The sequence below is a fragment of the Malus sylvestris genome, chromosome 5, assembly GCF_916048215.2.
Source record: "Malus sylvestris chromosome 5, drMalSylv7.2, whole genome shotgun sequence".
Classification (NCBI taxonomy): Eukaryota; Viridiplantae; Streptophyta; class Magnoliopsida; order Rosales; family Rosaceae; genus Malus; species Malus sylvestris.
In genome coordinates, this window is record NC_062264.1 from 23,364,882 (window position 1) to 23,436,809 (window position 71,928).

At 38.7% G+C, this 71,928-nt stretch overlaps 5 protein-coding genes and 1 non-coding gene across 7 annotated transcripts in view; 3 read left to right on the plus strand and 3 right to left on the minus strand.

Annotated features, from left to right (window-relative positions):
• Nucleotides 1–10,011: 10,011 nt before the first annotated feature.
• On the minus strand, nucleotides 10,012–14,691 carry LOC126623227 (auxin transporter-like protein 2). Its single transcript, XM_050292026.1, has 8 exons — nucleotides 14,325–14,691; nucleotides 14,048–14,233; nucleotides 13,770–13,882; nucleotides 13,450–13,633; nucleotides 13,242–13,339; nucleotides 12,569–12,776; nucleotides 12,149–12,406; nucleotides 10,012–10,575 (listed from the first exon to the last, which is right to left on the minus strand). Exons 1-8 carry the CDS (start codon nucleotides 14,481–14,483, stop codon nucleotides 10,306–10,308), a joined length of 1,476 nt encoding a protein of 491 aa, XP_050147983.1. The 5' UTR covers nucleotides 14,484–14,691; the 3' UTR covers nucleotides 10,012–10,305.
• Nucleotides 14,692–20,094: 5,403 nt separating this feature from the next.
• On the plus strand, nucleotides 20,095–23,584 carry LOC126623229 (thaumatin-like protein 1b). Its single transcript, XM_050292029.1, has 4 exons — nucleotides 20,095–20,290; nucleotides 20,405–21,095; nucleotides 23,060–23,162; nucleotides 23,289–23,584. The coding sequence occupies exons 1-3, from the start codon at nucleotides 20,230–20,232 to the stop codon at nucleotides 23,130–23,132; spliced, it is 825 nt and encodes a 274-aa protein (XP_050147986.1). The 5' UTR covers nucleotides 20,095–20,229; the 3' UTR covers nucleotides 23,133–23,162; nucleotides 23,289–23,584.
• Nucleotides 23,585–42,441: 18,857 nt separating this feature from the next.
• On the plus strand, nucleotides 42,442–44,748 carry LOC126623228 (thaumatin-like protein 1). The gene is made up of 3 exons (XM_050292027.1): nucleotides 42,442–42,832; nucleotides 42,985–43,654; nucleotides 44,131–44,748. The coding sequence occupies exons 1-3, from the start codon at nucleotides 42,760–42,762 to the stop codon at nucleotides 44,450–44,452; spliced, it is 1,065 nt and encodes a 354-aa protein (XP_050147984.1). The 5' UTR covers nucleotides 42,442–42,759; the 3' UTR covers nucleotides 44,453–44,748.
• A 7,827-nt stretch (nucleotides 44,749–52,575) lies between these two features.
• Nucleotides 52,576–56,473, minus strand: LOC126623225 (endo-1,4-beta-xylanase 5-like). The gene is made up of 8 exons (XM_050292023.1): nucleotides 56,266–56,473; nucleotides 56,118–56,152; nucleotides 55,903–56,041; nucleotides 55,176–55,348; nucleotides 54,968–55,069; nucleotides 54,719–54,865; nucleotides 53,450–54,088; nucleotides 52,576–53,118 (listed from the first exon to the last, which is right to left on the minus strand). Exons 1-8 carry the CDS (start codon nucleotides 56,345–56,347, stop codon nucleotides 52,783–52,785), a joined length of 1,653 nt encoding a protein of 550 aa, XP_050147980.1. The 5' UTR covers nucleotides 56,348–56,473; the 3' UTR covers nucleotides 52,576–52,782.
• TRNAE-CUC (transfer RNA glutamic acid (anticodon CUC)) lies at nucleotides 55,738–55,810 on the plus strand. Its single transcript has one exon. It is a non-coding gene; the product is annotated as a tRNA-Glu (tRNA).
• Nucleotides 56,474–71,179: 14,706 nt separating the features above from the next.
• LOC126624644 (protein NUCLEAR FUSION DEFECTIVE 4-like) overlaps nucleotides 71,180–71,928 on the minus strand; it is a 5,755-nt gene continuing 5,006 nt past the window's right edge. For both annotated transcript variants that reach the window (XM_050293725.1, XM_050293726.1), the window contains exon 4: nucleotides 71,180–71,928. This exon is cut by the window's right edge and continues 49 nt beyond it. In XM_050293725.1, the coding sequence (XP_050149682.1) occupies nucleotides 71,506–71,928 (423 nt within the window). In that variant the 3' untranslated portion in view covers nucleotides 71,180–71,505.

Below are 71,928 nucleotides of genomic sequence, written 5' to 3' on the forward strand. Positions count from 1 at the left end.
TCTCGCAATATAATAGCATCAAATAATCTTCTAACTCTAAAATTTTCAATTCTTCAATCACTTTCTTCGTTAGACGCGGCTTCTTTCTTTTAATTTGTTACATGTCAAATAACTCAATTTCTATGATACGTCAAATGTCTTGAATTTTGATAACTCTTGTACCGAAAAGGACTTTTCTTTAAAATAAAAAAATATATATAAAACCCAAATTTTCATCCACCACATTTAGGTATTGCCATGACATCCGTCCAAAGGCCTTTCCTAAAACTATCCATAGCATTTGACCTGAATTAGCCTATGTATTTTGTCTTGTATAGATTGTTTTTGGGTCAATGTCTTGTATAGATTTGGACGCCCGCATATTAACTTCGTGAAAGTGTGATCTTTCGAGGCCCATAGAGAGCAATGGTTAGACCAAACAAACAGCATGGTTGACATGTTCTATGGGCTTGTGCAAAGACGTTTACTTCTTATGTTTGACTTATGTTTGAGAATCTTTAATAAATATTTTGAGATTTAAAAGTCACTATCATTTTAAGGTGCATTTGTCTGTCTTTACCAGACTTCACTTAACTGAATTGGACTATAAGAGAAATACTAAGAAAACTCTCTCAAAATAGGATTTTTCATGGACTTTTTGTTATCTCACAGTTTAATGTTAATCTTATGTCAACATTTTAAGGTGCGTTTGCATGTCTTCACCAAACTTCACTGAACTAAATTGGATTAAGAGAAATGCTAAGAAGACTCTCTCAAAATGAGACTTTCCTTGGCACCTTATAGTTTAATGTTAATCCTCTACCAACATTATAAAATGTTGAACAAAAAACATGAGGTGGCAAAGAGTCCATGGAGAGTCCCATTTTTGAGAGAGTCTCCTTAGCATTTCTCTTAAGCATGAAACAGATTACATGCCATAAAGAAAATATCCCTACCAAAGAAACCTTTCAAATTGTTCGAATATATGGAGACTTTGGAAGCGGTCTCTGTCCACCTCTATTCTTTGACCAAAACCTTTTTGTTTTGGCTTTTTTTTTTCGAAGTCCTTTGACTTTGTACAACTCAGCATACTAATATTAGGAGAAATGCTAAGGAGACTCTCTCAAAAGTGGGACTCATTGCCACCTCATATTTTGACACACTGTTTTATAATGTTGGCACGAGATTTATCCTTAAATTGTGAGATGGCAAAGTACAGAGTCCCACTTTTAGAAAGTCTTCTTAGCATTTCTCTTCATGAGAAATAAGAGTTCATTTAGTTCGACAAAATTAAGACTCCACGATTCTTGCTCAATTAGGGCTGCAAGATCACTTGATAATCAAGTTACGAAAGGATCAAGTGACTTGATCGACAAACCATTGACATACACAATGAGCTAGTCGTACACCTACTGCGTCTGGTAGCTCTCTTGAATATGTGATATCTCATCTTATTGTATTTTCATGGTAGCTAGCTATGCATGTTAGAAGTTACATCAAGTTAGAACTATGGGGATAAAAAGGTTATGGTAAGTTGGTAACCATATATAAATAAATAATGTCGACTTTAGAAAAGCTATGGACCAAATTCCACCAATAATCTCCACTCATATATCACAAAGCTTGCATGTCTTCCAGATTGAATCATTGTCTTGTTTTCTAGCGAATAAAGCAAGAACAAAACCATGTAAAGAAAGACCCAAAAAATTAGGGCTTTTAACTGAAAAGGTACAAAGCTTTTGTTTTTCATGGGGGACCGCATGCTAATCTAATGTTTTTACACATATGGTCTCTCAAAAAAGTGAACTTTGTAGCTCTCTCTTCTCCGACACTTCTCTCTGCGATCAGAGTTTTTAGATTATTAGATTCTCACACCACACCCACCAATCCAATATATTTCATCTCCACAACCAAAAAAAAAAAAAATGCAGCAATGCATGCAGCCTTATCAGTTGTATCATAAATTTCCCTTACGTCAGGCACACTTCTTTTTTTGGTTTCATGTTCCTTTAATCTGTATTGTTCATTAGGGTTTTGTCTTTGTGTGTGGCTCAGGGTTTTTTTTCTCTAATCATGGAAACTACTGGGAGCTGGGAATGCAGAATTTTGAGTAAAAAGAAAAGAGAGAGATGCTTTCAGCTGTTTCAGCAATATTCTGTGACTGCTGGATAGCTTGCATGCTTCATGCAAAGTGCTTTTACTAGATGAATTTTCGTTTTCAAGGTCTGAGTAAAGTGGGAGGCATTGGATTTGGAATCCCATGAAATTTAAAATCAAAAGCGATATGCTGGAAACTGTACAACAGAATCTATTAGGTTAATGTCATAAGCTCAAAGAGGACAACCCACATACGCCCAAGCTAAGTTGTTGAATGACCAAAATAATCAAAGGAAATCGGTCAAGAATATGCAATCGATTGAACTAAATATTTTATGCATATTCCTATGTTGTGGTCCTATATTGTGATTTGTCTACACTAGCTAAGATGAAAATCCACATTCGCAACACAAATACTTTTATTGTCATATTGTGAATTTTGATTAGATTGTTATTGTTAAAATGTTTGGTTATCATAATGTATGTCACGTCCCGATTCCGAGATACGCTCAGGATCGACATATAATAGCTAAAAGTAGCCGTATAATAATACATAGAGTTCACTGGGACTTATACATAATGTACATCAGATATTTAATGGAAATGAAATTACAATAAAGAGTTATAGCCCTACACCTTGGAAATAGTGCACAGCCCAAAGCAAAAACCCAAATAAGCTACAAAGCTTGGTGAGTGATAATAATACAAGATATGTAAAAGCCAATCGATATCAATAGAAAACATTTCATAAAATCCCTTGCATATATAAAATAATCCTCACGCACAAATCTCGATTGGATCTACCCAAGCATCTAACTATCTTTTCATGATTAATCCACACAGGCATTCAATCATCTATTTCTTATCTATAATAAAATAATACGACTGGTAGGCTAGCAGAAATCACAACATTCCACAATCCAAACGCACCTAAAGAATCAAACAGAACTAATACACAAGATGAGAAGTAGGATTCCAGACTCACTCCATGGAATCCATAAGAGATGAACGATTCTAGACACACTCAATGGAATCGAGCAGAATGTAGGGATCCAGACGCACTCAATGGCATCCATACATTGAGTATTAGTAGGGTTCCAGACGCATTCATGAAATCAGAAAGAAAGGTAATGCACTAGGGTTTTAAGATCCGCACATGAAATCATAAAGAAAGTATTCCAGGATTCAGTCATCTACTAGCCCTCTTAGTTTGCAAACCTTTCAAACATACATATGTATACATTTCATAAAGTAATTGATGATTGGCATTAAACACATTTATAAATCCATGCTATATCCACAAAGTATACCAACATGGGAATTTTCATAGGCAAAATATTTGTCACATAATATTAAAATCACTAACCTAGAGCCAGACGCAATTTCAAAATCAACACAATTGAATCATCACGCAAAACGATGTGCACGCCAATGAGACCTCACATGTAATAAACCAACAATACTTCTTATAAAACTTAATATCGTACACAACACTCCACTTAGGAATCTTTTCAAGAATGACACGCAAAATGAAGCACAATGATACTTGCACATGAGTTGATATTCACATCTCAACAGAGATCGAAACATCATCATGATGAACAAACTAAGCTCTGTCAACCCTAAAAACATCATATTCCAATTTCGAGACTATTTAACTGTCGAATTATCGTTAATTACGAAATCGAATGGCGATACAATGAATTCAAAAACTGAATACTTGAACCATCACATTGAGTTTCAATAAACAGACATTGGACATGGGCTCAAAGCATCACAAACACCTAGATGCCTAAAATACAGTCACCTGAATTCCTCACGCGTTGCTACGCGCGGAGGTTTCTAGCGAATGGAAACTCAATTTTCCAACCAACTCTAAATCCTACCAAATTTTGTGAGCATGTATCACTCAACAGGAGGAACAACTTTTATACCTACCACAAAGTCAGGGTTGGTCAAGTTTTACTCTTGGGATGATAGGCTACAAGTTTCAAATGGTGGCATTGGTCGTTGCTTAGTCGATCTGCCTGAAAAAGAATAGGGTCTGTGTAACCCTAAAAAATTGTGGCCTTACACTAGGGGTGGGCAAACGGGTCCTAGACCCGCGGGTCGGGGCGGGTCTAAAAATTATAAATACAAAATAGGGCGGGGTGGGCCAGTTTCTTGTAAATAATGGGGCAGGCCGATTCTAAAAATTGGAGAAAACAGGCCCTCTGCCTGGACCGTTTAAATCAATACCCTCTAATTCTATCACCATATCTCTCATATCCTCAGGCCCATACCCATTCACTCAAGACTCTACTCTCCCATCACCCTCTCTCTTTTATTCTCAGGCCCATATCGATTCACTTAACTCTCCCTTTCACCTTATCTCTCTACTCTGAGTCTCCGACCGACACCATCTAAGTTTCCTCCGTCAATCTCTCCTCATTCTCATTTCTTCTCTCATCTCAGACCTCAATCTCATGCCCAAGCTCCCATCTTAGACCTCAATCTTGAGCCCAGACTCCCAAATCATGGACTGCGCGGAAACCATCCAACAAAACAACTTCAACCTCGCCAAAGCTCTGGTGACCCAGATCGACTACTTGGCAGGTTCACAAGCAGATGCCATGTGTAAAGTCACCACCTTCTTTGCCGAAACCATGGCCCATCGAATCTTCAGAGTCTATCCTCAGTCACCGATCGACCACTCTTTTTCCGGCATGCTGTACATCCACTTCTACGAGACCCGACCCGACGCGATTGAGAATGTGCTATTAGTGGTGAAGCAAATGAAGCCAAAGATTGTGACCGTGGTGGAGCAGGAGGCGAACCACAACGGTCCGAGTCGAAGATCTGAAGGATGAGCGAGTCGGGAGACGATCAAAACCTTTTAAAAAAAAACAAAAAAAAAACAAAAAGTAAGAGGACCCGTGGACTCGGCCCGAACTGGCCAGTTTAGGTCCAGTTCTAGTGATCAGAATTGCAATACAAGGCCTAGCCCGTCTCTTTTTCTTTTTAAGTGGGTTCAGTTCGGTCCTTCCAACTTTGGGCCCGGCCCGGCCTTTGCCCATCCCTACCTTACACCGTCCCATGAGATGGTTTATCGGGGTGGTTCTAGGTTGGGTTTTGTAAGGGAAGTGAGAGCTTCAATTCTGGATAAGTGGTGCTGACTAATTCCGCAGGAGATGACAGGAATTTGAGTTAGAAAATTCGAAGGGAAAACGGGTCGGTAAGGGTTACAGGTCAATGGTCTGGGTTATAGGTTGGCTTTCCTGAAATGGATAGTTCTATTTCTATCAAGTACCAAAATGGAAACTTACTATTTATGGTTAGTGCAAAGAACCAAAATGCCCCTCACTTTGGATGCTTGTTATTGATGCACAAAACCGGAGGTCTTGGAACAACGTAAATTCGACCGTGAATGTGCAAGTAATGTACATAACACAAGATGTATTGTGGTTCACCCCAAGGTTTGGGCTACGTCCACATTGATTATGTATTTCTCTGAGAGGATGAAGGAGAGAACCTCTGAATATGAGAGGGGATGTGAGAGGGGTGAGAAGGCTTCAGAAATGGCCTCTCCTAATTATGAGGGTGATGAGTCCTTTTATAGAATAAGGGCTCCTCACTTATTACATATTTGCCCATTCCTTTATCACATAATTACATTTAAGTCCCCCGAGTATTTATACGAGATCTAAGTACGAGGCCCTAAATATGGTATAAACATTAGTCCCCCAAGTCTTCAGTCAAGAGAGTCTTTGGCTGGAGATTTGAAATTCAGTCCATGTGTGGGCCGAAGTAACTAGATGTTGTCTTGAACTTGATGCTTGATATGAGGCGGTGCTCAATCTAAAATGATGCTCAACTAGAAGTAGCACATGCTGCGAGGTTGCTCGGCTCGTGGCTTATGTTGCCTTGGTTGGCTCGGTTTGTGGCGTTGAAGGTGAGAGAGTCCCTTTTATAGAATAAGGGCTCGCTCCTCAATACATAAATGATGGGCTAGAGTTGATGCTCTCTAATGGTGGTGAGGGAGTCCCTTTTATAGAATAAGGTCTCGCTCTTCAATACATGAATGATGGGCTAGAGTCCCCCAAGTTTTTTTCATGAGGCCCAGTTGAGGCCCAATATATGGTACGTAATGTAGTCCCCCAAGTCTTCGGCCAATAGAGTATGTTGGCTGGAGACTTCAAATTGAATCCATGTATGGGTCGAAGTGGTGGTTGTTCGGAGGTGGTACTTGTATACCCTGCACTGAAGCTTTGTAAGTGAAACTTTGCAAGTGAAGCTTTGAAGCTGGGACTCTGTGAATGAAGCTTTTGAAGCTAGAGCTCTATAAATGAAGCTTTTGAAGCTAGAGCTTTGTAAATGAAGCTTTTGAAGTTGATTGACATGAGTGATGCTCATGAATGTTTATGTTGATTGACATGAGTGATGCTCATGGATGTTGTCATGAGTGATGCTCATGAATGTTAACATGAGTGATGCTCATGAATGTTGACATGAATGATGATCATGAATATTTATGTATGATTGTCATGAGTGATGTTCATGAATGTTTATGTATGAATGACATGAGTAATGCTCATGTATAACTTGGAGTATTGGGCGTACTTTTGATCACCTGGTTGGTGGCATGAAGGAGAGTACGGGTTGTACATTTCATCACCTGGCTGGTGGTATGAATGGCTAGTTGCCAAATGATATTTAGAGTACGGGTTGTACATTTCATCACCTGGTTGGTGGTAATAGCGGCAGGTTGCCGAATAATTTTTGGAGTATTGGGCGTACTTTTGGTCACCTGGTTGGTGATAATAGAGGGCCTGGTTCTTTTGGGTATATGGGTCTTCGCCCACCACATGACATTGCAGCTCATTATTTTAGGCTTGCCTTTTTTTTTTTTTTTTACTACCATCTGATGGGGTTTATACATATTACCCTATGATGGGGTTTATACATATTACCCTCTGATGGAGTTTATATAGATGTCTCCGAAAGACAATAAAAATAAATTACATCATTCAAAAAATAAATAAAGCAGTCTGCGTTGCTTTTGCTTTCGCTTTCTTCTTTTGCTTTCTTCTTTTGCTTTCTCTTTTCCTTTTGTTTCTCATGTGCTCCCGAGGCCCCTTTTTCTTTTTCTTTTTCTTTTTCTTTTTCTTTTGCGTTGTCCCCCATATGCTTTCGCATGATTCTCCATCCCGTTCAAATGATTCTCCTCGCTGGTCTCCACATGCATGCTCACATGAATGAGGTACAGGACCAGGCAAAGATTGAATCTGGTAAGCTGGAGCTTGAGGCGGTGTGTTTTGATATGCGAGCTATTTTATGGCCTACGAGGGTGAACTATTACTGCTGCTCTTGGAACTGTTGACTTACAGATGAAGAACAGTATTCTGCTACATACTCTGCCTGAGAAGGAAACCCTTCTGGAACCCCCAGTGTGTTCCAAACCTTCACCAACTTCAGCCACCATGTCCACGATGTAAGGCAAATAACTATCAGCAACATCACACATTTGATTTCCAAAAGTAGATGATTCCCAGTCGAGAATGCCAATCACTCGATCCTCTATAGGATGAAACACGAGATTATCAATGCGAAAGTCCCCATGAACTAAGCCTGCTACTGCCCTGACCCAAAGGCTTGCAGCCAAATTGGGCTGGGCTGACTTAATCAGACAGCAAGATATCTGACAGAGACGATTTGTGACAGAGACCAGAAATTCAACCTCTTGCGGCACTTGATTTGCCCGAAGAGACCGAGGGATGAGTCCGGATTTTCTCCGAACCTGTCGAAGTGTTTAGCAGTTGAATCTAGGGGCTTCAGGCGATTCGGTCTTGGGGGAACCTATAGCTCGCGGTTTCGGATCTTGAGATCCATGAAATTATGGAGAATGAGAGGCTAGGTTGAAGACAACCCAGCTTTTGGGGGTTGTCGGAGAACCGGAATCCAGCACCAGCTCCAGCGACAGACAGAGTGAAACTATCTTCAGCTTCCCTGGCGCGAGCCAAACGCAATCTTTACAATTCCCTGGACTTCAAATTTTAGTTCTTGCTTCTAGGCGCTTGCCAAAAACACCTGCAGTGCAAGCACTTATGAGGAAAAATCGTCATGGGACTTTGACAGAGCCTAGGTTGAGGACAGCCCAGCCTTTGGAGGTCGTCGGAGAACCGGAATCGAGCACCAGCTTGTGATGATGTTGTGATGGACGGTAGAGATTGAAGTAGCAGAGAAGCTCATTGTGAAATAAACAACGATGAGCTGAGGTTTTCTTGAGTTGTGTTGAGTGGTGTTTGGAGATTTGAAACGGATTTTGCAGATTCACGGCGGAGGTGAAAAAATGAGAGAGAATCGACACAGCTTTTCGTGTCGATTCCCACAGACGGCGCCAAATGTTGATGCACAAAACCGGAGGTCTTAGAACAATGTAAATTCGACCATGAATCTGCAAGTAATGTAAATAACACAAGATGTATCGTGGTTCACCCCAAGGTTTGGGCTACGTCCACACTGATTATGTATTTCTCTGAGAGGATGAGGGAGAGAACCTCTGAATATGAGAAGGGATGTGAGAGGGGTGAGAAGGCTTCAGAAATGGCCTCCCCTAATTGCGAGGGTGGGGAGTTCTTTTATAGAATAAGGGCTCTTCACTTATTACATATTTGCCAATTCCTTTATCACATGATTACATTTAAGTCCCCCGAGTATTTGTACGAGATCTAAGTACGAGGCCCTAAATATGGTATAAACACTTGTAATTTCTTCGTTTCAACTCTGATTCGCAAACAATTTGCGCCTAAATACTTTGTGCTCTATCCATCTATTCTAAACCCACCTCCAAACACAAAATCAAAATTTAAAATGACCAAAATGCCCTTGAAATCAATTTTTTTCAAACTGTAAAATAAATAAACAATAAATTTCGAGACAAGATGTATGCTTTTTATTACATCATAATTATGACAAACAAAAACATTACTCGTGATAGTCAGGGTTCAAGGTTTTAAGTATTGTGAATTTAAACCCTAAATTGAGTTGATTCTTACTATAAACATCTGATTAATTAGTCTCGAATTCTACGTATTTTCATGACAACATAAGACATACAAGAGAACATTACACCATAATGTATCGCATTGGTTTTGGTTTGTGAAGATGAAGGAAGGTTGTTATCTACTTATAACTCTTGCATTATGTGTCTCAATTTATTGTAGACTTACCTTCTGTTAAAGTGTCAACTCCATTAAATTTGATTATATGACAGTAGGGTACTGTTCAAATTAATAAAGAGAAATGCTAAGATGACCTTCTCAAAAGTGGAACTCTTTATGGACTCTCAATCACCTCATGTTTTTGCACAATGTTTTATAATATTGGCTCAGGAACTGATTTTAGACTCTGAGGTGGCAAAAAGTCTATAGAGAGTCCTACTTTTATTTCTCTTTTAACAAATTACATCTAAAAAGATCTCAGGTACTGTAAATAATTCATTTCATGTTATTAATGGAGGGAAAATGGGAGGATATAAACATTTTGATCATTAGTTCTTCCTCTTGTACTGCTCATTTTTCAACTTATTCTGTTTTGAAAAAAGATTAACAAAGTGTGCTCATGAGTCATGACGGTTCGTGAAGGTGCCTTCATGATAACCGTAGCCCTAGTATGTGTTTCACTTTCATAATTGGCATCCATGATTATCCTCTTTCCACATTGTCACACTAGATTGATTTTGTTATTTTTTTACAAGGCGGGTATTCTAGATAAAATGAAATCAATCGCATAAGTTCAGATATATACAAATAATGCTTTGAACCATTTGAGTTATAGATCTCTTTCATCATTAGATTTTTTTATTTTTTAGAAACCGTAACGAAATACCATTCTGAATTTGAAACTTGAAAGGACTTAAAAGTTTCTAATGAAATGGTAATGCAATCCAAATAAGGATTTGAAGGACAACCAGTTGATCATTGTATAACAAAGATAAGAAATTTAAGTTCAAAATATTTCATACATTTTGTTGCCCCTTTTTCTTGACTCATGGCAATAACCCTAAACCCTAAACAACCAAGGCAGAAAATTTAAAAAGAAGAATAGGGGTTGTGTACTTGGAAGGGGTGGAAGTGGTAATTTAGGCCACAAACATCTCTCTCCATGGGTTTTCACATTCAACTCTAAGTCTGTTGTGTCCATTGGGGCATACTACTTGGGACGGAATAATCAAAAGTGGGAGTGAATGAATTAAGGGGTATGGGAGTGATTACGAGGCAGAAGGTGGTGGAGAGGAGGAGGAGCTGAGGTTGTGTTGAAGATCGTGGGCGGCGGCGGCAGAGGGCATTGGTAACACTTGGTGAAGAGGCCAAATGTGTCGATCTGGTGTACAAAGTTCGTAATGCTCGCCCACCCACCGAATCCAAATCCAACTACAAACACCCACACCACCACAAACACATTGATTGTGTATGATCCTATCCATCCTCCTAGGAACCTTGGGGGACTCTCCACAGCATTCTGCATCATCACAACCGTTCATCACAAAAACATTACTCAAATTGTGATTAGTAAAAAAAACCATTGCAAAAAGCTTGTTGCTCTATCCGAGTTAAGCATACCAAAAAAAACACTGTATACACAGTTACACAAAAATGGGTCTGAGACTGGTACCGGATATCAATCTACACTTTTTTATACATTTTCAATACATTGATCATATTAGCAAAACATAGACATATTAACCCTAAAACCGTCACATGATCGATAATGCCAAAGTATAAACCGCTATTAGGGTTTAGGAATTTATGGCCGTAAACCCTAAACCCTACATGCCGTAAACCCTAAACCACATGCTGTAAATTGGTACCGGTAACCAACAAAGTGATTTTACCCTAGAGAAGAATCTCTGCTTGAACACAAAGGGTCCACATACAGTTGGCATGGGTATTTAACTGTGCAGAGAGTACGGCACATGTAATGCATCAACTATCAATAAAAGGCAAAACCCAGTTGGTGATTTTCAGAGTACTCCCCAGAGTAACTGTATCATTTCATGAGCTCAGGATGGGAATCCTCATGAACAGTTTATACGGACCGTTCAAATTTAATTCAACGGTTGTAATTATTATAACTTTTAGATGAACTCTTTGTTTAGAGTCGTTGAATCAAATTTCAACGGCTCGGATAGGCTGCTCAGGAGGATCCATATCCTGAGCTCAGAAGAGGATCCAGTTCCCTCCTCAGATAAAGGAGCATCAATGCAATACTGTATCAGGTACGATACCGATATTCTGACCCTTGGTGCAGCAAGAATCTCGTGCCTTTTCTGAACTCTACGCACACACATATTCATATTTATTATTTATTGCTTTTTCTCTTGGATTAGGAAATCGAAAGTAGAAAATAATGAATTCCCCTGTTATCCAAATTGATCATACAATTTACAGGTTAAAATATGGAGGAGAGATAGCCGGGTCTGGTCTGCTAGACTGTGACCACACGCTACCTCTCTGTTCCTCTCTCTCTCTCTCTCTTTTTAATTAAATTTTTATTCTTTTAATGATTATCTTATTGATTAATGGCTTTATTTTTTGAAGTAGTATTCTCATTTCTATTTTTTTAAGAATTTTAACAAAAACAATTTTGTACGGTTTATTTTAACGAAAAATCATATTTTTACATTAAAAAATTATTTTTAATACTATTCATTTTAACTTTTATTTCGTTATTATCGTTAAAACTCAAAGTTTTAAAGTCATTTTCATTAGTTTTCTTTTTTTTCCCCTCCCCTTCCCTCCCCTCGCATTTGAACGATGACAGTTAAACCACGTCAACATCTTCTATTAATTTTTTTATAGATAAAAATAAATAAAATAAAGAATGCGAGAGGAGAAGATGGAAGAGCATGAAAAGAGGAGGGAAAAAAAATTTAGTCTTTATTTTTTTTGTTTCTGAAAACAGTCCTTATTTTTTTGTTTGGTCAAAAATTTCAATCTGGTGCTGCAGATTTGGACATCATACATGCTATGCAATGCAGCTAAAGGTGGTAAATATGTACATGCAAAGCATGTGTGAGGGTGTAATGGGGTACCTCTCTTGCAGCAGCTGATCTGTAAGTGAAAATATGGGCCAGAGCTGGGATGATGTAGACTGTGAAGCTGACTAGGAGTGATCCAACGGTGGAGTTGATAGGTCCAAAGAATGGGAAGATGATGGCCAAGAACCAGATTGGGATCACCACAGGCAGTCTTGCTGCTGCTCTCTTGCACAAGCTTTTACATTCATGCATGCCTATGGCTTTCTCCCACACAAAGTATAGTGGTGTGCATGCAAACCCAAATGTTATAAACTGCAACACACATCAAAACCCATAATTTAGATCACACGAATTCAACAATAAACACTCAAGCAAATGTTCTCTCGTAAAGCGCGAATCTAGACTGCAACGAGTCAGATTTTACAACATAAGTGTATCGGGAGAGCGTAATGAGTTATGTGTATGTGTACATGCCTGGTGGATGAGCATTAAAATGACAGCCATGTCTCTGAAGGGAGATTTAGGGAGGAGAGAGAAAGCGTTGGAGTGGTTAAGAAGCAAGTCTCCAAATGCCCAATACACTGCTGATGCAGAGGGAAGGGTCAATGTCAGCACATACAGGGTAGCAAATAAATATATGGCCTTGAACTTCTGAGGTTTCCACATCGCATGCATGATCTCCCTGCAATTTCAATTTCCCCCCACCAAAATTAATCAAATAAAATTCTTCATCACCATCAACAATTAATAATCATTTTCTAAAAGAAATGAGGGTATCATGGGAAATTTCTGAAAAAATAGTGGTCAATAACTAAATACTGTGCAGGGGAAACAAGAAGATTTGATTTTTCTTGAAAAGGATTGGTCATTAGATCATGTCCCCTTGTTCTCTGCTTATTTTTGTCCCATCAAATAGTATCAAAAATTAAAAAAAATTAGATAGACATATGTAAATTTTGTAAATTAAAAAAAAAAAGACATGGGTTTTTCTTTTATCAGTAATTAAAAAACAGTGTAATTTGTTTACTACATTTCAAGTTTGTCCTGGGCTGGATTGATGTTGAAAAATTAAGATTTAATTAAATGTGTAAAACATAAATTAAAATGCAGAAAAAATATAACCCAATATCTGAGGGTTGTGTCTTACACAGTAACAGCATGTCCTCCAAAAGTGTAGAGAATGTTTGTGGCCCCAGTGAAGTATAGCACCACCTTAGTCGGACCAGAGTGCTTCACTCCCTCAACCTAGCATCAAAATTTTCACAGTTTTACTACACCGAAATTACCATGAGCAATGAACGCGTATGGAGTTTTTGTAGGGTAATTAGGTGGTTAAAGTTACCAAATTTATTTACCTGGCCATGGAGGAAGGAGGCAATGGTAAGGTACCAAGCAGTGTAAGTGGTCATGACAAGGCCCAAAAATGACCAAACTCTGTAGTTGTGAAATGAAGGGATAAAGACAGTGGTGGCACAGCAAGCTCCGAAGATGTAAGTCCAAGTCCTCTTGTCCAGATTATCATTTATGTAATATATATTACTGCAAATTAACAACAACATTTAGAAAGATGCCCACACTTGCATGGAAATTATTAAAAAAAATTAGATATTTAGTGGGAGATTTGATTTAAAAAAGCAGATGGAATGAAAGGTAGGGGTCAGAGATGCTTGGGTACCTTGCACAAGCTATCAGCTGAATGACAGATCCAAACAGAAGAAATGTGCAGTTAAATGCCAACCCCACGTTCCTCCAGTGTTTCCCAAGCAGCCCATCAAGAACTTCAAACCACTAAGCACCATAAAAGAATTTGACACCAAAATCAAAAACCCATGTCAGAATTTGGCCAAAAAACTTGTCTGGAGCACGTCGTAAAGATTCACAGTTTAGCAGCATAACATCAGACGACGCGTTATTGGAAACATTTGTGAATAGAGAGTGAGTTGAAATTTGTACCTGGATGACATGGTTTCTGAAATCAACCTTTTCTCTTTCTTTTCTTGTTCTGTATTCAATATAGAGTGTGCTAATAAGGTAAGCAGTCCAGCTGCCCAGCAAGCCATAGAAAAGCTGGAAGAGAATCCCAGAGAGCATTCCCAGCTGCGAGAACGAGTACGGCAAAGTAAGCAGAACTTGAGCCACCTGCAAAACACACAGACATTAACACAAACACCTCACAAACATAAAAATAAGGATAACCTCTTTCCTACAAAAACACAAACTTTTCACAAACCTGATTAGAAGCACAGCTGAACCAAGCATCATAAGCAGACCCACCATCCCAGAAGAACTTGGAGAGCTTGCTCTTGAAGCTCTTGGCCTTCCCATCTGCCTCCATTTCTACATAATTTCCTACTATCACTGTTTCCACCACCTTATCTGATGACTCCATTGCCTTTTCTCAAATGGGTTGAACTAAAAACTGGGTTTTTGTTATTTGTTCAATGCAGGAGTGAGGTGGGTTTTGATTTAAATGGTGGGTAAGTTGAGTGACGGTAGGGGTATATATATACAAGACACGAGGTGGGTTCTGGTTCTCGAAGCCTGAGAAAGTCCCCCCCTCTCTCTCTCTTTCCCTCCCTCCCTTATCTCTACCTTTCTCTCTCTTTGACGAAATCTGATGGTTCTCGGGCCCTTTTTGGTAATAAAAATTTGGGGAATTTTTGTTGTTTAGTTCATAATATTTAATTAATATGTGGTGTTAAGTTAATCAAAATTTTGTTTTTAAACTAATTAATTATGTGGAGCGTGAGTGGCTTGTCCGCACGAGCGGGTCTACCCGCTTCCCGAGCTGGCTAGATAATTATTACACTTGTTTAATTACATAATCACCTTGTTTACTATCCATAATCACCTTCATGCCATACAACTTTTTTACACTCACATTTTATATTAGAGCTTAAATATAATGTGAACTTACATGTCACCAGTTCATGTCTACGTTTTCATTCTACAACACATTGCATGAAGATAATGTTAACTTACATGAAACTAGTTTATGTCTAGGTTTTATTTCGTGTGGAATGTGCTCTCTCATGTACCCATGCATGCATTTCTTACTATTCATTGAGATTGGAGAGCCAATATTGGATAAAGTACATACTTTTTAGAAGTGCTTTTAGAAGGAAATTAAAATGAGCAAAGATATGGTTTGGTAAAAGGGTAAGATGGTAAAACCCAAAATGCAACTAGTGTTATTTTTTCTTTTTCTTTTTTCATAATTGTTGTAGAAGATCAAGGTGCTTAGGGAGGGAGGTGGACATGGGGCAAGGGAAAGAGTGAAGGGAGGGAAATTATAACAAAGTAGACCACATGATTGCAGCCAAACGGGCGTGGTCTCATTACAAGAAGAAGAAAGCTGCTTTTTTCACATGGCTCTTATGCTGCTATTGGCAACCTCAAAACCTCCTCTTCCCTCAATTGCTTTCTGGTATGGTGTGGTGGTGGACTCGAGAACAGAACCTCCCCACTCCCACTCCCACCACCACCGCTGCTACTCTTAAAAAAAGTCCAAATTCCAACTGGAAATCTCACCTCTTTGCAGTTGACGAAACTTATTTACTCACTCCACAATGTCTCTCACATGGTTCCTTATTGTTTTCACTAGATAATTCACTTTGTGGACAAAATATGTAGCCAATATAAAAACCACTCTCCACAGTTTTTCTTGCTGCATCATGTGCATGCGCTTGGAAAACAGCATCTCCTTTTATATTATCACTCCTAATTAGTTAAGTACTGCTGCATTTTTCTCAATGGCTTGCGGGAATTAATATCTTAAGACTTCTTTTAACATGAGACGAGAAGTATATTTCTAGATTAATAAATAGCTTATCACCTATTTTAATTTAGTTAATTATTCAACAATTGTGAGCTAAATGACTTGAACGGAAGACCTTCTCCAGCAAAGTTAAAACAACCTACCTATTTGAATATATGTTAGATTAGTAGTCCGACAATATAATATGTAAAGCATTTGATGGAAGAACACAAATCTTTGATTTGTAATATGTCTAGACTCTGTGTAAGATTTTATTTTTATTTTTCAGCTCTTTGTACTTGCAAGAGGAACTACGTACCAACTAGATCCTTTTTTATTTAGTTGATGTATTTTACTCAAAATATAAGAAAACTAGGCATATATTGCACCCCGTGATGACCGACCAAATTGCTGGCTAACCTAGCAGCAAAGTATTTTAGCATATGAACATATATATCAGGTTCTGATACGTCAATGAGATTCTTTGACCGTCCTTTAATTTCCCCATTAACACAAACATGTGAATTGAAACAGACAGCCTTCCTAAACCATGCTTGAATAATACATAACAAAAACAAAACATATAAAGACTAATATTAAATAAACGAAAAATAAAAAAGGAATATTAAGAAATATATATTACAGTGTTTTAACCAATTGAGAAACATTAATTTCGGTAACTATCAGTAATAATATTACACCAAGAACATATATAATTTTCTCAACTTTTTCACCCTTTTCAAAGCAGTGTGAAGATTTTGAATTCGAACAACAGTCACCTGGAGAGATTATTGATTATCTTCCACCAAATAATGATAAAACCCATTTATGCAGTATGCTACTGATATTAAGAAATCACACCACGTTATTCATCAGGTGTAAAAAGTTTTGTTTGGGTGCAGGGCAACATATTCATGGGTTTTGTTGGGCACCCACGTACATCCTATTCCTTGTTTGGGCATGCTTTCTAGTCTCTAGGACCAGAAACATTCCCTGTGATTTGTGTCTCCTTTGACTGTGAGCCCTCGGCACCATATGATTCTGCATATATTCTACAAGATTATTCTCACATATTACATCTTATCATCCGGACCCTATGATGGTATCCGCTGTTCATCGTATGATTTGAGATCTAGGAGTACTGTATGCAGATGGATATCTAGGGTTTGCATTCCCCTGTCAGATCAACAAGCAGTGCTAGCAGTCGAGTACTGGTTTGATAGAATGTTTGAAAGCAACATCAGATCAAAAATCATGCCCTAGTTAGGTGGCCATTATAGTTTTGTTATGTGAAATTAACAAAAAACTCCAGCCAAGTGCCCGATAAGACATCCCAGGTCACAATTGCCAGTTATCGATGTATATTACTGAATTCATCAATTGTGAGATCACCGTGCTTGCTCGATTGTATTTAGCATTCATTATTCGTATAAGCATGTCCATTATCTCAGGTTACCGACTCAGACTAATTCTAATATTCGTATAGCTAGTATGACGAGAAGCTAAAACCCAGACAAAGGCAGAAAGCATGTTTATCCCTTTTAATTTTGTCTCTGAAATTCTCCTCTCTTGAAACGTCACATGTGTGACAAATCTAGAGACAAAGCATGCCAATTGCTATGAATTTTGTTGCCAAGAAATGTTTTGGAGTCTTTAAGGTTGGGGACCAAAACACAAAAGCCATATCATTGAGATTAATTAATCAGTAATGCTGATTAAGAAGAAACCAAATCTTTCAAAATGTTGAGGAACACCAAAATTGGCAACTAAGTAATTCAAAGAGTGGTAAAGTTTCTTAGCACGCGAGCTGGTCCTTGTAGCTTAAGTCAGCCTATCATGAACAATAATTTCTTGAACCTTTTTTAGTTCATGTTGCATCAACTATGCAAGAACTGGGTTAACATACTATCATATCAAGTACGTACTTAGCTAAGTATGTGTCTCGAAATACGAAAAATATTGACCGCACTTTATGACAAAACTCAACGTGATTAACAATTTATCTAAAATTTTGAAACTAGATCATGTCCCTCCAAATACAATAGTGAATTGTTATTAGCACGTCAAAAATCTCATTCTACACCTCTCACAAGTGTATTTTTCTTTCTAATTATATAACGTTTGAAGTGCCAAATGAGATTTTTGAAATGCTAATAACAATTCTTATACAATAACACCATTAATCTTTGTATCTCTATGAGCAGAAAGCATGTTGCATGAATGTGGTATTCTTCTGTTTTTTTCTTTTTTCTTCCAAGATTAAGGGAAATATGCTTAATTAAACTCTTACATACGGATTATCCTTACAAAATGATTAAAGCTCCATAATTGGTCAAACTTTTGCTCTTCTTTTTCTCGTTCTGGTCATGAACAATTCTTAAGGTTGTCTTTTTGTGCTCATCGGAGAATATCCTTGGCTTTTTGGAAACCCTACAATATTGACCTGAAATTCAACTAGAACAAGTGGGTCCCTTGGTTTTGTGCTAACGATCAATTGAAAATATGGGTCAACCCCATTAGCAAAATACAAGAAGTGGGTCAAATTTTATTATTATTGGTGCAAAATAATTGAATTGAAGATAACATAATATCCAAAACACAATAATGGTAGATCGGCTTTATGGCCCTCCCTTCTGAGAACAATTTTTGGGGCCAAAGAACCCTTTCTTTAAAAGAAAATGTGTACAACTTTAGTGCCACCTTGGGCTGTGGGCAACACATTAAAGCTGCAATTTGACATTGCACAACCATGAAAAGGGGAAGGAAAAGTATAAGGGTATGTTGGATCTAATATTTTTGTTGAATACTCTTTATATTGTTTTGAGCCGAGTCTCTAAGCTCAGTAGTGGCCTTTTAGTTTGAATTTTTTGGCCCAAGGTGACAAATGTATACACAATCGTACATTTGGTATGATGTTGCTAGTGGTTTTTGACATAGATACAAAAGGTTTGTGCAAGAACATTGTCCATTTTGGCTTGCAGTCCAAAATATAATTATTGGATCAATGGAATTAGGAAGCTTGAAAAATTAGACGGTAATCCACATTCGTATTCTAATATAGTTTGTGACCTTAATTTACTGAAGAAAAAGAAAAGAAGTAATTGAGAATCGTCGATCGTTGGGATAAAACGATAATTTATCCCAATTAGAAATACTCCACCTTGATCACTTTTTAAGGTTGGAAAAAAAAAATTTCACACTCCCATTTCTCGTCGTTCTCTTTGCTTGTGTTTATTAATTCAATCACGTCGATATAAACAAAAGGAGTAGTGCAAAAGGATAAAAGAGTGAGAAATTATTTTTCTAGCTTTTAAATTTCCTGTAAGGTGATACTACGAAACTAAATTCAGTATGGCCCAAGACCCAAATTTTCATAGGCCATTTTGTGAAGCCCAATTGAATAGGCCTGTGATACACAGCCCATGAAAAAGAAATGTATTGGACGGCTGAGATCATCTAGTTATTAGCGGTCCAAGTGTGAAATAAACCGCGCAACATTTCTCTCGTTATTCTGCGCACCCACAGCAACCCCGCCCACGGTGGCCTACCCAGTGGCCCTTGGGCCTTTGCACTTTACTTGGCCGGAGCTCGGGTCTCTGATCAAGCGAGTCGTCGTCGGCCAGTCCATTCTGTTCAGATATCTGCTCCAACCGGTTGGGCTAACTCGAAATCAAAATACCATCATTGATTATAAAAATTGACCTTAAACCACTTACGGAAAGTGACTTGTATTTATTGTTTGGGTAGTGAAGGAATGAATGTGGCATTTACTAATTGAGATATGTCATATATGCAGATGATTACAGAATCCTCTCGTACCATCGCACCATGTGCCGCTTCATGCTTGCTTCTCTCACAACTGCATTTCTCTCTTCTTCTTCTTTTCTGGGTCCCATACAATGCCAAACGTTCAAAGCCTGGTTGAACCAATACTCACACACACACACAATTTATCAACAAAACCAACGATGACTTACATAAATCAAGAATGATAAAATGGTTGTATCTCAAATGAATTTGTGAATTATTTTTGTTTTTTTTATAAATTTATTTGAGACATTGTCGCCTTAACGTTTCCTTTCATTTTCGTACAAATTTCTCCCACCTAGCACATTGGTCCATTGTGCACACGAAGACAGCAGAGTGATGCGATGGTGCTTTAAAAATGTCACTAAAAATGGATAATCACAAGCCAAATATAATAATGTATTGCCCAAATTCACAAGTCACAATACCGTTCCAATTCTTTAACCGAAAATACCCAAAAAGCAAAACAAAAATAAAAATAAAAATAAAAAGAAAAAAATATATATCATCCTTCTTGCTTTGTGCCTACTCTCCTCGCAAGAAAAGTAAAGTTCTTTGGCATTCTTCTTCGATGGATCGTCCTCTACTCTCTGCCTCTCTTGTCGCTCTCGTCGCCCTCTCTTTCTTCTCAGGTAATTAACTCTAAATTCAAATTCTCTCTCCGACCCAATTCATAATTTTCCATGAACATCAAAACCCAATTCTCAAAATTTCATTTTTTATTGAAAAATTTTTGGTTCTTGCAGAGGTGAACTCAGCTTCTTTCAAACTAGTCAACAAGTGCCGCTACGAAGTATGGCCCGGAATACTTTCCGGCGCCAACACGGCTCCGCTCTCCCCCACTGGCTTCGCGCTCAAACCCGGCAAGTCCCGGACCCTTTCCGTACCCAAATCTTGGTCGGGTCGGCTCTGGGCTCGGACTCTATGCACCGGATACTCGCCCGGTAACTTCTCCTGCGTCACAGCCGATTGCGGCTCGGGAAAAATCGAGTGTGCCGGAGGTGGCGCGAAACCGCCGGCTACGTTGGCCGAGTTCACGCTCAACGGCACCAACGGATTGGATTTTTATGACGTCAGCTTGGTGGACGGGTACAACTTGCCGATGCTGGTGGTGCCACGTGGAGGTACAAGAGGGGGATGCAGTCCGACTGGGTGCCTCGTCGACTTGAACGGCAAGTGCCCCAGGGCGCTGAGGGTGCGTGAGAGCGGAAGGGGGAGCGTGGCGTGTAGGAGCGCGTGCGAGGCGTTTGGGGATCCGCAGTTTTGTTGTAGTGAGGCGTACGCTACGCCCGACACGTGTCAACCGTCGGCGTACTCGCTGTTTTTCAAGCATGCTTGCCCACGCTCGTATAGCTTCGCGTACGACGACAAGACGAGTACGTACACGTGCGCCTCCGCCGACTACGTCATCATTTTCTGCCCCTTGCCTTATACAAGGTAACCTTTTTCTAATATGTGCTTTAATACAATTAATTTGCTCATGCCATACATAACATGTCAAACTATCAAAAAAACGTCATTATAACCTAATATGTATAGGGTTTTAGGATATAGGAGGCCTTTGGAAGGGATTCCCATTTTCTTTTTAATTGGGGATTTGTTGTGGGCTCACTGTTTATTTTTTAAGTTGGATCTCATATATCATCTTTGTAAAATATTAGCCAAATTGGAAATATTTGAGACATCTAATTGAGTTCAAAAAAATTGACGAATAATTTGTTCTACCAGATACAATGAAATTTTATTATGATAATTTAATAGACAAATAGTTTCGGATTAAATTGAATTTTTGCAAGGATGATATATGAATCAAGACTTACAAAATAGATTGTTCAGATCGTTGAAGTTCGACGTGGAGTGGGCTCTATAAGTAGTCACCATTTTTACTCAAAAATGGGGTTCCCTCTGGAAAGGGCCTGTTAGGATATAATTCAATTATCTCCATGAATTATTGGAGCTGTGGAATGAGATGGGATGTTGAAGGTGCGGGGTGCAAGCTCCCTAATTTGCACCTTTTCATGCGCCAAAGGTTGCGTAGAGCTAATGGCAGCGTTTTTGGCGGCCTCGAAAACGTAGCAATATGTTATTTCAATGCCACAAGAACATAAAATAAAATTAAAGACGGACAACAAGCTGGAAGTAGAAGTGGGGTTGTTTCTAAATGAACAAAACTAGTTGGTTAGTTAGGGTTTAAGCTCTAATTTTTATGTTTACAATGTTGTCAGTACAGCAGAAGGTATAATACGGTTTAGACATTGTAGTTACATGTAGAAATCTCTGCATCTGAGACAAATGCATCATTTTGTTTATTTGTCTGGTTTGGCACTACTTGATGTAATGAACTGGCGCTGCGATATCTGTGGTAAATTGATCGAAGGAGTAGAGGAAGACCTAGGAAAACTTTGGAAGAGACCCTAAGAAAACTTTGGACATGACACAAATGAGCGCAATGGCGTTCTAGGATTCATATAGCCGACCCCACTTAGTGGGAAAAGGCTTTGTTGTTGTTGTTGTTGTTGTTGTATAAATTGGCGATGTACGATTGTGCCCTGTCTATTGTTTATTTGTGATTTGGGGATGTTGTGTAAGTCAATCTATAATATGCACACTAAAAGTACAAAGTTTGAGAAGCCATTATACCGAAGCACAAGGATGAATCATGAACGGCAGCAACAAGCAAGGATCTTCCACTCTCTCTACACGCCTTATGCACTCCTATATGGGGTAGGGTTTTGTGCTACAATATTGTGTATAAGAGCGGGGACCTAAGGCTTATATTTATAGATGAGAGTATTAGGTTTCTTGCCCTTAAAGAAAACCCTAGGACATATATTTAGCACCTCTAGAATCCACGACCTAATCGGATAGATATTCCCATTAATTATTTCTTTATTTCACCATCAAGTAATCCTGGATAATCAATTATTACTTCCTATCCCGTATTCTTAATCACTTAGGACTCCTAAATAGATGTAAGCCCAATAAAAGTCTGACATGTTGCACAGTTGCACTAGTGTTCGTGAGGAAAACACTGAGACCTATGGACCCTTTGAGCATCAAAATTAATGAACCCAAAAAACAATGCAACTACACCATTGGTTGTCTGCGATTCAGTGTTACTCGTATTCAAATTCGCTTCATCACATTTTCCCTTAGGATCGTTTACTCTTTTTTATTGAAGTCGTGTTTGCTCTGTTCTTTTACTGGCTGTAATCTGGAAGATTTTGTTTGTATTCGTACATTTCCTCTTGAAGCTGCAACTTACTGCATTGTACTTGAGACAGTTAAAAGAACTCTGTTATTTCGTCTATAATAATACCTTATGGATATGTTGAGTTCATCATGTTACGCAATTGAGTAAGGCTTCATGACATAACTGGTGCCTTGTTCGGAACTTTCAGTCTAAAGGTGTTGGGAGCTCGAAAAGATGGGGCCCCACTACCACTGGTTAACAAGACCATGATGTACCTCTAAGGAGCCAACATGCACGGGGTGCTTCCACAGGTCAGATTTGGATGCCTCTAATCGTTCATTCAGCCTCTACTGCATGTGCAGCACCACATATTTGGTGTTTCCAGTTTCGGTCTCTTTTACGTGCTTTATGACTAACCTTGTTGCTCACATTTTCAGGAAGGCAGTATTGCAAATCCCAGCTGGGCAGGTTCGAAGGTCGATGACTAGCTTTCCGCCTGACCTTCGTCGTTGCATTTGCTATTAGTTCACTGGTAAGGATTAATGGAAAAAAATTCTACCGTCCCACAAAAATCTTGTAGATAAGTTTTGTGTAGTTGATCACTCCTATGAAGTCATATATATACATAGGACTGTTCGAATTTTGCCTCTGATGACTTGTTACTTCAAAACATCAGTTGTAATATTGGGAGAAACTCGGAATTTCTCAGTTGAAAAGCTGCAAATTTTTGTGATGCACTTGTGCAGTTGCCACGATTGGATGGCAATGTACATCGAAGGATGCACATGGCGTCTTGGGCTTTCTGGGCCCTAAAACTACTCGTCTCAAATATAACAAGATGAAAAGTGGGTGACCCAAAAAAAGAAGTTATTTTCTGTTTTTTATTATTTTTTTATTATTTTTTTTAATTTTTTTTTAAGTCGAAAGAAATGTGTTATACTAGTTAATGAAATAATTTTTACATATTTATATAAAAAGGAAAAATGATATTACAAAACAGTGCAAGAACCACTAAATAACAGTACCTTTTGTTGTTACGTTAGAGTAATGTTAGGGAGAACTCAATTTTTAACCTCATTCATGTATAATGAATGTGATCTTGCAATTGAAACACAGCCAATGATTAATGAGATAAACTCATTAATTACATGGCATGTATATATCTTGTCACATCACGCGGTGCATAAATATGGCTTGAAATGTTGTTTCCCTATCATTTTTTGTTACGGAATGAAAAATAAATAGCCAATTTGTTATGTTAGAGTTAATTAATCCGGCATCATCCGTGTAATTATTACATGGTATCATTCATCTAGTTTTCTCTTAGGTCCTAGGGTTTTTAACGTGCCTACCAAACTAAAATCTACCAACAAACCTAACGTCCCCTTCTTTTTGTAGGGGTCTTCCTCTTATAGTCATTGTACTTAATGTAGGTAGCATGTTCACTCGTATTATAACTTGTGGATTGGTTATTAAGGCTATAACATAATTGATTATTAAGTTTAAATTCATCCGTTATAACACGTGAATCAGTAATACTACATGAACGTGTTTCACTATCATATATAAAAGGGATCCTAAGTTACATGTGAATGGGGTCACCATGAACTGCTCAAATTGGCTAAGAACATGTGATAGCCTTCAATAAGAGAAGGGAAACGATTTCTACAGCCCTTTTTTCTCCATTTGCACACCGTGGAACCCATTTATACGTGGACCCCTTTGTTTTTACACCTCGTGAAAAAATCACAATTATTTGCAATCTGAAGTTTAGTTTAATTCGGATGTCAAATAGGTAACAGTAGTCCTTCACTCTTTATTTCAAAATTTAGGATGCAAGCTAAGCTTGTTACATGAATCTAGACACTGCTAATTGCTAAAGCAGTAAGGACATGTGAAAGGTGGCAAGCTTTTGCTAGTTAAAGTTTGAAAACGTAAAAGACCACCTTATGGCCAAAAGAAGAAGACAGCCCACAACAGAATTCAGAGTTGTACATAGTATTGTGTGTCCTGTTATGCAATGGAATTGATATGAAACAATATTAGATTCTTTCACGGAATGGATTTTCATTTTTTTCAAAAATAGGGATAAGTTGTGGAATCCACATCACATCGAAATTCAACGATTTAAACAGTATATTTTTCAAGTTGCACCTTATAGATAACCTTGCAAAATGTTAGCCAAATCGGAAATATTTAAGTCATCTAATTGAGTTCAAAGAAATTGACAAACACTGCATTCTAATAAACATTGAAATTTCATCATGACCATTAGAGGGGCAAATGGTTTTGAATTGAATTAAATTTTTGCATAGATGATCTATGAATCGAGACTTCAAAATAGACGGTTTGGATCGTTAAAGTTCGATGTGCAATGAATTCCACACGTAATCTCCATTTTTTGAAACAAAAAAATAGGGATCGCTTCATTTAAAAGGCCTGTATGAAATATTCAATACTATATATGTGATTGTTTAGCCTCTCATAAGTCATATATTCCAACTTTTTTTTAATTTGAATACATTGATAGAGGCATATTTATATGTTATCCTAATACTCACGATATTCAGCGCCTCTGTTAGGAATAGCAGGCAATCTAATATCAGAATAAGGATTCGCAATCGAGACATATATTGAATTAACAAAGGAAGGAAGAAGTAAGGCAAGGTAGTGGTTGAGATGGTAGGAATGGGTATGCCATCCGTGGATCCATATGCTTTGTATAAGAAGGGGCATAGAAGGGGCTACTAAAATGCAAGTAAACGCAATTTTAGTTGTTTGATTGGATAGATTATTCTCTGTTAAAGTATAAATCATTATCAAGTTACATACATATCGTGATTGCATTCATTACGATCTCATATGGTAAACGAACCTCGTATAATATTTGAACTAATGACTAAATAAATTTTTAATCCAATCAGATAACAAATTAAAACAAGCTAAAGTAATAGCTTGTGAGCATACTAAACCACTCATTTTTATTCCTCGAAAAGTATGCTTTTGTAATGAAGACAAAGGAAGGACCCTCTTCTCTGGCCTCCTTTGTACCCAATAAAGAAGAAAGAAATTCACTTTTAACATAAGGTAGAAATCAAAAACAACATCACTTTACTTTTTCATATTCCCCCAACACCAAAGCCCCTCATCGACAAATTATATTACTCAGAGCTCACAGTGGGTGGTTCAATGGTCTCTGCAATCGTGCAGTTTGGACCCCATTCATGCAAACCCTAGATAGAAGAACATAAATCATCACATGCAAAAGATACCATTGCTTGGATCCAAATACAAGTTCAAAATAAGTCAAATGATTGATGCAATTAGCTTTCCCTTGTTTAGTAAAAATTAAAAATGCAAGCTTGGCCCTTATATTTTACAAGGAAAATGTGACCGACGGGATAAGATCAAGAACCTACAACACACTTCTTTATTCTAGGATGAGTGATTTGGTACGTTCTTATTAAACTACAATAAAGAGAGAATGAGAGTTTGAATTCAAGACTTAGTATGTTGAAGAGAAAAATCTTTCCACCACATGCAATCGAGATGTATTCTAAATATTGACAGGCCATTTTTCTTCTGGCATACACTTTATTTAGGGAAAAACGAATAATTTAGACGTGTCTTAAAGAACTTAACATCATCCTACACGATTTTATGAGAACACTGTTCTTAATTAAGTTGCATTGTGCACTTTTAACTTGACAACAATTATAAGTGCATTGCTCGATATGATTATTTGTAAATTTTAAGTGGTTATGACTTTCGTAGTACTATGAGAATAATCAACTGTAAAATAAATTGTTTAATTTACAATGAAGCTACATCGCTGGTTTCAAATTTTCGTATACATAAGATACCTTTGGAAAACGGGTCAATGAAAATGTGTGGATCGCATTTGAGATGCACTTTATCATGAGTGCCGTGCAGTGCTGTTTAGTGCGTTAATAGGAATTTGGCCTACCCTTCAAATTTATTAAGGTCAATATTTCTCAGCTTCTAAATAGTAAAAAAATGAATAGGAAGAGAGGTGTAGGGAATCCAATGCCCTCCCCCATAATTTGCTCTAGCAAGTAGCAACTGGCAAGGACCACGAGCGCCACTGTCCCACGTGGAACATATCAACGGTCACTTTATCAGACGTGGCAAGAGATTAGATGTTCCTTAAGTAGGCCCCACCGCACGAAATAGTAACCGGATGAAATCATTATTTTTTCTATAAAGTAGGATTCTCTCTTTTTTTTTTTTTTTTTTTTTTTTTTTTTCCTCCCCTCCTATTTGAACGGTCACGGTTAAATCACGTTAACATCTTATATTAATTTTTTGGGTAAATTACATAGTAGCCCCTCAGGTTTGAGGTTTATTACAACCCCATACAACATCTTTAAAACATTTCACTTTCATACCTCACGTACTCTTTTATTTCAAAATAATACATCCGTTACATTTTCCATCCGTTGATCTGTTAAGTGCTGACGTGGCTGCCACATTTGTGCCACGTGGCTGCCAAATGTATGCCACGTGGCAAAAAAAAACAATTAAAAAAAATCTTAATCTTCTAAATTTAAAAAAAAAAAAAAAACACACACACATACGCATAACCTATCCCTTCCCCGCAACCCATACCCCTTTCTTCAACAATTTCCATATTCAACCTCTCCTTACCTCTCTCAACCTCATACTCCACCTCACCGCCTCCCCGATCCTCCGCACCAGATCCTCCCCCTTCGCTTTCACCCACCTCTTCGAGCTTCTTCACGCTAACCACCGTCCCTGCCTTCTTGTTTGAGCCCCCATTGAATTTCTTGATGGTCTGGACCGACGCACCTGACCGCATCACGTGGTTCACCGCCTTCGGGTCACGGAGGGCGCTGACCTTATTGGGCTTCTTTTGGAGGACCACCGGCTCCCAGTTCTAGGCTATGACTCCTCAGTTTCGGCTCGGCATCGTCGGAAATCTAGAGATATATAGAGAGAGTTTCCTAGATTTTTGTTTGTGTTTTTTGAGGAGAAGATTATCAGGGACGATAAAGTTTGGTGCACAATTTATGGGTTTAGGGATTAGAGAGAAATAAGGGTGTGATTTGGGGGCGCCAGAGTACTAGTGCACAAATGGCAGTCGATTGGAACAGAGAATTGAAATTAGGGTTTGCAGAGATTGGAACAGAGAAAGAAGATGGCAGGAAGTGAGGGCAGCGGAGCCGGCCCTTTAGAAGTACGATGGCAGAGGTGGGGGTGGGTTTTTGGATAGGATGGGAAGTGCATAGAGTGGAGGAGAGTGAGGTGGGGGTCGGGGGGGGTGGTGGGAATGGGTTCCGTGTACTCCGCTGAGGTCGTCTTTAGAGCTGTAACGGCTGTGGAGGAGGTGGGTGAAGGTGAATGGGAGGATCTGGTGCGGAGGATTGGGGAGGCAATGATGTGGAGTGTGAGGTTGAGAAAGGTGAGGAGATGTTGAATCTGGAGATTGTCGAAGAAAGGGGTATGGGTTGCGGGGAAGGGGAAAGGATGGGTTCTGCATGTGTGTGTGTGTGTGTGTTTTTTTTTTTTTAATTTAGAAGATTAAGTTTTTTTTTTAAATTTTTATTTGCCACATGGCATACATTTGGCAGCCACGTGGTACAAATGTGGCAGCCACGTCAGCACTTAACGAATCAATGGATGGAAAATGTAACAGATGCATTATTTTGAAATAAAATAGTACGTGAGGTATGAAAGTGAAATGTTTTAAAGATGTTGCATGTGGTTGTAATAGACCTTAAACCTGATGGGCTACTATGTAATTTATCTTAATTTTTTTATAACGAGAGAAAGACAAAATAAGAGAATGTGAGACAAGGGAATGAAAGATGATGGAAAGAGAAAGGAAGAGAATCCTAATCTTTTTTCTATTACCTTGGAGTGGCCAATGATTGAAAACGAATTTCAAACTTATATTTTACACGATACATTTCAATTCGTAACGATGTGAGATACTAAATGTTTTTATAAATCCTTCCAGCTCTTAAAATAATAGACTATCGTCGTGACAAAGTAAATTCCTTTTCTTAAAAAAACAAAACATTATTTTTTACTATGGATTTGATGTGACAAGTAAGCAACGTAACAGGACTCGGCGGGCCCCATTATTTCCCAAAGGTTCGACTCTTTGTTGACTTTACTCGAGTAGTTAAATGAAAATAAGGACAATAAATATAATGCACTGCCCTACTCATGAAACTGTAAGGACAATAAACAAACACCAAATTAAAGCGGGAGCGAAGCCGCTCCAGAATTAATTTGGTGTTTTGTTTTTTTCGGTGTAAATAAAAATGATTTTGTATGGTATAAAAAGAAAAAGCATTCCATTTCATCTTTCGCAACATAAACATGGGTTAACTCTTCTGCTAAAGGGCACGTGTTAATTGCAGGGAATTCGTGTCCAATTTTGAATGTTTGAGAACTAGTTCATAATCTAGATTACATTCTTTGCAAACATATACCCATAAGCCGATAAGTAACGTTAGAATGACCAAAATTTTAAAATAAATTTAATAAGTTTGGGGTGGTTAGACATTCGAATAATACTTGCATTCACTCTAAAAGTACATATCATTGTCCACCTATTTATGATTAATGAATTTTCACCGTATAGATTTCATAATCATATTCATTTATTTCCTTTAGGAAATTGTTATTAGCATTCCAAAAATATTATTCTATACTCCAAACTTTCTATATTAAGAAGAAAAAAATACACTTGTGAGGAGTGTAAAATGAGATTTTGAAATGCCAATAATACTTCTTTTCCTTTATCATTATCTAAAGATCATTTATACTAAAATTTAGTTGATGTAGAGATCGTTTAGTTATATGTACTGAACGAAGTGATATTTCAATAACAATTGAGATCATCGTGGTGTACTATGCATTGATTTAATGAATATTAATAACTAAATGGTTTTAATTGGCTTGGGGTACATATAATCTTTGAATGTTGTGATGAAAATAAAGAAATTATATCATGACATAATCATAGTTAGGTGGACGAATATGTGTATCCTAAGTGAAACAAGTTCACTATTATTGTGGAGTTCCCATCACCCCAATCACTAATATATGGCCCTATGCAGTGGCGAAGGTAGAGGGGCGAAATGTAAAAGGATAAAAGGTCTCAACAAAATTTAGACAACTAAATCCTTTAGATGGTAGATAATAATAATGTCGTTCATAATTTATCATTACAAACAAGTTATAATTGTTGCTAGCGAGGTTTCATGTCATAAAAACGTCACATAATAGATTCATTATCAACCTAGTGACCTCACTTTTTTTGTTTTTTTTAGTAATGCTACATTTAACACATATTTGTATCATCTCTATAACAGAGGTAGAATCTACCAACACATGTGAATTAGAGATGATACAATTTTATTTTTTTATTTTTTTTATTTTTTTGTGAAGACACTTATATGGTATGAATATACAATTATTTTGATATCTCATATCAATAATACAATAAGTACTCTGTTTGTATCATATTTGACCAATCCCGAAACTATTGAACACCGGTCAACGTTATACCGTCAAGGACCCAGAAGAGTTTCCCTCCAACCAGGAGGCCAATCACAGTGCGATACGTGTCGACATCAGAAGCCAATCATAGCGCGACACGTGTCAACATCAGAAGCCAATCACAACACGGCACGTGTCAATGTCAGAATGAAACTAGAAACTCTCTTTTATAAATAGAGATCATTCTCTCACAATATTTCCTAAGGTCATTTGTACTAAATCATTCACTTGTACTCACTCAAGCAGAGCTTGAACCTATGCACTTGTGTAAACCTTTCACAATTAATGAGAACTCCTCTACTCCGTGGACGTAACCAATCTGGGTGAACCACATACATCTTGTGTTTGCTTCCCTGTCTCTATCCATTTGCATATTTATCCACACTAGTGACCGGAGCAATCTAGCGAAGGTCACAACTTAACACTTTCTGTTGTACCAAAATCCTCACTGATTTTGTGCATCAACATTTGGCGCCGTCTGTAGGAACGACACTTATTCCCACTCTCTTCAGCTTTGCCAAGCTGGTTTCCACCATTCGTACATTTTTTTTTTTACCAGGCATCCCTCTCCAACATGGAGAGCGAAGGAAGCCATAACACACAGAATGACACCCCTCTTGCACCTAGTGCGAAACAACAAAAGAATGAAGGAAAGAGGGTTGCTCTTCAAGCTAAAGTCGATGAGCTAGAAGCTCAGAACAATAAGATAGCAATGGAGAATGAGGTCCTCCAAAAGTAGTATGAAAAACTCTTTGAGACGCTCCACGAAACTAGGCGTACTCAAACATGCAAGCTTGTTGCCCTTGTGGACATCAACCATCATCTGGGTGCCCCCTAACACAGAGGGTCACCTCCATTCGACATGGGTATCCCTGATGAGGAGCGACCTAATCATCAAAACATTGATCAACATGAGACTTCTCTCAACCCAGATGATTCGACCCAAAGTAGAAGAAGTGGAGGAAAACACCTCCTTGTAGAAGGGTTGGAAGGATCGAAAGCCGTTTATCGTGACTGTCGAGACTTCCTAAAGCAACGTCGAGAGAATCCCCTCCACATATGCTCGAAGATCAATGACCCAAGGATTTCTGAAAGACTCGGTCCCCTCCCACGACCCAGGCCAGCTGTCAATCTAGGGAAGGAACGACAAGTCCCAGAGGAACATGAAGGTACAGATGACTCTGAGGTATTTCGACAGACTCATCCTAGAAGTCAGTACGACAAGTCCAAGAAAAAACCACACGCCCTTGCTCAAACTTTCCTACTTCCAAGAGACGATGGAGACTTACGAAAGAAAATTCTAGTGGTACATGACTCCACTAAGGACTACCTTGTCCTACAGCTCTTTGAGGAAGTAAACAAGTTGAAGGCAGAACGTCAGGCCGAGATACCTGACTGGAACCAACCCAAGCATGGCCCTCTCACAAAAAGGATCCTCGACACACCCCTTCAAGTGAAAACAACACAAAAGCTTGGTTTACAACTCTATACTGGAAGGGAGGACCCAATTGAACACCTTAACCTCTTTGAGTCCACCATGGCATATCAGATGCACACCAACGAAGAGCGATGTCTTCTCTTCCCCTCCACCCTCTCTGGCGGAGCTCTAAACTGGTATTGCCGTCTTCCACCTGAGACAGTAGACTCATTTGAGGAATTGAGGAAACTGTTTGTCTCTCAACACATCTCCCAGACCGATCACTTGCATTCTGCAGATGACTTGTACACTATTCGCCAGAAGCTGGACGAGTCACTACGAGAGTATGCCGGTCGCTTCAGCCATGAGTATTCTCGCTGCGCTGAGGTAGATGACAAGACCTCCCTCAAGACCTTCATGGCAGGCCTACGTGATTGTTTCTTCAAGTACATGATCAATGCCAACACTTGGAAGACTTACTTTGAAGTGATGGCACATGCTTACAACCACGCCTCCGCCGAAACAATGACATACCAAGGGAACCCCCATATGGTTAACCCCTATCAACAAATGGGAAGTGGAAGTCAAGTTCTACCAAGTGAGAAGATATTGGCCATTCAGACACCCATTGCATCATCTCCTGCCTCATTTAGCTACTCGCTAAGTCACCAAACGTATCTGTCTCTTGGTAAGATGAATGATTTTTATTCTCAGCAAGCCCATTACAACAAGAGGGATAAAAGTTCTTATCAAGACAACCAGGGGTGAACGTACCATCGACTATTCTGACTATGGGGCCAAGCCTCACTCTTTCAAAGTGGAGGACTAGGTACTGAAGGAAATGCTATTATAAGAAGGCATACACATTACAAATGTTTTGACTTTCAACCGCTTGAGATCTTTTGTTACACAAGCCATTTGGCAAATATTTAAAGAAGAAGGAATTCAGACAACTTCTTCTGAGTCTTTTGCGTTCCTAACATTGGAACACTTGGCTTACGCTGACCTACCCTTATACTCCAACTCAGAGCTTCAACATGCGTACTTTGACACAAAGTATGTGATACTAAGTGTTACAACCAACATAGTTCACATATCAAAAGCATGGATCCCTTCATGCATGCAAAACATTCATAAGCATCACTCATATCAATCAACATAAACATTATACATTCCAACACATTCATACATAAACAGCATACATTCCAACACATTCATACATAAACATCATACATTCCAACACATCCATACATAAGCCAATTGTGCTTCGAAAGGGTTCAACATACTTTGTGTCTTCGACACTTCCTACATTGTGCCTCTACACCTTGCCCTTATTCTCACCAACCAGGTGATGAAATGTGAAGAAGAAACTCATCTTCATGCCACCAACCAGGTGATGAAATGTACAACCCGTATTCTCCTTCATGCCACCAACCAGGTGATGAAATGTATAACCCGTACTCTAATATCATTTGGCAACTTGCCACTCATGCCATCAACCAGGTGAAGAAGAAACTCATCTTCATGCCACCAACCAGGTGATGAAATGTACAACCTGTACTCTCCTTCATGCCACAAACCAGGTGATGAAATGTACAACCCGTACTCTAATATCATTTGGCAACTTGCCACTCATGCCACCAACTAGGTGATGAAATATACAACCCGTACTGTCCTTCATGCCACCAACTAGGTGATGAAATGTACAACCCGTACTCTAATATCATTTGGCAACTTGCCACTCATGCCACCAACCAGATAAAGAAGGAACTCATCTTCATGCCACCAACCAGTTGATCAAATGTACAACCCGTACTCTCCTTCATGCCACCAACCAGATGATCAAATGTACAACCCGTACTGTCCTTCATGCCACCAACTAGGTGATGAAATGTACAACCCGTACTCTAATTTCATTTGGCAACTTGCCACTCATGCCACCAACCAGATAAAGAAGGAACTCATCTTCATGCCACCAACCAGTTGATCAAATGTACAACCCGTACTCTCCTTCATGCCATCAACCAGATGATGAAATGTACAACCAATACTCTAATATCATTTGGTAACTTGCCACTCATGCCACCAACCAGGTGAAGAAGGAACTCATCTTCATGCCACCAACCAGGTGATGAAATGTACAACCAGTACTCTCCTTAATGCCATCAACCAGGTGATGAAATGTACAACCCGTACTCTCCTTCATGCCATCAACCAGGTGATAAAATGTACAACTCGTACTCTAATATCATTTGGCAACTTGCCATTCATGCCACCAACCAGGTGAAGAAGGAACTCATCCTCGTGCCACAAACCAGGTGATGAAATGTGATGAAAGGTGATGAAGGAACTCACCTTCGTACCACCAACCAAGTGATGAAAGCAACTCACCATTCATTCCACCTACCAGAAGACGAGTGGTACAACTTGTACATGTGAACTCTTAGCATTCACAAGTAATAAAAAACCCTCAAGCTTGACAACTCAACTAAGGGAGCACTTTTGCCCAATAAGAGTTATGGTCACCAACAAAGTCTTATTGCAAGTCAACAACAACTTCAGTGCATGGCATACGAAGATCAAGCTATTCAGCCCTCTTGCATCTACTTCAGACATTTCCCCTCTGTAACAATACAAACACTACAACTCGTAGAAAGCTTCACACTCTTAATCAAGACAGTGTGAAGCAAAACCAATTTATGGTGCCAACTAAAGCTTCATCAATGGAGGACAACTACAAATTCTCAAAAGCTTCACACTATCTTGATCAAGATAGTGTGAAGAAAAATCAATTCATGGTACCCAACAAAAGCTTCAACTCCAAAGCTTCACCAACAAAAACTTCATCAATGGAAGACAACTACAAATTCTCAAAAGCTTCACACTATCTTGATCAAGATAGTGCGAAGCAAAATCAATTCGTGGTACCCAACAAAGCTTCACTAACAAAAACTTCATCAATGGAGGACAACTACAAATTCTCAAAAGCTTCACACTATCTTGATCAAGATAGTGTGAAGCAAAATTAATTCATGGTACCCAACAAAAGCTTCAACTCCAAAGCTTCAACTCCAAAGCTTCACCTACAAAAGCTTCACCCACAATAGCTTCACCTACAAAAGCTTCACCCATAAAAGCTTCACCAACAAAAGCTTCACCCACAAAAGCTTGCCCCACCACAAAAGCTTCACCCACAAAAGCTTCACCCATAAAAGCTTCACCAACAAAGCTTCACCCACCACAAAAGCTTCACCTACAAAAGCTTCACACTATTTTGATCAAGATAGTGTGAAGCAAAATCAATTCATGTTACCCAACAAAGCTTCAACCTCAAAGTTTCACCTACAAAGCTTCAACACCAAAGCTTCACCTACAAAGCTTTAATATATATATTTCAGAAATTCAAAAATTCAAAAATTCAAAAATTCAAAAATTAAGAAATTCGAAAATTTAAAAATAAAAAAAAATCAAAAAAAATAATCGAAAAAAAAAAAATTGCCTAGGCCTTCTCTTCTTTAGGCCTAACAACTTTCATAACAAATACATATTAAGAAGGAGTTTTGGGCTACCACTTAGAAAGGAAATGCCTCATTCGTCAACTCCCTCAACCAGAGACTTGGGGGACTCCTACCATATGCTACTGCACCTTGATACTCGGAAGTCTCACGACCACTTAGAGACTTGGATATTTCAAGTCTCCAAACGAGAAGTTTTCCTTACTCAGAAAATTAAGGGAGCACAACCTCAACCTACATGCTTCACTCACAAAGCTTTAACATACAAGCTTCAACAAAAGGAAAAATTCAAAGAATTTAATGAAGAAGGCCTTGGTGTATTTAACATAATACGTTGAAATGAAGCAAAGCTTGTTTATTGATATCTTTGATAAGTTACAAATATGTACATATACATGAATCAAAATAAACAAACAAGAGGGAGCCTTCACAAAGGTTGCTCAGGAGAAGTTTCAGCAGTCGGCAGAGCCCCAGAAAGAGGAGGCACAAGAGGGTGATTATTCGGAGCCTCAGTACTAGGCAGAACCCCAGAATGAGGAGGCACCGAAGGTTGATCATTTGGAGCTTCATTATGCGGTACAGCCCTAGAAGACGAAGGCAATAAATGCCTTTGGAACAAACCCACAAACCTCTGATGATCAAGTAAAATCTGACCATCAGATTCCTATAGATGGTCGAGCTTCCTCTTCATGTTTGTAGCATAGTCATGTGCGAGCCTGTGCAACTGTTTATTCTCATGCTTGAGCCATCTGATATCCTGTTTGAGACTTATCACTTCAGCCACCAATGATTTAACTTGGCGTGTTCGAGCAAATAGACGTTGGGCCATATTAGACACAGAACCTGCACACTGAACACTGAGAGTCAGAGAATCCTTAACAGCCAACTCATCAGACCGTTTGGAAAGTAATCTGTTATCTTTAGGAGTGAGAAGGTTCCTAGCCACCACCGCAGCGGCATATCATTCTTCATCACAGAGTCCCCAACAGTAAGAGAACCAGTAGGAGATAAGAAGGATGGGCGCCATATGTTGTCTTGAGAAGACTTGGCTGCCTCTTCACCAAAGTTCAAGTTAAAACGATGGTCGGATTGGCCAGACATTCTCAGAAATGATGAAGAAGAAAGGAGGTGCAATAAATCTCTTAAGTAAGGGGAAAATTCCTACAAGCAATAACTCTCTGAATGTACTTCTTGCACACAATTGGTGCCCTTATAAAAGAAAAGGCAACAGGGCCGTTGGTTCAAAAATCAAAGAGGCACCACTCTCCGGATTCCGAAGAGGCACCACTTTCCACACGCAACATCAGCTCCTCAGGTACCACAGATAACTTTGCCAAAGATCTCTGACAAAGTTTAGACACATAAATTTTGAAGGTCCAGCTACCATACTATTACCCACAAGGGTAAATGAACAACACCATTACTTGATAACTAGAAAGTCCCAATGTGTGTCAACCTCTGTGCTCCGTGGCAAGGCAGACTAGCAAAAATACCCAACCTTTACTCACATTCGAGAAAACACGCGCCAACGAGATTGCTTGCTCAAAAATCAAAGAGGCACCCCTCTCCGAATCTCGATAGCCAGTCTCCCAACAGGATTACGTGCTCAAGAATCGAAGAGGCACCGCCCTCCGAATCTCGAGAGCCAGACTCCCAACAGGATTACTTTCTCTAAAATCGAAGAGACGCTGCTCTCCAAATCTCAAGAGTCAGACTCTCAACAGGATTACTTTCTACAAATCGAAGAGACACTGTTATCCGAATCTCAAGAGTCAGACTCCTAACAGGATTACTTTCTCAAAAATTGAAGAGGCACCGTTTTTTGAATCTCGAGAGCCAGATCCTTTACATGATTGCTTGTTCGAAAACCGAAGAGGCACTGCTATCTGAACTTTGAGAGTCAGATTTCCTTAGATAAAGCTTGTCTGCAATCTTCACAAGCAACATCAGCTTTCTAGATACCACAGACCACTTTTTAAAAGTACTCTAACAAAGTTAAAACACGCGAAGTTTGCAGCTCCCACTACATTGTTATGTCTTGTAAAGGAATATCGCTACTACTTATTATTAGGGAGACTCCTATATATGTCGACCTCCATCCTCCACAGTCAGGCAGACCTGCAAATAAAAAAAAATTCTCAACTTTTCTTCACATCCGAGAGGGCACTCTCAGCAGAGTCTCTCGAAATACTCAGCTTCCCCCCCCCCCCCCGATAATTCCTCTGCAAACAAGCCACACCAGAGCAAGAGTATCTCATATCATCAGGGTTAAAAGCAAGAGTATCTCATATCATGTTTTTTCTCTGTCTTTTCCTTTGACCTTGTTCTTACCTGCAAGACAATGAGAAAGAGAGCAATCAGTCAGCACTTGGAATCAAGCTTCCAGTCAGGAACTGACTGCCTGGAACCCATTGCCTGATTACTTACCTGACATTGCTCTCGAGTATTCATCTTCAACATCTTATGCTTCTAGAGAAGATACCACATCTGCCTGAGGAACAGATAAGGCAAATGAGAAGGATACAAGGAAGCATGAGGAGACAAGAGTAACAGAACACGTGCCGATACATCCACTACTTTGTCAACAGCAAAAGTATCCCATATCATCAGGGTCGAACATACTCTAGATTTGATGGACTTGTTTTGACCCTCAAATTCTTGAGTCGGCCTTATACTCTGGAGGAAACCAGAAAACCTTTCAACCCAGTTCAAGAATAAGCCTATGGAAAGTTACTTCTTTAATAGCTAAAGTATCTCATATCATCTCTTCTCCATTTGCTTCTTCTTATCCTTGTTGCTGTGTACGACACAAGGAGAAGGAGAACAATCAACCAGAAGCCGAAGTCGAACCTCCGATCCAGGTTGCTTACTTGGAAGTCTGATTGCTTACCTTGTCTGTTACCTCATTCGGCAAATCTCCTAGCTCGGCGACTTGGGGGACTCCTACTATAGGGTTTGTATCGCACTTGACCAAGCCCGAAACTACAAGTAAGCTTCAAGTGAAATTGACACATTACCTTGTGTATCTTCATTGGTTAAAGATACCACCCTTGGATGACGAAAAAGTAATTCCAAAGAAGATGCCACATTTACATATGAGATAGATAAGGTAATTGAAAATGATATCACACTTCGGTACTTAGAAGTTTCGTGATTACTCAATGGCTTGGATCTTGCAAGTCCCCAATTGAGGAGCTTCCCTCACTCGGGAACTTAGGGGAGCACTGTTTGTACCATACTTGACCAATCTCAAAACTACTAAGCACTGGTCAACGTTATACCGTCAAGGATCTAGAAGAGTTTCCCTCCAACCAGGAGGCCAATCACTGGATGACACGTGTCGACATCAGAAGCCAATCATAGCCGACACGTGTCAACATAAGAAGCCAATCACAATACGACACGTGTCAATGTCAGAATGAAACTAGAAACTCTCTTCTATAAATAGAGATCATTCTCTCACAATATTTCCTAAGGTCATTTGTACTAAATCATTCACTTGTACTCACTCAAGGAGAGCTTGAACCTATGTACTTGTGTAAACCCTTCACAATTAATGAGAACTCCTCTACTCCATGGACGTAGCCAATCTGGGTAAACCACGTACATCTTGTGTTTGTTTCCCTGTCTCTATCCATTTGCATACTTATCCACACTAGTGACCGGAGCAATCTAGCGAATGTTACAAACTTAATACTTTCTGTTGTACCAAAGTCCTCACTGATTTTATGCATCAACATACTCCATTCTCGAAAACCTTACTTCAATATAGAGCTGCTGATATGAACTGTAAACTGTAAACTCTTTATGTGCTGCTTCAATAACCCAACCTTGGATTGAAGCTTCACCATTCTCCTTTGCCATTTCCTTTCTCTCTCATCTCATCTGCCCCTTCCCCCAACAGTTTCCCACTTCATCTTCCTTCCTGCTTTCCAGTCTTCTTCATTCTTCTTTTATTTCAGTTTTTTTTTAGTTTGGTCTCGATTATCCCCTGAGCTTGTCTCATATTTAGGCTTCATGCCCTTTATCTGGCTATTTCGCCTCCTTTTATTGCTTTTTGTTATTTACTTTTCCTTCTTCTCTTCCGTAAACCTACTCCAACCCTTGGAGTAAAACTTAAATTTTGGGTTCTAAACGCACCCCAACTTGATCCAACTATTGGGGCGAATATGAATTTTAACCCAAAACTTATTTTTGGAGCAAATTTAGGCTAAGATTCCCCCTGAGTTAGTGGGATGGCCCACCGTATGACACGCCTCAACCCCAATATCCCCAAATTGGCTTCCCTCATTTCTGGGTAGACCCGATTGGCTTCGCGGGTCACCAAACCCCGGGAAGAAGAACACCGGAAATCCAAAGGTTTTCGCTGGGAAACTTCCTCGGCTCCAATCTAGGTCAAATCTCCACCATTCCCAGTGATTTTTGAACCACAATGATGCTAAAGAAGAGGGGAACAAGAAATTACCAATAATTTAAGGGTTGACTGAGGTCGTAGTTGGCCGGAAAAGGGTTCGAAGCCACAGGATTCCTAGCCGAAAAACTGAGGAAATCTATCCTTGTATTTTCTGCATCCCGAGCTCACCAAAATGAGCACATAGACTTAGGAATCAAACTAAATATCAAAAGGAAAAAAGAAGATGAACCTCAAAGCTTACCTGGCCTGTGAACAACGAAGGTTTCACCAGAAATGCTCTGTGATCATTATAGAGGCCAAAAGTCCTTGAGTTGATTTTCCTACGAGTTGTAGTCCTCGCTCTAGAGCTTAAATATGATGTGATGGTGGTGATTTGGTAGTACGAAGACTTGTGCGGCGAATATGGCGAGTAGGGGTGGCCGATGATGGTTCAAAATGAGAGATGCGAGAATGAGAAACAGAGAGAAAGGGGATAGTCTGGGGAAAAGATAGCCGAGAGAGAACTGGGAGTTAAGGTGGTAGTTTGTAGGGTGGGTTGCCGGAGAAAGGTGCGTGGGTGTTACTTAGGGGAAAAGGAAGACGACAGAAAATGAGGGAAAAAGAGTTCCAGAGACTGGGGAAGAGAAGACACGTGGTAAAAGGAGAAGTGAAGTGTAGGCCCCAAATGCCAGAAATCAATTAAATAATAAAATATCAAAACCATAATATCTAGAATAGTGGAATGACTATTTTGCTCTTCGACTTCGTAGTTTTGTACAACGTTTATCGTAACTCCAAATCCAATTCCGTTTGTGCCTACACGCTCGTAGCGATGAGTGTAATAAGGATATGCTAAGCGATCGGACATGGCAATGCGGTCAACAAAAGTCAACATTTTTTGCCTCGAAGGGCATTTTTATAATTTCACGTTATAAATTTATAAAATCCGTAATATTTGGGGACAGGTCGTTACACCATATTTGTGTACTTCTTTCTAGTTTTATCTTTATAAATTCATTGCATCCAATAGGTAAGATATAATATGATTAAATCCAACGGCTAAAGTAATTAAAAAAAAATTCTTTCATGTGTTTCATATTCTCATAGTGTTCCACGAGATTCACGGTGTCAGTTTAGTGAACTTTCAATATTTATCAGAATGTAGATATTTTTAGGTTAAAATGTCCATAAAATTAAACCAGGATAGTCTACATAATTTTTTTTAAGGTTACTTTAAGAAAAAAAAATAATCCTAAGTTCATTCTTTAATAATCTTGGGCTAAAAATTTAGCCCAGAAGGTTGGAGAAAAAAAAACTGTTTCTGGATTAAAATCTAAATTTTCTGAGTTAAAATTTTTAGGTTTTAATTCAAGAGTTGGAGATGGTCTTAGCGGTGTTATTCCATCCCCACCGCATCCCGTGTTCGGATTTGCCTGCTCCGATCACACATTGGATATCAGATCCACTTTCTTCCCTCACCTCCCTTCCTGTAATTAACATGTCGGATTCCCATCGAGGCCAAGTATTCCGAGGCCTCCACCGCAATATGGGTATTTTACATACCCCTTAGTCTCACTTTCTATAAATAAGGTACTCTGTTTGGATATATTTGTAGGGGTTCGTGAAAGAGACTTGGATTCATTATCTACTTTCTCGGTTTGGAGTTTGGTTTCCTCTGAGGATGGTCGCGGCAATTTGGTTTATGCTGGATGAGATTAGGTTTTTTTTGTTGTTTGTTTTTGCCTCTTTCAAGTCTAAGTTTGTGTGGATCTCTCGTTATATTTTGGGTTGCAGCGCTCTTTTTGCTTGGACATGTTAAATAATTAATTTCCAAACTTTAAACTTCGTAACTAGTTTAATTGAAATCTAAATTCAAATAAATTAATATAAATTCCCGAAAAATAATATAAATTCTCAATAATACAAATACGTAGATTATAATAGTGAAATCCAGGAACGGAATTTCACAAAAAATTTAGCCCAAAAGGTTGGAGCAGAAAAAAGTGTTTCTGGATTAAAACCTAAATTTTCTGAGTTAAAATTTTTAGGTTTTAATCCAAGAGTTGGAGATGGTCTTAGCGGTGTTATTCCATCCCCACCGGATCTCGTGTTCGGATTTGCATGCTCCAATCACACATTGGATGTCAAATCCACTTTCCTCCCTCACCTCCCTTCCCGCAACTGACATGTCGGATTCTCATCGAGGCCAAGTATTCCGGGGCGTCCACCACAATATGGGTATTTTACATAACCCCTTAGCCTCACTTTCTATATATAAGGTACTATGTTTGGATATATTTGCAGGGGTTCGTGAAGGAGACTTGAATTCGTTATCCACTTTCTCGATTTAGAGTTTGGTTTCCTCTGAGGATGGCGGCGGTAATTTGGTTTATGCTGGATGAGATTAGGTTTTTTTTGTTGTTTGTTTTTGCCGCTTTCAAGTCTAAATTTGTGTGGATGTCTCATTATATTTTGGGTTGTAGCTCTCTTTTTGCTTGAACATGTTACTTTATTTGTTGTTATTTAGCTAGATCTTTTTGGACCTTGTACTAATTTTTACGGAAGTAATCCTGTTTGAAAAAAAGAAAAAGAAAAAAAAATGTACTCTATTTTCTTTCCCTAAATAATCAGTATAATATTGTTCGTCATAATCTTGAGGAAAAGAAAAAAGGAAACATAAAGGGTCAGACCGTGAGAGAGACTGCATAGCTAGTTAGCTACTGTTTTATAGTTGATTTGTGTCTCTCATGCTCAGTCCCCCATAATAACATTGTCGTTTTAGCTGTCATATTGAACCCCATTCGCCATCCCCTCGCAAGCGCTCCCTTCCTTCCTCCAATCACTCGCTCTCTCTCTCTCTCTCTCTCTCTCTCCCCCCCTCCCTAAACCCCTGCATTGTCCTCACTCCCAAAGCCTCCCACATCACCGCCATCCTCCCTCACAGGCCGCCGCTGCTCATTCCCACTCTCCACCTCCTCCCTGTTTTAGAAAGAGGTCCCAACTCAGAAAAAAATCATAAGTCACTCCACATGGATCGCTTCTTTACATCTTCACCTTCATTCACTTTCAGCCTTCTTCTCTTACTTGCCATGGCTTCCACAGGTAAAGCTCCAAACTTCCACTCTCTCAGCTTCTCTGCTTTCATGGGTTTTCCGTAGTTTCATCCGGGTCTCTGTCAAAACTCACATTTTCACTAACAAGTTCACAACTTTCTCTCTCCTCTATCTCTCCCTCCTATGTATTTTGTGTTTCAGGTGTTTTAGCGACGACATTCACATTCGTCAACAGATGCGACTACACAGTATGGCCCGGGATTCTCGCAAATGCGAACAGTCCTACGCTCGACTCTACCGGATTCGAGCTCCCCCAACAAACAGCCCGCACATTCCAAGCCCCGACCGGCTGGTCAGGTCGTTTCTGGGCCCGAACAGGCTGCAGTTTTGACGGATCCGGTTCCGGGTCCTGCACCACCGGCGACTGTGGCTCCGGCCAGGTGGAATGCAACGGAGCCGGAGCCGCCCCGCCTGCGACGCTAGCCGAGTTCACTCTTGGTACCGGCGGTCAGGACTTCTACGACGTCAGCCTAGTAGACGGGTACAACTTGCCCGTTTTCGTCGAAGGGACTGGCGGGTCGGGTCAGTGCGCTTCGACCGGGTGCTCCACGGATCTGAACAGGATGTGTCCGACCGAGTTGAGGGTTGGCGATGGCGACGCGTGTAAGAGCGCGTGCGAGGCGTTTGGAACTCCCGAATACTGTTGCAGCGGCGCGTATGCTACACCCAACACTTGTAGCCCGTCGGTTTACTCGCAGATGTTTAAGGCGGCGTGCCCCAAGTCATATAGCTACGCCTACGACGATGCTACGAGTACGTTTACGTGCACCGGTGCTGATTATACGGTGACGTTTTGCCCCTCTTCTCCAAGGTAAAAAGGTTAAAGCTATATGCTTTTGCTTTATTGCTTCACAAACTTTTGTTGAACGTATTTCATCATTCAAGGATTTACATTTAAATTTTTATGAGCTGAATTCAAATACGAGACCTTATAAATTTTGACATGTTATAAAATCCCAAAAAGCTAAAGATTATTCCTTGAAAAATTAAAATATAAATATGATCTAATATTATCTCTTTTTGTGATTTTCATTTTGTTGTGGGTGGTTTAATGGCTAATTGCCAATGCCATGCTGCCAAATATTCTCTTTTTAATGTTTGATTAAGTTTTGGAGTATTTTATTTATAATATTTGGGTTTTTATTTAATTAATTTAGGTTGGTAAGATTGCTTTTGCATGTGATTATGTATTATTTTCATCACTTTGGACTGTCACTTTGTAGGGTTTCTGATTAATTAGCTGGTTTTATATGGTTTCTTCTAACATTTGATCATGTGGGTATGCAGTCAGAAATCTTCTAGAGATTCAACAACACCAATGACAGCAACACCATCACAAGGGGCTGCTACCGCCGGGTCGGATCCCGGGTTTACTTATTCGAATTCCGGTGCCGGCTTAGGCGGTGCAGTGTCTGGTTCTGGTACGGGTGCGGGTACGGGTACTGGGGCAGGTTCCGGCACGGGGGCTGGTGAAGCAATGCTGGCAGATGGGTCATGGTTAGCCGGTTTGGCCATGGGAGACTCACCTAGGGCAGTACCTCTCCCCACTCTACACTCACTCACTGCCTCAGCAGCTTTATTTATCCTCTTGTCCTATCTCTACCTGTAGCCCTTGACTTTCATGCACCATGGGACGAGTGTCGAACATTTGATCCATGTGAATAGCACGTGACCATAAATGTAAGACAATGGGAAGTTTTCCTCCGACTCTATGATTCCTTGGCTTGTTGGTCCTCAATGTAAATTCTTCACGAGGTTTTGAGTGTTTAAGTGGTCACCGGAGTTTTGCCTTTGGTAAGAAACGCTGTCAGATTCATCAAGATTGTAAAATCCATCAACGTTCCCTCCAAATATCATTGTGTAACATACACATCAGAAAAAGTTGTTCATTTTCCTTCTCTTTTACCCTTTTTTTCCGCAGTGAGCACACATGTCAAACAAGAATGCTAAAGTGTCAGTCTCTCAAAAGCAGTTCGATCTATGCCATGATATATCGATCATTCAAAGATCTTAAAAATATCCCTCCATTCAGCAGAGCACCTTAGGGGATGACATAGCCTATAAAAAAAAGTTAAGGGCGAGGTTCTAACGTGGAAATGCTTGGATTCCTAGGTACCCATAGACAAGGAAGGGCGTAGTAAGCGACAAAATGCTTTAGGGAGTTGAAAATAAACGTAGATCCGGAGATTCCCGAATAGGTTAACATTTCGAACTAAATTAATTATGCAATGCTACGTGAAAAAGTTAAAATATTAGCATCATGTATTTAGTTTGGAATGTCACACTGGTGTTCCGAGGTGTAGTTCAAGACCTTCATGTAGTAGTAAGTGCCCTTTTTCTTTCCCGCTTAAACCTTGTCTGAACTCTGAAGGTTCTGCCGCTATGTACTTAGTAAAGCAACAAATGAGGATTGAAAACCGTTCTTTTGGTCTTCGACTGCCTTTTTGTTTTTGGGTTTTGTTTCTGCTTTGATTTTGTATCAAAAGAAAGAGAATTTGTGTGTGGCTTGTGAAGGTTTCTCTTGAAAAGGAAGTGTATAATCGAATGCGTGAGTAAAACTGTAGGCTGCTTTCCGTTTGAGAGGCACCACTTTGCGGGCATTTCAAGTTTATGTTTAATCTCTCTCTATTTTTTTTTTCTTTTTCCTACGACTTGTGAGAGTTCAAGCCTTCAAGGTTCATATTTTTGGGACAAGACGTGTTGAAGTAAATTTTGAATACGTGCAATTACAAGATCAGAAAATATGTCGTGTTCATGGGAGTTATACTGAGTTTAGAACTCGTGTTTTTGCTCACTCATTCCTACTCAATATCGAGCAAAACTTATGTATGACAAATTTTCATACCACGTGTTGGAAATTTAAATAGTTTGAGTAGACATTTCATTATCTCACATTGGCCATTCCCAAAAGATTTTATCACTTTATAAGGCTTTGTCCTTTATAGAAAGTGATTGAAGTAATAGGCCTGGAGACTAAAATTGGGCTCATCCTTAGGGCTGGGCTTTGAGGTGCATTAATTAATTGGTAATTAATATATAATTAATTATAATTAATATATAATTAATATATAATTAATTATCAAAAGATGGGCATTGGGCTCGGGCTCTAATAATTAAATTATTTAATTAATTATTTTTCGGATTTAATTAATTATTTTTTTAAATTCGAATTTGAAGTCTGAGAGTTCTTTCTGAACACAGAGCAAAGCACCCCTTGAAGAGAAGTCTCCCAACAGTCACACCCCATTCTCATACCTGTTGCAAACAGGCATCCATCTGCTATATATACATCCATCTGCATGGCATTTAGTAGACAGAAAATAATCAACTTCATCTTCTACATTCCTAAACCTTTTTACTGAGAGAACCACACTAAATTCGCCAGAAGTTAAATTTTCCGGTGCTGGAATTTTAACTTGATCGTTGAATCCTGGTGAAGCAGACGTCCGTAGAACTACAAGCACAGAGTAGGGACGAAATTTCTGTTTCAAGGACATTGCGGTATGCAAGCCTCGATCTTCAAGTTGTTTGTTTTTATAATTCGTATTCTAGTTTAAATTCTATTAATTCCTATTGCATTTATTATTTATTAGCATATATAAATTATCACAGATTGTTGACATACATCTAACATCACGTTGCGTTCATACAATGAATGTTATAAACATGAGGTGGTACGAAACCCTATAAGTTATTTCCATGTTATTAATTTGTTTGGTGAGATAGTGCATTGGGGTTGAAGTCGTAGGTCGGATTTTCAAGGGGCAATAACCTAATCGTCAGTGGGTTTTGGGGACCCAAGAACAAATGCAAAACAAATCTTTACAACTAAAATAAAGAGGGATTTGGAGCAAAAGTGATAGATTTGTGCAAATGCATAATTAGCTACCTTCTAATGTTTGATGTAATCATAGACCATCAACTTTTCTTCCGAAAATTTGCATAAAAGGAACATGATGTTGACATTGTTGAGATGAGAATATAGGCTCTTTTTGGCCCACCTTTGAAAATTTTCATAACCACTTTTTGGACCAATCTTAGCAAAATTGCTTAGTGATTATTTAAACTGGCGTAAGCGGACAACTTAATTAGTCCTAATCGAAGTTTTTCCGTCATTTCTTCTGATACAAGTGATATCAAGCAGAGAAAACCAAAGATGACAATATAAATGATTTTAACCACTTGAGTTACAAACTATTTATGTGCTGACGGAAGTTACTCAAGGTGGCGTATGTTGATCTACATCCTATCAGATTTCAATGAACATGGGGACTTATAATGCTATAGATTTCAATGAACATGGGGACTCATAATGCTATAGTATTAAGCAGTTTCTCCATTAAGTAAAGGGATGTGCTATATACATACCTCATTTTACTTCTCACACACCCTTTGTTAATTTCTGTTCGTTGATCTTCTTCAATTTATCCGATCCGACGGTCGAAAATTAGAGAGGTGTGTGAGAAGTAAAAAAGGATGTGTAGATATCACACACCTTGAGTAAAATGTGGGTCCTTCCCTTCCCACCAGAATCATATCCTCAATTTATTGCATTCTAATGATCCCTCTTGGTGCCTGGACAAGTTTTTCTCAAACAATAATGACCCTTCAATTATATCCTAACCATTGTTTGTGTAGGATGCACTAACATTATTATATTATTAGTTTTTTGTTTGAGTGCATAATTACAAGTTCAAACTATAATTTTGGGCCAATGTAGTTCGGGCGAAGTTCTAATTTGATGCATGTAGTTTTAATTCGCATTTTTTATGAATTTTTCAGCAAAATATACATGTTTTGGTCACATATGAGGTGTTTTCATACTTACAAAAAGTTTGTATTATCCGTCACATTTGTCACTCGTGTGCTACTTTTGTCGACAAACTGACTTAACTTCAGAAAGCAGATTCGCCAATTTGGCCTAATTGCAATTGTTACACAAGTATCAAAAGGTTAGTCTGCTGGGAATCATGGCATCTTAGAAAAGTAGTAAAGAAGTTGGTGTGGAGTAAATGTGAGATACAAGCTACACAGGGGGACAATTTCTGCAGATTAAAGCAACAGCACCAGACGAATCTAAGATGGGCAACTACGGATTCTGAATTCTTCACAGCCTCAGGAGTTAATGTTCTTCTACTTAGTTAGAATTATTGGGTAAGCTGTAGGTCTGGCAAACGGGTCGTGACTGTCATGTTTGTGTCATTTTCGTATAACACATGTTATCTTAACGGGTCGTGTCGTGTCACACCTGTTATCTTAACGGGTTCTTAACAGGTGGGGTAAAGTGACCCGACCCGTTATGACCCGTTAAGAAAAAAATATTTTTTTCTTAAATTTACACATATCACACATTACCATATAAATATTACTTCAAAACATTAAAACATATTTGCCATTTAAGTACTACATCTACACTCGAAAATAAGAGCCTAATAAAAAACAAGTTTGACGGTTGGATCGTTAAAATTAGTTTCATAGAATTCGTATCCCATCAAAACGATAGATTTACTAACACTTAAAGTTTATTTATATTTTCATTAAGTATAACATAAGATTTTGTGGTATCCACTTATGTAAATATTTTAAATTGATGATCAAATTTATTCATTGTATTCGTATAGGGTCAAGGAGTGTAGTTGTAAAAAATCATCAAAATCGAAGTTAAAATAACCGTTAAATCGTGATTTTTTGTTTTATAACTGTCGAAAATTTTGTCTCATTTCTTGATCTCTGAATGTTTGTTTTTTGTGATTTTTGGCGTATGCGATCTCGAAGCATATAGAAACAAGTTTGACGGTTGGATCGTTAAAATTAGTTTCATAGAATTCGTATCCCATCAAAACAATAGATTCACTAACACTTAGAGTTTATTTATATTTTCATTAAGTATAACATAAGATTTTGTGGTATCCACTTGTGTAAATATTTTAAATTGACGATCAAATTCATTCATTGTATTCGTATAGGGTCAAGGAGTGTAGTTGTAAAAAATCATCAAAATCGGAGTTAAAATAACCGTTAAATCGTGATTTTTTGTTTTATAACCATCGAAAAGTTGTCTCATTACTTGATCTCTGAATGTTTGTTTTTTTGTGATTTTTGGCGTATGCGATCTCAAAGTATATACAAACAAGTTTGACGGTTGGATCGTTAAAATTAGTTTCATAGAATTCGTATCCCATCAAAACAATAGATTCACTAACACTTAGTTTATTTATAATTTCATTAAGTATACCATAAGATTTTGTAGTATCCACTTGTGTAAATATTTTAAATTGACGATCAAATTCATTCATTGCATTTGTATAGGGTCAAGGAGTGTAGTTGTAAAAAATCATCAAAATCGAAGTTAAAATAACCGTTAAATCGTGATTTTTTGTTTTATAACCGTCGAAAAGTTTTGTCTCATTTCTCGATCTCTAAATGTTTGTTTTTTGTGATTTTTGGTGTATGCGATCTCGAAGCATATACAAACAAGTTTGATGGTTGGATCGTTAAAATTAGTTTCATAGAATTCGTATCCCATCAAAACGATAGATTCACTAACACTTAGAGTTTATTTATACTTTCATTAAGTATAACATAATATTTTGTGGTATCCACTTGTGTAAATATTTTAAATTGACGATCAAATTCATTCATTGTATTTGTATAGGGTCAAGGAGTGTAGTTGTAAAAAATCATCAAAATCGGAGTTAAAATAACCGTTAAATCGTGATTTTTTGTTTTATAACTGTCGAAATGTTTTGTCTCATTTCTTTATCTCTGAATGTTTGTTTTATGTGATTTTTGGCGTATGCGATCTTGAAGCATATACAAACAAGTTTGACGGTTGGATCGTTACAATTAGTTTCATAGAATTCATATTTCATCAAAACGATAGATTCACTAACAATTAGAGTTTATTTATACTTTCATTAAGTATAACATAAGATTTTGTGGTATCCACTTATGTAAATATTTTAAATTGACGATCAAATTCATTCATTGTATTCGTATAGGGTCAAGGAGTGTAGTTGTAAAAAATCATCAAAATCGGAGTTAAAATAACCGTTAAATCGTGATATTTTGTTTTATAACCGTCGAAAAGTTTTGTCTCATTACTTGATCTCTGAATGTTTATTTTTTGTAATTTTTGGCGTATGCGATCTCGAAGCATATACAAACAAGTTTGACGGTTGGATCGTTGAAATTAGTTTCATAGAATTTGTATCTCATAAAAACGATAGATTCACTAACATTTGGAGTTTATTTATACTTTCATTAAGTATAATATAAAATTCAGTGTAAATATTTTAAATTGAAAATCGAATTCATTCATTGTATTCATATAGGGTCAACGAGTGTAGCTGTAAAAAATCATCAAAATCGGAGTTAAAATAACCGTTAAATCGTGATTTTTTTATTTTATAACTGTCAAAAAGTTTTGTACCGTTACTTGATCTCTGAATGTTTGTTTTTTGCGATTTTTTGCTGATGCAATCTCTAAGCATATACAAACAAGTTTAACGGTTGGATCGTTGAAATTAATTTCGTGTATCCCATCAAGTACAATGGTGTATATATATATATATATATTATGTAGATTTAAATCTATTTATTTGTATGTATAATTATTATAGTTTTTAGGGGTATAAATTTAATTTAAAACTTAATATATATATATATATATATATATGTATATAATTATTATAGTTAATATTTTGGGGGTATAATTATTATAGTATATATAATTATTATAATTATTTTAGTTAATATTTTGGGGGTATAATTATTATAGTATATATAATTATTATAGTTAATTTAATATATATATATATATATATATAATTATTATAGTTTTAAACTTTGTAGGGGTATAAAATTGTGAAATTAATATATATAATTATTATAGTATTTTTTAGGGTTATAAAATTATTAAATTAATATTCTGCTTATCGTGTATCGTGTTACCCACGTGTATACCCGAATCAACCCGTTATCTTAACAGGTGCTTATCGGGTTACCCGATAACACCCGATTCGTTATCGTGTCGACCCGAACACCTGTTAATTTCGTGTCGTGTCGTGTCGGGTTATTGGATCGTGTCAGGAATTGCCAGGCCTAGTAAGCTGTCATTTGATCTCGTGAGTTATTATTCCAGTTAAAATTGATCATTTGGACTATTTTTTAGGAAAATTAATGGAAATGACAAAAATGTGTTGCAAGTGAATAGTATCAGGATTGACTTTTTAGAGTAAGAATGTGATTTTTCGTTAAAGTGAACAGTACATAGAGCTTTTCTTTAAAGTTTCCCTATTTTTTTGGTACATTAACTCCCTGAATTATTTTAAATTAGTCAATTAACCCCTCACCGTCAAATTCGATGAAATTCAATCTATTTTATTGTCAAATACTAGCACATAATTAACTCTTGAGGGTAAAACCGTGCCAATATTTGACGGCAAAGTAGATGAAATTTCATCGACTTTGACAGTGAGGAGTTAATTTTCTTATTTCAAATAGTTTAGGAGGTTAAGTTATCAAAAAGTAGTTCGGAAGGTCAATTTTAACTGGAGTAGTATTCAAGGAGTCAATCTGTAGTTTACTTAATAATTCTAACCGTGTAGAAGAACATTAACGCCTGAGGTTCTAAAGAATTTAGAATCCTTAATTGCCCTTCGAGAAATGCTAAGGAGACTCTCTAAAGTGAGAGTCTCCACCACCTCATGTTTTTGATATAATGTTTTATAATATTGGCATGGGAATTGTGCAAAAAAGATGAGGTGGCGGAGAGTTCATAAAGAATCTGACTTTTGAGAGAATCTTCTTAGCATTTCTCTTGCCCATCTTAAATTCTTTTGGTGTTGCTTTAATATGCAGAATATTGTCCCCCTATGTAGTCTACATCTCACATTTAGGATGACAAATTTAACTTGAGTAATAGTTCAGAGGGTCAAACGGTAGGTTATCTAAAACCATTTGTATACAAAATTATATATTTTTCTTATTAAATTGTGGATTTTCTACTTTTTTGCTGAAACTAAATCTCTATATAGTTAGGAGATATGGGCGTAGCCAAGTTCATCATAAAATAATGTTGTCCGTTTTGCACCTAAGTTTGAATGATATATAACACAAAACTTCTCCGTCGATTCCTTCTAGTCAAGCCTTTCGGTCTGTCATTATACCTTTTCTTATGTATTTCCACACCCCTAAGAGACCCCAAAAATGGGCAGCTTCCTTTTCTTAGGAACACATACAAGATTTGTCACTACAAATGGTAACTCCACCATTAACTACTTCATTTCTGAATTTCCTAGTAATAGAAATACATGTCCTAACGAGACAGAATTTTTAACCCATTTTATCATCGGGTCGAGGTAGAGACCAAATGTCATGAGCGACCGATCTGGTAGAACAATTCAAAAGATAAAGAAGTATCGTTAATTTTTTAGTACCCTTTTTTAGCTTCTAGAATCTATTTCTTAGTTCAAGATCCCTCTTACTAACTGGAATTAAAGAATTATGTTGGTACCACACATATTGGGCCTCAGACTTTGGCACATTGGGTCTTATTACCCAGCCTATAATTATGTAAAAGGAGGAGCCCCTTATTCTATAAAAGGGGACTCCTCCCCCTTCACAAATTGGACTCGGTGAACCCAACAGAGGGCAATACCCTCACAAACTCTCCCAAACTCTCTCTTTCTCTGGGGGACTCCCCCTCACCCTTATAACCCATACATACAATTAGAGGGAAATACAAACAATATCAATGTGGACCCCAAATATTGGGGTGAACCATGATACATCTTGTGTTTTTTACTTTCTTGCAGATTCACAGTCAGAATTACGTTGTTCCAAGACCTCCCGGTTTTGTGCATCAACAAATTAGTAAGCTAAAAAACCTATTTTCTTAGGATTACGAGGTTCATTCGAATATGATATCCAATTGTATCACAATTGAATGCTAACATGTCTGGTTTCTTCACCTTGGCACAGTGAGAATGTTGAGCTTGAAGTCCTATTGCCATACTTGATACTTACTCTATATTCACCCAAGAAACCATAGAAGCTGTATGATCCATGCTCATCTGTCTGGCCCTCTACCTCCCCAGTTTGCCATTCTTTCAAGAGTTTGTCCACCACATCACCAGCAGGTAGGTTTTGAAGGTTATCGTCTGTTAGGCACATTTGGTAGCACCCATTAGGATGCAATGCAGTCCAAAGCATTATCCCATTCACCAATGGATGTGAGAAGCCTTCTCGTAAAACTTGTTCTAGATAAATTGCCTATACACAACAACAGAAAATATAGTAGGTTAGTCCGGGAGTAGAAAATAATTTTACATGAGATTGTTTCTGTCGAGCCAAATGCTTCGCTTAAAACCCGAACATTAAACTTGAACACATGTCATTTTGTAACTAGGCAAGTGGTTGGAACAACTCCACGTAGTTTTTCGTGCCCTTTATGTAGAGAAAAACTTGAGTAGGAACACCCAACCTCGTCATATGTATGACACTCTCACAAAAGCATGGGATGTTGATCCCTTCTGGTGTGAGAGCTATCCTAATCAGGCAGTCCTACCGTAGTTTCTGTTCCTATGTGTAACAACTTATTTACCTGTGTTTCTTTGTCTAGAGTGCTGCTGATATCAACCTCTGTGAGCCAAATGGGAAGGCCTAATGTGGCCAACTTGTCAAGGATTGCTCTCATTAGAGGGAGGTTTGGTACTGTAAAATGACCCTCTAGTCCAATCCCATCCATCAATGCTCCACCATGCCTAAGTTCCCTCAACCTTGAAATGTAGGAATCAACGGTTGAATTTAAATCGCTGCAAGTCTCCAGCACATTAAAATCATTCATGAAAAGGGTTGCCAAAGGGTCAGATTTGTGTGCCGTCTCGAAGAAATGCAATGTGGCATTGGGGCCAAGCTTCTGCTCATAGAAATCAAAGTGAAGCATTTCATTGCTGACGTCCCAATGGACGAACTCTTCTCTGTACTTGCTCATTAGGCTTTGGATTCGTGAGTTCACCGCCAAATGCAGCTCGCTGCCGGTGAGGTTTCGGACCCATGGCGGCGTGTATTTGGGATCTTCCCAGAATATGTTGTGACCTCTAGCAATGACTCGGTTGGCACGCACAAATTGCAGCATTTGATCTGGAACGGTGTAGTTGGTTTTGCCCTGTTCAGGTTCCGTTGCGTACCACTTGAGTTCGTTCTCAAACACCGCGGCATTGAATCGTTTTGCGAACCAATTCTGGATTGTAAATTTTGTTCTTAGCTAGCATTCTCAATGTAATTATGTTGATGCATTGCATAAACAACATAAGACTTGATTTTACGAGAAAAATTTATGTTAGGTTGTTCATGTCACGTGACAATGATGAGTGACATAACAGTCTAGTTAAATGATAGGATCAAAATTTTTATTTCCTGAACACAAAATATCTATTCTTAGCTTAGCATTCTCGTTGTTGTCATGTTGCTTATAAGATTGGTTTTTGCATAAAGGGCAATTCTTTCAAGCGTAAGGCTCAATTGTATGAGAGAAACTTACATCGGTCAATTATTGTCATGTAACAGTGTTGAGTATCAGAACAATTCATTTAAAATTAAGATAACATTGGTTAAATTTGATGATCAAAATTATTTCTTAAATACATGTCATCTTTTAACTGAACTATTATGCTGCTCAACAATGTCACACGATAGCATAATGATGCAGAACGAAAGTGGTGGCTAGAGTAATTCCAATTATCCTTTACCATTGTTTTAAGATAAGTTTAATGTGTTTTTGCTTCCGCTAAATTATTTAAATTCCGCTGCCATACTCTGTCCTACATGAAATATCCACGCAAGTTTTTCTGAGTATGGACTGCATCCTAACCTGATAGGGCAGATTGCCTAGAATGGTCTTTGCAATTGCAGATCCAAATGGGAAATCCTTGGAGACTTGCTCTACGTCAATTGCCGCTCCTTGCAGCCTCTTTCCCTGCATATCTGAGACATGAACCGTCACGGCACGCTTCCGTTTCTATTGAAAAACAAAGAAAATATTACACAAAATTAACAACTTTCAGTCTTTCATAGTTAAATTAACCAGAGATCCAAATCAAATGAAAATATATATACTTACGGTGTTGATCATATATTCCTGATATGCATTCCATTGTTGAACACTAAATGGCTGCAAAGAAGAGCTGGCAATTTCTATGTTTACAGCACTGTCATCTGCATTCTACATACAATCGAAACAAAAATATTAAAAATTTACATTAAATTTTGAAACTTTTGGGGGGCAGTAAAAGATGAGTAGTGAAAATATGTTGAGAAGGAAAAATTACCTGAAAGAATAAGATGGATAATTGGGATGGCGAGGTTAGGACAAAGCCACCCTTGAGAAATGACCAGCATCCATGCTTAGCCAAAGCAGTTCCTACACAGTTATATATTTCATTTTCTGTCTGTAGGCTTGCCCTTATGAGACCTGAGCCCTCACCCTCTATCTTGACCCAACCTGTTGGATTAAGCCCAGACCATATGAGCCTAATGTCATTAGATATCGTAGATTCAATTCCCGTTTAGTGCAGTGCAGTCACGCGTGTGTGAGGGATTTTGTTTTCCTTATGCAAAGGACTTTAAGCGATCTACAAGTGACCTCAAGCCTTCGACACTGGTTTATGCAAGTTCAAGAATCAGGGTTACCTGAGTTTTATTCCTATAACGCTTATGCTTGCTTTTGTCGGTTTTTTTAGACACAATGGGCTGGGCTGGGCTGGGCTGGGCTTTGGTGTTTCTGGGTAATTTTAGGGTTTAGACCTAATGCCTAGTTAAGCTTAGCCCAGCCTGCGCATGGCCCATCTATTATATTAAGAAATAAGTTGAACAAGACAAGCATAACAGCAATCCGTTGTAGTCTAGTTGGTCAGGATACTCGGCTCTCACCCGAGAGAGCCGGGTTCAAGTCCCGGCAACGGAATCTTTTTTTCTTTCCCCTCCAATTTTTTACCCTAAATTAACGAAAAATGAATAGATAATTAACGAGAAGGGTAAAAAGTTGAGAAACCCAACTGGAGAAACAGTAAATGGTGCCCTGGGTGAGATTGTGCAGTATGAACGATGGTGAATAAACTCCACTACTTGCAGTGGTTCCCAACTGATCAACGATGATCCCGCCGCCGTACAGAGGCTCCTCCGGCTGCAACTTACACTGCCCAAACAAAACAATTGATCCGGGTGATGAAAACACAATTCCCACATATAATTTGTTCGCATTTATCTTTTACCTCAGTGTAAGCAGTAGGATCATACAGTGGGCCGTCTGCAATGTGGAAAAACAGTAAAAAAAAAAAATAGTAACATGTGAAAATTGGACATCTCTGCATTGTTGAAAAACCAGACGAAATGAGAGAGGAAGGGGGAAGAAGAGCGAACCAAATGAAACAACGAAGGAGGAGGAGCCCATGAGGAGAAAGAAGAACAATAGGAAGCTAAATGTGATATTTGTGTCTTCCATTTTTGCTTGGAGGTTGGAGGCTGAGTTGTGTAATGTTCTACTACTGCAAATCTGAAACGGATTTTATAAAGGATACTGCTTCGCTCCTTTTTGAGTTAGTGTCATTTATGTTTCTTCCAAGTCACATTTTGATACGCATATACAAAAATAACTCACTAAACACACGTAAAGAAAAACATATGCAAACCCGCCCAATATATTACTCTTTTTGTTAGACCAACTCCAATGGTGGGCTAAAAGCCAAATTACCCCTCAAAATTTCCCCCCAAACCCACTCCAACCCAAGAGGAAAATTTGGGCTAAATGCTAAATGCTAACCTAAGGCTAGAGTCCCTCCGCAATTTAGCCCAGAAATCAGAATTTAAATTTTTCAATATTTATCGGAATTTAAATTTTTTTAGATTAAAATGTTCATAAAATTAATTTACGATAGTCTACATATTTTTTTGAAAATTTAATTTAACAAAACAAAAAACCTAAGTTTATTCTTTAATAATCCCGGGCTAAAATTTTAGGCTAGAACGGTTGGAGCAGAAAAACTGTTTCTAGGCTAAAATATTTGGTTTTTAGCCCAACCATTGGAGATGGTCTTAGAATGGAATATGAAAATTTGAGGTTATGGGTTTAATTTATAAGTAAGAAGAGTTTATATTGGACCACTTCCTTTATTTTTAGGTAAAATATTATCCAAAATAATGGAAGGTTCAAATAAAAGAATGTAGTTAAAAATGAGGAGGTGGAGGTCACAAGGGTTACAGTGCCCGAAGGGACACTGAGGAGTCCGTGGGCTGGTCACATGTTTGCGTGAGAGTGAGAGCTTCATGTGATGGCCATTAGTTCATGGACGCATCAAACATTCCAACCGTGAATTCATTCTTGTTTTTTATGTGGAGAAGAACATGGTCATGATATTTGTTGTTACTCGTAACATCATCACGTAGTGTTAGTGGTGGATTCAATTTTTTTTTTTTAAAGGGTAAAGATGTAGTCCGCTTCTCTTGTTGCTAGTTACCATACATCAGTCTCTTTAAAACATTTTGTCAGACATCTTATCTTTGTAGTAGTGACGCTTAAGGAGAATATCAAAATTGTTAGTAAGTTTCATGCGTAGCAATACAGGTAGACAGGGGCAACTAAGTACACTCACTAACTAGATGAATTGGCCTAGTTGAGTCATGATATATCATGTTTTAATGTATTAATGTCACATATAAAATATAAACTCATCACCCAATGCCAATATGAATGAGTAACATAAGTTCATGTTTAGTCTACATAAGTTCATGTTTAAACTACTTAAGAACTTATTGAGGGGATTAGACTTGGCACCCAACCGCGTACGGAAGACTCGTGATATGTTTTTTGGAGTCTTTGTAAGTATTGGATTGGAATTAGCAGTGCGTAGCAACTAGGTTGTATATCATAAAAAGTAAAGCTTTATGTCACTCTTACAATTTAACAGTTAGCTACGTATAATTACAATAATAAGGTAATTGTGTCACAATTAGTGACCTCTTTTTACTAGCGGCTTGGCCTATTTGAAAAATACAAACCAAGGGTGTGGCTAATTATTTGTGCCAATTAAGAATATAATGACTTGTGTGAGAAAATGTACAACAAATCCAAAATTATTACATAGAATGACTTTAATTAGATTAGGAGAGATTCTCTCCCGCAAATAAGTTTTAGTTTTAATGACATTATTGTTCAATAATTTCTCGTTGAGAGGGGGACTCAAAATCTTAGGGTTCGTTTGGTGGGCTAAATGAACTTGGACAATAGGAATAAAATTGGATTGGTTAGCACCAAAATGTTATATCTATCCTCATAACTACGAAAATTAATTATATCCATAACCGCAAATTAACCATCAGCGATTATCCATAACCATACCCACCGTGTAATGAATTCCCCAACGGTTAATGGTTATATCTATCTTTGTCAATACTAAAATTATATTCGTTCAATTGAGGTATTATAATATGATACATACTAATTTCGTCATTATAATAATAGATACATTGATGATGTTGGCTTATGTTTGATCTCTCCTATAGGAAAGGGATCCTCTTCGGATCCCTTTCATCAAGTCTACCAAGTCAACTCATCTGAACTATTGAAATTTGATCTAATGGCTAAAGTTATTATAACTTTTAAATGGTCATCTGTTTGTAGTCGTTGGTTCAAATTTCAATGGTCCGGATAAGTGGACTTGGTGAACTTGGTGAAAGGGATCCGGCCCATAAGCACCTTGGATTCTTATTGGTTTTGATTCAAAACTTTTGAACTTTCTCACAAAATGCAATTTTTCTAATTCTCAAGTTAATGGGTTCGGTAAATATACATATATATATATATATATATATTATACAATACTATATTATCTTATATATAATATCTATTATTCGGGTTAGTTTCGTGAGCGGATATGGATCAAGGATCTCTATAACCATATCCTAATAATATTTTCAATTTTTTCCCATATCCGAAATATAACCAAATTTTCATTCTTAAATCTGTTTCATTCAAGCGGTTATCCACGATTATTGAATTTAACGGTTTGAATTATCATCCATACTTTTAATATTAATCTATTATTTGGTGAAACACTAGATGAGACTAGACGTTCTCTCACCCCATCCTCTCTCTCCTCCTCCATCTCTCCCAATTTCTGTCCTTACAATCCAACCAAACCAAATAGAAAAAATAAAAAACCCAGCAATCATCGCTCAGCCATTAAAATTCCACCATCTCCCAATTTTTGTCTTTCCAATCCAACCAAAACAAATAGAAAAAATCAAAAACCCAACAGCCATCACTCCGCCATTAAAATTCCACCGTCTCCCAATCTGTCTTTCCAATCCAACCAAAACACACAGAAAAAAATAAAAAACCCAACAACCATCAATCCACCATTAAAATTCTACCATCACTCCGCCTTTAAAATTCCACCATAAAAACAAACCCAAAACCAAAAAACATCACTCCGCCATTATAATTCTGTTTGTACCATACTTGACAAATCCCGAAACTACTGAGCACCAGTCAACGTTATACTGTCCAGGACCCAGAAGAGTTTCCTTCCAACCAGGAGGCCAATCACAGCGCGACACGTGTCGACATCAGAAGCCAATCATAGCGTGACACGTGTCAACATCAGAAGCCAATCACAACACGATACGTGTCAATGTCAGAATGAAACTAGAAACTCTCTTCTATAAATACAGATCATTCTCTCACAATATTTTCTAATGTCATTTGTACTAAATCATTCACTAGTACTCACTAAAGGAGAGCTTGAACCTGTGTACTTGTGTAAACTCTTCACAATTAATGAGAACTCCTCTACTCCATGGACGTAGTCAATCTGGGTGAACCACGTATATCTTGTGTTTGCTTCCCTGTCTCTATCCATTTACATACTTATCCACACTAGTGACCGGAGCAATCTAGCGAAGGTCACAAACTTAATACTTTATGTTGTACCAAAGTCCCCACTGATTTTGTGCATCAACATTTGGCGCCGTCTGTGGGAACGACACTTATTCCCACTCTCTTTAGCTTTGCCAAGCTGATTTCCACCATTCGTACACTCTCTTTTGACCAGGCATCCCTCTCCAACATGGGGAGCGAAAGAAGCCACATCACACAAAATGACACCCCTCTTGCACCTAGTGCGAAGTAACGAAAGAAGGAAGGAAAAAGGGTTGCTCTTCAAGCTAAAGTCGATGAGTTAGAAGCTTAGAACAACAAGATAGCAATGAAGAATGAGGTCCTCCAGGAGCAGTATGAGGAGCTCTTTGAAACATTCCACGAAATTAGGCGTACTCAAACACGCGAGCTCGTTGCCCCTGTGGATATCAACCATCATCTGGGTACCCTCCAACACGGAAGGTCACCTCCATTTGACATGGGTATCCCTAATGAGGAGCGAGCTAATCATCAAAACAATGATCAACATGAGACTTCTCGCAACCCAGATGCTTCAACCCGAAGCAGGAGAAATGGAGGAAGACATCTTTTTGCAGAAGGGTTGGAAGGATCGAAAGCCGTTTATCGTGACTGCCGAGACTTCCTAAATCAACGTCGAGAGAATCCCCTTGACATATGCTCGAAGATCAATGACCCAAGGGTTTCTGAAAGACTCGGTCCCCTCTTACAACCCAGGCCCACTGCCAATCTAGGGAAGGAACAACAGGTCCCAGAGAAACATGAAGGTACATGAGACTTTAAGGTATTCCTACAGACTTGCCCTAGAAGTCAGTACATCGAGTTCAAGAAAAAATCACACGCCTTTGCTCAAACTTTCCCACTTCCAAGAGGCGATGGAGACTTACGAAAGAAAATTCCAGTAGTACATGGCTCCACTCAGGACCCCCTTGTCCTACAGCTCCTTGAAGAAGTAAACAAGTTGAAGGCCGAACGTCAGGCCGAGATACCTGATTGGAACCAACCCAGGCATGGCCCTCTCACAAGGAGGATCCTCGACACCCCCTTTAAGCGAAGACAAAACAAAAGCTTGGTTTATAACTATATACTGGAAGGGAGGACCCAATTGAACACCTTAACCTCTTTGAGTCCACCTTGGCATATCAAATGCACACTGACGAAGAGCGATGCCTTCTTTTCCCTTCCACCCTCTTTGGCGGAGCTCTAAACTGGTATTGCTGTCTTCCACCTAAGACAGTAGACTCATTTGAGGAACTGAGGAAACTGTTTGTTTCTCAACACATCTTCCAGACCGATCGCTTGCATTCTACAGATGACTTGTACACTATTCGCCATAAGCTGGACGAGTCACTACGAGAGTATGCCGGTCGCTTCAGCCATGAGTATTCTCGCTGCGCTGAGGCAGATGACAAGACCGCCCTCAAGGCCTTCACGGCAGGCCTACGTGATTGTTTCTTCAAGTACATGATCAATGCCAACACTTGGAAGACTTATTCTGAGGTGATGAAATATGCTTACAACCACGTTTCCACCGAAGCAAGGACATACCAAGGGAACCTCCATATGGTTAACCCCTATCAACAAGTGGGAAGTAGAAGTCAAGTTCTACCAAGTGAGGAGATCTTGGCCATTCAGACACCTATTGCATCATCTCGTGCCTCATTTAGCTATTCACTAAGTCACCAAACGTATCTGTCTCTTGGTAAGAGAAATGATTTTTACTCTCAGCAAGCCCATTATAACAAGAGGGATAAAAGTTCGTATCAAGACAACCAGGAGTGAACGTACCGTCGACTATTATGACGATGGGGCCAAGCCTCACTCTTTCAAAGTGGAGGACTAGGTATTGAAGGAAATGCTATTATAAGAAGGCATACACATTACAAATGTTTTGACTCTCAACCGCTTGAGATCTTTTGTCACACAAGTCATTCGGCAAATATTTAAAGAAGAGGGAATTCAGACGACTTCTTTTGAATCTTTTGCATTCCTAACACTAGAACACTTGGTCTACCCTGACCTACCCTTATACTCTAACTCAGAGCTTCAACATACATACTTTGACACAAAGTATGTGATACTAAGTGTTACAACCAATATGGTTCACATATCAAAAGCATGGATCCCTTCATGCATAGCAAAACATTCATAAGCATCACTCATATCAATCAACATAAACATCATATATTCTAACACATACATACATAAACATTATACATTCCAACATATTCATACATAAACATCATACATTCCAACACATCTATACATAAGCCAACTGTGCTTCGAAAGAGTTCAACATACTTTGTGTCTTCGACACTTACTACAAGTGCCTTGACACCTTGCCCTTATTCTCACCAACCGGGTGATAAAATGTGAAGAAGGAACTCATCTTCATGCCACCAACCAGGTGATGAAATGTACAACCCGTATTCTAATATCATTTGGCAACTTGCCATTCATGCCACCAACCAGGTGAAAAAGGAACTCATCTTCATGCCACCAACCAGGTGATGAAATGTACAACCCGTACTCTGCTTCATGCCACCAACCAGGTGATGAAATGTACAACCCATACTCTAATATCATTTGGCAACTTGCCACACATGCCACCAACCAGGTGAAGAAAGAACTCATCTTCGTGCTACCAACCAGGTGATGAAATGTATAACCCGTACTCTAATATCATTTGGCAACTTGCCACTCATGCCACCAACCAGGTGAAGAAGGAACCCATCTTCGTACCACCAACCAAGTGATGAAAGCAACTCACCATTCATTCCACCTACCAGAAGACGAGTGGTACAACTTGTACATGTAAACTCTTAGCATTCACAAATAATCAAAAACCGTCAAGCTTAACAACTTAACTAGGGGAGCACTTATGCCCAACAAGAGTTATAGTCACCAACAAAGTCTTATTGCAAGCCAACAACAACTTCAGTGCATGGCATACGAAGATCAAGCTATTCAGCCCTCTTGTATCTGCCTCAAACATTTCCCCTCTGTAACAATGCAAACACTACAACTCGTAGAAAGCTTCACACACTCTTGATCAAGACAGTGTGAAGCAAAACCAATTTATGGTGCCAACAAGAGCTTCATCAAAGGAGTTCAACCACTTCTCAAAAGCTTCACTCACTCTTGATCAAGACAATGTGAAGCAAAACCAATTTATGGTGCTAACAAGAGCTTCATCAATGGAGGGCAACCACAATTCTCAAAAGCTTCACATACTCTTGATTAAGACCATGTGAAGCAAAACCAATTTATGGTGCCAACAAGAGCTTCATCAATGGAGGGCAACCACAATTCTCAAAAGCTTCACATACTCTTGATCAAGACAATGTGAAGCAAAACCAATTTATGGTGCCAACAAGAGCTTCATCAAAGGAGTTCAACCACAATTCTCAAAAGCTTCACTCACTCTTGATCAAGACAGTGTGAAGCAAAACCAATTTATGGTGCCAATAAGAGCTTCATCAATGGAGGGCAACCACAATTCTCAAAAGCTTCACACTCTTGATCAAGACAGTGTGAAACAAAACCAATTTATGGTGCAAACAAGAGCTTTATCAAAGGAGTTCAACCACAATTCTCAAAAGCTTCACACACTCTTGATCAAGACAGTGTGAAGCAAAATCAATTTATCGTGCCAACAAGAGCTTCATCAATGGAGGGCAACCACAATTCTCAAAAGCTTCAAACACTCTTGATCAAGACAGTGTGAAGCAAAACCAATTAATGGTGCCAACAAAAGCTTCATCAATGAAGGGCAACTATAGTTCTCAAACCTTCAAAGCAAATTCAAGACTGTTCGAAGCAAATACAATTTATATGGTTCATCCAAACCTTCGACTACTACAAGGTGTGACTTGCATCATAATCTCTTGCTCAACAGTGTGGAAGCAAAATTTGTATATGTTGTCTCTCCCACATTTTCAAATTTCTAGTTTCCAAAAAGAAGAAAAAAAAAAGGAAATTCAACAAAGTTTTATCGATGGAGGACAACTAAAAATTCTCAAAAGCTTCATCATATCTTGATCAAGATAATGTGAAGCAAAATCAATTCGTGGTACCCAACAAAGCTTCACCAACAAAAGCTTCATCAATGGAGGACAACTACAAATTCTTAAAAGCTTCACACTATCTCGATCAAGATAGTGTGAAGCAAAATCAATTCATGGTACCCAACAAAAGCTTCAACTCCAAAGCTTCACCAACAAAAACTTCATCAATGGAGGACAACTACAAATTCTCAAAAAGCTTCACACTATCTTGATCAAGATAGTGTGAAGCAAAATCAATTCATGGTAACCAACAAAAGCTTCAACTCTTAAACTTCACCTACAAAGCTTCAACTCCAAAGCTTCATCTACAAAAGCTTCACCCACAATAGCTTCACCTACAAAAGCTTCACCCATAAAAGCTTCACCAACAAAAGCTTCACCCATAAAAGCTTCACCCACAAAAGCTTCATCCACCACAAAAGCTTCACCCACCATAAAAGCTTCACCTACAAAAGCTTCACCCATAAAAGTTTCACCAACAAAAATTTCACCCACAAAAGCTTCCCCCACCACAAAAGCTTCACCCATAAAAGTTTCACCAACAACAGCTTCACCCACCAAAGCTTCCCCCACCACAAAGCTTCACCCACCAAAGCTTCCCCCACCACAAAAGCTTCACCTACCACAAAAGCTTCACCCACCACAAAAGCTTCACCCACAAAAGCTTCACCTACGAAGCTTCAACACAAAAACTTCACCTACAAAAGCTTCACACTATCTTGATCAAGATAGTGTGAAGCAAAATCAATTCATGGTATCCAACAAAGCTTCAACACCAAAGCTTCACCTACAAAGCTTTAAATATATATATATATATATATATATATATATATATATATATATATACACATATATATATTTTTTTGGAAATTCGAAAATTCAAAAATTCGGAAATTCAGAAATTTGAAAATTTGAAAAAAAAAAATTGCGTAGGCCTCCTCTTCTTTGGACCTAACAACTTTCATAACAAATATATATGAAGAAGTTTTGGGCTACCACTTAGAAAGGAAATGCCTCATTCATCAACTTCCTCGACCGGAGCCTTGGGGGACTCCTATTATATGCTACTGCACCTTGATACTTGGAAGTCTCACAACCACTCAGTGACTTGGATTTTTCAAGTCTTCAAACGAGAAGTTTTCCTTACTCGGGAATTTAAGGGAGCACTACCTCAACCTACATGCTTCACTCACAAAGCTTCAACATACAAGCTTCAACAAAAGGAAAAATTCAAAGAATTTAGTGAAGAAGGCCTTGGTGTATTTAACATAATACGTTGAAATGAAGCAAAGCTTGTTTATTGATATCTCTGATAAGTTACAAATATGTACATATACATGAATCAAAATAAACAAACAAGAGGGAGCTTTCACAAAGGTTGCTCAGGAGAAGTCTCAGCAGTCGGCAGAGCCCCAGAAAGAGGAGACACCAGAGGGTGATTATTCGGAGCCTCAGTACTAGGCAGAACCCCAAAAGGAGGAGGCACCGAAGGTTGATCATTTAGAGCTTCATTATGCGGTACAGCCCTAGAAGACGAAGGTAATAAATATCTTTGGAACAAACCCACAAACCTCTGATGATCAAGTAAAATTTGACCATCAGATTCTTGCAGCTGGTCGAGCTTCCTCTTCATGTTTGTAGCATAGTCATGTACGAGCCTGTGCAACTGTTTATTCTCATGCTTGAACCATTTGATTTCTTATTTGAGACTTATCACTTCAGCCGCTAATGATTCAACTTGGCGGTTTCGAGCAAATAGGCGTTGGGCTATATTAGACACAGAACCTGCACACTGAACATTGAGAGCCAGAGAATCCTTAACAACCAACTCATCAGACCGTTTGGAAAGTAGTCTGTTATCTTTGGAAGTGAGAAGGTTCCTGGCCACCACTGCAGTGGTCATATCATTCTTCATCAGTCCCCAATGGTAAGAGGACCAGTAAGGGATAAGAAGGATGGGCGCCATATGTTGTCTTGAAAAGGCATGGCTGTTTCTTCACCAAAGTTCAAGTCAAAACGACAGTCGGATGTGCGAGACATTCTCAAAAATGATGAAGGAGAAATGAGGTGCAATAAATCTCTAAAGTAAGGGGAAAATTCCTACAAGTAATAACTCTCTTAATGTACTTCTTGCACACAATTGGTGCCCTTATAAAAGAAAGGGCAACAAGGTCGTTGGTTCAAAAATCGAAGGGGCACCACTCTCCGGATTCCGAAGAGGCACCACTTTCCACACGCAACATCAGCTCTTCGGGTACCACATATAACTTTGCCAAAGATCTCTGACAAAGGTTAGACACATAAATTTTGAAGGTCCAGCTACCCTACTATTACCCACAAGGGTAAAGGAACAGTACCACTACTTAATAACTAGAAATGCCCAATGTGTGTCAACCTCCATGCTCCGTGGAAAGGCAAACTGGAAAAAATGCCCAACCTTTACTCACATTTGAGAAAACACTGCTAACAAGATTGCTTGCTCAAAAATCAAAGAGGCACCACTCTCCGAATCTCGAGAGCCAGACTCCCAACAGGATTACGTGCTCAAAAATCGAAGAGGCACCGCCCTCCGAATCTCAAGAGCCAAACTCCCAACAGGATTACTTTCTAAAAAATCGAAAAGACACTACTCTCCGAATCTCAAGAGTTAGACTTCCAACAGGATTGCTTTCTCAAAAATCGAAGAGGCATCGCTTTCCGAATCTCGAGAGCCAGACTTCCAACAGGATTACGTGCTACAAAATCGAGGAGGCACCGCCCTCCGAATCTCGAGAGCCAGACTTCTAACAAGATTACTTTCTAAAAATTCGAAGAGACACTGCTCTCCGAATCTCAAGAGTCAGACTCCCAATAGGATTGCTTTCTCAAAAATTAAAGAGGCACCATTCTCTGAATCTCGAGAGCCAGATCGCCGATAAGATTGCTTGTTCGAAAACCGAAGAGGCACCACTTTCCGAACTTCGAGAGCCAGATTTCCTTGGATAAAGCTTGTCTGCAATCTTAACACGCAACATTAGCTTTCCAGATACCACATACCACTTTTTCAAAATGCTCTGACAAAGTTAAAATACGTGAAGCTTGCAACTCCCACTACATTGTTATGACCAAGAAGGGTAAAAGAATAGCACTACTACTTGTTGTTAGGGAGACTCCTATATATGTCGACCTCCATCTTCCACAGCCAGGCAGACCTACAAATAAAAAAATAATGCTAAACTTTTCTTCACATCGAGAGGGCACTCTCAGCAAAGTCTCTCGAAATACTCAGCTTTTTTTTCCTCCCGATAATACCTCTGCAAACAAGCCACACCAGAGCAAGAGTATCTCATATCATCAGGTTAAAAGTAAGAGTATCCCATATCATGCTTTTTCCCTGTCTTTTCCTTTGGTCTTGTTCTTACCTGCAAGACAAGAAGAAAGAGAGCAATCAGTCAGCACTTGGAATCAAGCTTCTAGTCAGGAACTGACTGCCTGGAACCCTTTGCCTGATTACTACCTGGCATTGCTTCGAGTACTCATCTTCAACATCTTATGCTTCCCGAGAAGATACCACATCTGCCTGAGGAACAGATAGGGCAAGTGATAAGGATACAAGGAAGCATGTGGAGATAAGCGTAACAAAACATGTGTCGATACATCCACTACTTTGTCAACAGCAAAAGTATCTCATATCATCAGGGTCGAACGTACTCTAGATTTGATGGACTTGTTTTGACCCTCAAATTCTTGAGTCGGCCTTATACTCTGGAGGAAACCAGAAAACCCTTAAGCCCAGTTCAAGAATAAGCCTGTGGAAAGTTACTTCTTCAAAAATAAAAGTATCTCATATCATCTCTTCTCCATTTGCTTATCCTTATCCTTGTTGCTGTTTACGACACAAGGAGAAGGAGAACAATCAACCGTAAGCCGAAGTCAAACCTCCGATCCAGGTTGCTTGCTTGGAATACGATTGCTTACCTTGTTTGTTACCTCCTTTGGCAAATCTCCTAGCTCGGCGACTTGGTGGACTCCTACTATAGGGTTTGTATCGCACTTGACCAAGCCTTAACTACAAGTAAGCTTGAAGTGAAATTGATACATTACCTTGTGCATCTTCATCAGTTTAAGATACCACCCCTGGATGGAGGAAAAGTACTTCCAGAGAAGATGCCACATCTACATATGAGATAGATAAGGCAAGTGAAAATGATACCACACTTCGGTACTTAGAAGTTTCGTGATTACTCAGTGGCTTGGATCTTGCAAGTCCCCAACCGAGGAGTTTCCCTTACTCTAGAACTTAGGGGAGCACTGTTTGTACCATACTTGACCAATCCCGAAACTACTGAGCACCAGTCAACGTTATACCGTCCAGGACCCAGAAGAGTTTCCCTCCAACCAGGAGGCCAATCACAGCGCGACACGTGTCGACATCAGAAGCCAATCATAGCGTGACACGTGTCAACATCAGAAGCCAATCACAACACGACACGTGTCAATGTCAGAATGAAACTAGAAACTCTCTTCTATAAATAGAGATCATTCTCTCACAATATTTCCTAATGTCATTTGTACTAAATCATTCACTAGTACTCATTAAATGAGAGCTTGAACCTATGTACTTGTGTAAACCCTTCACAATTAATGAGAACTCTTCTACTCCGTGGACGTAGCCAATCTGGGTGAACCACGTACATCTTGTGTTTGCTTCCCTGTCCCTATCCATTTACATACTTATCCACACTAGTGATCGGAGCAATCTAGCGAAGGTCACAAACTTAACATTTTCTGTTGTACCAAAGTTTTCACCGATTTTATGCATCAACACCCTCCACTCACTCCTCTCCATGCTCTTCAATTTCAAACACTCACTACAATTCACAGAAGAAATCTCCACCAGCCTCTCACGATGGAAGACGATGCGGCGTTGAACCCGAATTCGATCTGCAGTCGCTGTTGCAAGTGAACCAGTAGTCAATCTCTGTACCCTCTGAACTAAATTGCACCAAAATATCGTCGGTCACAGCTCAGGACCCGCACACGACTCTGCTTACAATAACCTATCCAGAACGCCGCTTGTGAAGAGAGAGAGAGAGAGAGAGAGAGGAGGCCTGGAGAAAGAGTTGATAATGATGACAGAGGGAGGAAAGGAAGATCGAACGCCGTTGCCTCGAAATGGGATTTGTAACCGTGTCAGGATTTGTTAGAATCCACTCTATTGTGGACTCACCAACTCATCCTGTCCAAATTCTATTATGACTTAGTAGAGCAAGTCTATTTTAGGTTCGATGGTGTCGTCAAAGATAAATTTGAATCAAATTATTGTTAGTTCATTGTAAAGTTAAGTTCATCCTTCTTAACCTTAATATAGATAATACCGTCTCTTAAAAAAAAACTATCACAACTTATCTTAACCGGCTCACCAAACAGCCCTTTTTAAGGGATCAAAGTTCCATATATGGCAGGATGCTTTGGCTGCAAGTCTTGTGATATGTATGTTTCTATGTGTTTATGCAGAAAGCCTTCACCGGTTGACCAATGATGGCTTTGACCTGTCACTCGTGCATCGTATATAAGAGAAAACCATAGATATAGATCTACATGCTGTATTGTATTGTTTTTCTACGTTGCATTTTAAGTGGCTCAAAATTCTTTTTGAGTTTTTTGAAACACATACAATTGTTAATTTCCAAATGTATGTCACAACAAATGCAATAAAAATGACATAGATTAAAATTTCACAATTGGGCTTATATGTAATTCGGCCGAATGTTGAACACGAGGAGCGGATCCTGTGATGGTTGGTTAAGCAACATAATAAGTCAATCATAATTTGGTATAGAACTCGACATTAATTAGAGTTGAAACTAAGACTAGCGTTAGTGGTAAGTCATCGTCTACTTTAACTAATTTAAATTGAGGTGAAAGCATTTCCAACTGAACTAAAACTTAAAAACAAAAATGTTTAGTACGTATTTAAGATGAAAATAGCATTTTTCATTTGGTATTTAATTTAGAGAAAATTGGAGTATTGGTTTTTAAACTTTGTTTCGATTGGAGCTTTGGCTCATGGATTAAATTTTTTGAATTGGTTCCTAAACTTATCGAAATGTGGTGCAATGGTCTTTTTAGACAGCTTTGTAAGAATTATGTCCTTGTTTTCCATTAAAACCTTTTAGGCTTTTTAGCCAAAATAGTCCATGAGATTTGTATAACACATCATTTTGGTCCCTAAGATTGAAAATCAATAGAAATGGTCCTTGAGATTGTCTACCATCCATTATTTTGGTCATTTCGTTAAAAACTTTGTTAAGTGTCTCGGAGCTCTTGGTCGAAAGTTTGGGCAATTTTCAAAGCTTCGTAACTCAATCATTTCTTAATCAAATTCGACCCATAATATATCAAAATGAAGATAGGAAAGTGTAGAAAAGATTATACCTATTCGGAAGCCCAATGGTTGCCAGAGATGGTCGGAAAATAGCTTGAAAGGTGATTGGTTCGCGAGAAAGCTAGAAAACTCGCCAGAAACTGGGTAAACTTTAAACGTTCATAACTTCTTCAATACTCAACGAAATCGAGTTATTCAAAAACAAAAATTATACTTCTCGATGAGACGAAGAGAATAGTACCTTTTTGACAGATAAATCGTTGTTTTTTGGTCGGAAAACGGCTTGAAAGTGGTTGTATTGGTCTCGAGTTAGCCACTTTCGAGCCGTTTTCCGGCTAAACCATGGTGAATTAGCTATCGAGAAAGGTACCATTCTTTTCGTCACGTTGAGAAGTATGATTTTCGTTTTTGAATCACTCGATTTCTTTGAGTATTGAAGAAGTTATGAACGTTTAAAATTTACCCAGTTTCCGGCGAGTTTTCTAGTTTTTCTACAGACCAGTCACCTTTCAAGCTATTTTCCAGCCATCTCCGGCAACCATTGGGCTTCCAAATAGGTATAATTTTGTTTTACACTTTCCTATGTTCATTTTGATATATTATGGGTCGAATTTGTTTAAGAAACGATTGAGTTACAAAGTTTTGAAAATTGCCCAAACTTTCGACCAAGAGCTTTGGGACACTTAATGGAGTTTTTCACGAAATGACCAAAATAATGGATGGTGGACAATCTCAGGGATCATTTCTATTGATTTTCAATCTTAGGGACCAAAGTGATGTGTTATGTAAATCTCAGAGACCATTTTGGCTAAAAAGCCAGCCTTTTATTTTGAGCAAAAGTTGTAAAACAATAACTCGGAAGGATCGTTACTCCAGACAAAATCATGAATCAATACTAACATATTGTAATGTTAGATAGAGGCCAAAAAAGAAACAAAGAATGGTTGGTAAATACGTAAAGCCCACCCATTGGCTATTGGTAGGAAAGTAATCCGATTATAAAAAAAATTACAGACTAAATCCAACATCAATACAAATTTCGCAGTCCAAGGAAGCCCATCAAACATAATGCAGGCCTCAAAAATTCACACATCCAACTTAATTCTAATTCTAAATGGAGGATATCACTGGGCTAAAATTAAGCCCATCAATCCTCAAATTCTTAGCCTCTAAGTCCAACATTTTCTAAAACTAATAGGAAGGAGATTCGAACTTGAAATAAACTCGAGTAGACTTAAGAGCTAATTGGTGCCCAAGTGCTACATTTGTTTACCCTACTGTGTGCCATCAACCACTCTCTTTGTTTTCTTGCCAGCTTGAATCCTCGTGTAGAGATTCTTGGTTCTAATGGACAGCAAAATGTCCAAACCAAACCCAATAACACAGGCAATGGCCATGATGACGAACACGAGCCGGTAACAATGTGCGCCGACGCAGGTGTTGCCACCTCCTTCCGTGGTGGTAGCCTCCATGTCGTACAATAGTCCGGCAAGCAGGCCGGAGAAGAGGAAGGAGCCGAGTGGAAGGTTGAGGATTAGAATGTTGTAAATAAGTCCGTAGTACTTGAGACCAAATAGTTCAGAAGCGACGGGTACTGTGACGGCAAGACGAACTCCATAGCAAATGCCAACGATGGTCGAACCGATGTATAGCGAACCGGGCATGGCAATGGCCATGAGGATGTAGCCAACAGCCAT

What these genes read in the sequence shown, in the direction of transcription:
- LOC126623227 (XM_050292026.1), bottom strand. Translation starts at nt 14,483, where the DNA reads ATGGAGTCATCAGATAAGGTGGTGGAAACAGTGATAGTAGGAAATTAT. An exon ending in TCAGAAACCATGTCATCCAG is followed by an intron (nt 13,883 to 14,047) that starts GTACAAATTTCA and finishes TATGGTGCTTAG; the next exon opens with TGGTTTGAAGTTCTTGATGG. An exon ending in GATCAGCTGCTGCAAGAGAG is followed by an intron (nt 10,576 to 12,148) that starts GTACCCCATTAC and finishes GTGATGATGCAG; the next exon opens with AATGCTGTGGAGAGTCCCCC.
- LOC126623225 (XM_050292023.1), bottom strand. Translation starts at nt 56,347, where the DNA reads ATGGAAGACACAAATATCACATTTAGCTTCCTATTGTTCTTCTTTCTC. An exon ending in CACCATTTACTGTTTCTCCA is followed by an intron (nt 55,349 to 55,902) that starts GTTGGGTTTCTC and finishes TTAATCCAACAG; the next exon opens with GTTGGGTCAAGATAGAGGGT. An exon ending in TAGGCAATCTGCCCTATCAG is followed by an intron (nt 54,089 to 54,718) that starts GTTAGGATGCAG and finishes TTTACAATCCAG; the next exon opens with AATTGGTTCGCAAAACGATT.
- LOC126623229 (XM_050292029.1), top strand. Translation starts at nt 20,230, where the DNA reads ATGGATCGTCCTCTACTCTCTGCCTCTCTTGTCGCTCTCGTCGCCCTC. An exon ending in CGCCCTCTCTTTCTTCTCAG is followed by an intron (nt 20,291 to 20,404) that starts GTAATTAACTCT and finishes TGGTTCTTGCAG; the next exon opens with AGGTGAACTCAGCTTCTTTC. An exon ending in TGCCCCTTGCCTTATACAAG is followed by an intron (nt 21,096 to 23,059) that starts GTAACCTTTTTC and finishes CGGAACTTTCAG; the next exon opens with TCTAAAGGTGTTGGGAGCTC.
- LOC126623228 (XM_050292027.1), top strand. Translation starts at nt 42,760, where the DNA reads ATGGATCGCTTCTTTACATCTTCACCTTCATTCACTTTCAGCCTTCTT. An exon ending in ACTTGCCATGGCTTCCACAG is followed by an intron (nt 42,833 to 42,984) that starts GTAAAGCTCCAA and finishes TTTGTGTTTCAG; the next exon opens with GTGTTTTAGCGACGACATTC. An exon ending in TTTTGCCCCTCTTCTCCAAG is followed by an intron (nt 43,655 to 44,130) that starts GTAAAAAGGTTA and finishes GTGGGTATGCAG; the next exon opens with TCAGAAATCTTCTAGAGATT.